Source organism: Anomaloglossus baeobatrachus, chromosome 12 (assembly GCF_048569485.1).
Source record: "Anomaloglossus baeobatrachus isolate aAnoBae1 chromosome 12, aAnoBae1.hap1, whole genome shotgun sequence".
In the NCBI taxonomy this organism is placed as follows: Eukaryota; Metazoa; Chordata; class Amphibia; order Anura; family Aromobatidae; genus Anomaloglossus; species Anomaloglossus baeobatrachus.
Genome location: NC_134364.1, coordinates 98215341 through 98287429, shown reverse-complemented (window position 1 = coordinate 98287429; position 72089 = coordinate 98215341). Strand labels below are relative to the sequence as shown.

Below are 72089 nucleotides of genomic sequence, written 5' to 3'. Positions count from 1 at the left end.
CGAAAGCTTATTAATCCTTTCGACAACTTTTATGATACGCTGTGTGATAGCACATGTCAGAGAAAGGGCACATTCACACGGCTGACTTTTTAAGAATTTTTCACACTAATGTGGAGAAAAAAAATCAGAGGAAGAAATCCAAGTCTGGCCTTCAGATCTCTGTTGTGATTTTGCAGTTTGCACTGCCGTTGAGCCTCATGGTATTTTATTTGTCCAATTTAATGGGTTCAGTAATGGGGCACGTGCAACTGGCCACTGTAGTCAGGTGTCGTGTGTACATTTCTTTGTAGAAGTTGAATGCTAGCTGGAGGAATAGTGGCAGAAAAGACTAAAAAGCAGTAGGAGTAATGGAAACAATAAGAATGCTGGATGGCACCCAGGTTGGAATGGCAGAGCTGAGTATGCAAGACAGCACTTTGGAACAGCAGATCTGAGTATACAAATAGGCCCCCTGAAACAGCATAGCCATGGTTGCGAACAGGAACCTTGGGACAACAGAGCCAAGCATGCAGAACAGAGCTAGTTTTATCAGAAAACAAGCAATGTGGATATAGCAGAGCACAATGTGTGGAGTAGAGCTGGGTCTGTTAGGAGAAGCTGAATATAGAGATATTAGAGCCCAGTATGTGAAATAAAGCTTTGTTTGTCGGGATACACAGACTATGACATTAGCATAGCCCAGCATAGAAAATATTGGCCTGGATGCCAACTACCTGAAAACTCAGGCAACCAGCCAGCTGCCTGTTCTGTGTAGGCCTAGAAATGCCAAGGGAAGATATCAGGTAATCAACATCAGATCTGTGGTGGTCCAACACCACAGCAAGTCGTTAGCAAGTCCTACAGTTGCTTACACAGAGCTTGGACACCAAAGCTCTAAATACTAAATATATATATTCTCAAGTACTCAGATTTTATTTACTACAATGGAAATTGAGCTATAGTACCATGCACTACATGAGGACTGTGGTGTTGAGGCTTTGCATACTGTGTACTTTTGCACAAGTATATGGTGGTGAACTGATCAATGAGATTTCTGGGTGTCAGATCTCCTCCAATCTGATATTTGTGATCTATCATAGTCCTGGACAAACCCTTTAAATTTCTTCAAAGAATAGGCCAATGCTTGTGGTGGATGATTCTGTTTATTGGGTCACCATGTTTAAAGGACGCATAAATAAATAGGATCCTCCCAATACATATCTTAGTATCAGGGTGTTCCGAAAGTAAGAAATCACTGTTCAAACCCTGAACTTCCTCTCTATGTTGTTGTGTTTATGGATAATCGAATGTGTTTAATACCTTATTGTAAATTAAATATTCATGCCTTGGGACTGTTCTCATCAATATTAAAAAGTTTGTTCTCATATGTAGGTTTAACACAGCAATCAGTGGCAAACCTGTCTTCCTGTTTATATACAGTGGTGACCAGAAATTGGACAGTTGTCAGTGAATAGATAATTGTGAATGTAACATTTAAATCAACAGAATTAAAAAGAAATATGGAATGCTTTTAATTCTTCAGTGTAGCTTAATTATAGGTTAAATATGTCATAATTTATCACAACTTTAAAGCATGAGAAAAACTGGGGTACAGAGACAAACATTTCCTCAAATAAAGACATATAGATATTTGTGTGTTTGGGCATGATGTTAAACCTCATGGCGGTGCCTCTTAATTTGTCAAAAAAAATAAATCATTACTAAAATGCAATTACACTTAAGGACCACAATAAGCATCAAGACTATCTTACATTTAATTGTTTAGTTACTCTTTTTAAGGGTGTTATTCACTACATTCATATCACTCTGAAAAGGCAAACAATGTCAAATTGAGCAAATATAGCACAAGTGAGCACAAAATCACCCTTGAAATTAACGAAATAAAGTCTACAGTATTTCATATATAAGATAGCAGCTTTGCCTAAGGCCTTCTCAGAATATGACATAGTAGGATAAAATAGATTGCAATCAAATGGCCCAAAGGAAGGCATTTAGGCAGCCACCAGATCCAGGACCAGACTGTAAATCAATAAGGAATAACGTTTGGAACACCATTCTAAGTCTGAACTGGGTGCAAAAACCTAAAAAAACATCACTATGGGGAGATAAAGTATGCACACCAGTGACTATGTAAGGGGAATACATGAAATAGCAGAAGCTGCTGTGTGAATACTGACTTGAAAAATCCAATAGCTATATGCAAGAGTGAATATGTGAAAAATGGAATCTGCATTACTGCCATGAACATATGAATCAAGAGAAATTTAGCTACTGAATTGATCAATGCAATAGAGCCCCAACATTACGCCAAAGTACTTTGTAAATACTTTGGCGTAGTGTTGGGGCTCTATTGCATTGATCAATTCAGTTGCTAAATTTCTCTTGATTCATATGTTCATGGCAGTAATGCAGATTCCATTTTTCACATTTTCACTCTTACATATAGCTATTGGATTTTTCAAGTCAGTATTCACACAGCAGTTGGTGCTATTTCATGTATTCCCCTTACATAGTCACTGGTGTGCATACCTTATCTCCCCATAGTGATTTTTTTTAGGTTTCTGCACCCAGTTCAGACTTAGAATGGTGTTCCAAACGTTATTCCTTATTGTTAGTAGTTTTTCGTTTGTGAACCCTCCCCAACCACACCTATTGCCAATCCATATCATACGCATAAATAGCCTGGGTCTCAGCTTCCCATACACGGTAAGTTTTTTAACTGCATGAGAGGACACACACAAGCTAGGGACCCCAACGTAGAGAAATACTTTGGCGTAGTGTTGGGGCTCTATTGCATTGATCAATTCAGTAGCTAAATTTCTCTTGATTCATATGTTCATGGCAGTAATGCAGATTCCATTTTTCACATATTCACTCTTACATATAGCTATTGGATTTTTCAAGTCAGTATTCACACAGCAGTTTCTGCTATTTCATGTATTCCCCTTACATAGTCACTGGTGTGCATACCTTATCTCCCCACAGACTGTAAATCAAGACTTTATCTGCAGTGGTACCCAGAAGAGCACAAATCTGCAGGAAAAATAGAGGACAAATAAGGGGGGGGGGGATCAGTGAGATTGATTAGCTTTTCCTTGACTTTGTAAGATCTGTCTTTTTTTCAGGAAATCTCTAGGAGAGTTGGCCGATATTAAAAAAGATGAAGTGACAACTATAGAGTCATAGCAATAAAAATCATATTACTTCGTGTTTTCGTAAAAAAAAAACTGACACCCCCCCTCCCAATATGATTTCAGCTGCACTATGTCCTATAAACTGCATTAGGCATCATGGTATATTTGAAAAAGTGCAAAGCTAATCCATCAATTAGCAGATCAAATGTCAGCCTAGATGCTAATGACTGTCAAAGGGAGTCAATCTTTAAAGGCTGCGAACACCCCACAAATATCATTCTATTTTAGAAAAAATATATATGCTTAGGATGAAAGGATTACAGGAGATGTGGAGAGAAAGGGGTTGAACCGCTCTGTCGTAATGATGATATTGGACAGAATCCTTGGACGTGATTTATTATTAAGGCAAGGCATTTTAGAAAAACACCTTCTCCTTCATGAGGACAAAATCATATTAAAGCACAGTTGACAGACAAGCATTTATATGCACAGTGGGGAAAATACGTATTCGATACACTGCCGATTTTGAAAATGTTCCAAATCTACAAAGAATGAAGAGGTCTGTAATTTTTATTGTAAGTGTGATGCCCTGGACTAGCCAGGTAGTCACAGACATAACAACACACACACCCCCCCTCCCCTTGACAGTTAACACCAGTCAGACAAAAACCCTTGTTGCCTCCCTCCAGGGTCTGATGTCCACACCAGGTGGGGCGGAGCCAGGCAGTTGGCCCCACCCACCGAGGAGTTCACAGGCCTGGAGGCGGGAAAAGTGACAGATTCAGTTTGGAGTTGAAAGTGAGAGGTCAGAAACTGTCAGTATCTAGGTAGGGGCCCAGACACAAACAGCAAGGTTGGCAGACGGTGGTGGCCGTCTGCAGGAGTTAGTGGATCTCTGTGGAACCGTAGGACCGGGGTCAGGCGGTGGCCCGTCGGTACCGAACCGGGGAGTGGAGTGAAGCTAAGCACAAAGGCAGGGCCCGACTAGGCTTGGAGCCGCCGACAATGGTCAAATCCAAAAGTGACCAGTACCCCAGGGGTTTCCTAACAACCAAGACCCGACAGCAGGCAACAGTCCACACCATGAAGATATACAGCCACCGCCATAGGCTAGAGATCCAAGGGCCAGCGCCTGCGGGCAAAACGGGCTCCTCCGGTACCTATACGCCGGGGAGCGGACTACCGGTGGGCAACCACAGGAGTCAGAACATTCTAACAAGGTGCAGGGAAAGACAGCCACCATCACCCTGTCCGGGGAAAGCACCAACACTGCAGCCGGCTGCAGGACCCGTCCATCCAGCCGTTTGGTTTACCAGAGACTCTGTGCATCTGTGTCTGTGTGAGTACCACAGTGCCATCCGGCACCGCGCCGCGCTGCCCCTGCAAACCTGCACCCCAGCCATCCAGCCTCCCCGTTACACCACCAAGCCCCGGGATCACCAACCCATACCCACGGAGGGGACAACATCCTAGCTGCTCCCTACCATCGCTCCCGGGATCCCCGTCACCAGCAGCGGTGGTGCCCACTATCACCACGACCCGTGGGTGGCGTCACGAACTATCTCCCAAAACAAACCACCCCCTTTTCACTCGTGGGCGGCCCACCGCTCGAGCCACCGAGCAGCAGCAGCCGCGGACCCGGGCGTAGCGAGCGCGGCCCCTCCACCCGCGACAACTTGGCGTCTGCAAACAGGATAGAACCAATCTACCTACCAGGAAAAGTGCGCCTTGCAGTCCCCGTCGGCGGCGTCTGGCCGAAAAAAAATTGAGGTTCCGCCATCTTTGGCGCGAAGATTTCCCGCTCGAGCGTCTTCCCCGAGCAGGGAAGGCGCGAAAGTGAAGCCCCGCCCCCTGAAGAGGGAAATGAGTGCTAGAAAGAACCAAGGGGGTACGGGAAAAAGATGTCTGCGCCCGACGAAGCCGTTGGAGGAGTGGCGGTCGCAGCCGCAGTGGCTCCCTTAGATGGAAATGGGGCAGCCCGTGCTCCAGCCGCTAGAGCGGGGGAGGCCACAGGTCCAGCGGTCGCCCAGGTATTGCCGTTCTCCCTGCCCTATGTGCCTGGTGCTAACTGGCTACCGCAGTATGATGGGAAGCCTGATGCTTTGCAGGTGTTCCGGAAAAAGATTAGCCCGGTCCTCGATTTGTATCCCTTGATTGACAGGCAACGGGCGGCGGTAGTGCTAGGGCAGCTAACCGGCGCGGCTGAGCAGGAGACAGAGACCTGGACCGATGCGGACCGGGCCTCAGTGACTACCATTTTTGAGAAACTACAAATCGCCTTTGAGACCCGCACGGAAGCAGAGTTGCGGATGCAGTTTTATCAGTGCCGACAGCGGCCTGCGGATAATATAAGAGACTATGCCTTGCGCCTGCAAACAGCCCTCCGTACGCTGAAGCGGGTGGACACCATTAAAGATGTGGACAGCAATAAGATGCTAGTAGAACAATTCCTGCAAGGGCTGGGGTCCAAGGAAGACCACAAGCAGCTACGGCTGTGGGCCCTGGAACACCCCAATCTGGACTTTGCAGTATTGAAAGAGCGGGCCATCAAGGCCCTGCAAGCCCCAACACCAGACGCTCCTGAGGTGGCCCCATGGCCGGCTGAAACTGCTCCCATCTCGGTGGCACCTCCTCTCCCGGCTCTACCGGCCCCTGCAGCGCCTATCGGGATGATGGAGGAGCTGGCTGCCCAGGTCCGCCGCATGGATGGTGACCTAGCCAAGATCCTCGCCGCACTCCAGCTTCCGACGAGAGTCAAGCCCCCAGGGAGGATCCAGCTCGCCGACAGTCCGGAGGACATCCCCTGGATGCAGCGGAGAAGGACCAATGACTCGCGGTATGGGCCTCCTATTTGTTACAGGTGCAGCAAGCCTGGCCACTACTCTAGGCGATGCCCGTTAAACGAGCAACCCCTGGGGCCAAGAGCCAATCCTCAGGAGTAGACACCAGTGGCCCCCCTGATTGGCGAGACTGGTACGTTGGAGCTCGCCCCATCATCCCTCTGGCGGTGGACGGTATTCCGCTCATGGCCCTATTGGACACAGGATCACAGGTAACCACTATACCGTATACATTGTACCAGCAGTATTGGGGTACTGGTGAACTTGCCCCCCCTGATGATAGCCTGACCCTTGTCATGGCTAATGGACTCCCTCTGACCCAGGTGGGATACAAACAAGTGACCCTGACCGTGGGACGTGCGGAGCTAAAACACTAAGGAATGATTGTGGTGATGAATGAACCCAGTGACCATAACCCAAAAGTAATTCTAGGGACTAATGTGATGGAGCATTGTATGAGTGAGGTGCTGAGTTTGTTGCAGCAGTTGGCCGCCACAGCAGGAGGAGGCCGACAGAGGGCTGTGCAGCGTGAGATCCGGGCCCTCTTGTATCGGCAACAAGTGAATTCAACCGGTGGAGAGATTGGTGGAGTAAGGGTGATGGATGTGGCCCCCTTGGTGGTGCCACCCAGAAGTGAGATGATGATTTGGTGCAGGGCAGCAGTAGGTCCACAGGGGCGCGACTACCCGGTGATGGTGGAGCCCACGCCTTCTGAGCACTGGCCCACGGTGATGGCAGCCAGAGGGGTGGTGGACGTCAAAAAGGGGAGAGTGCCTGTGAGAGTGCTGAATTGTGGGGAGGAAGAAGTTAGGCTTCCCCGTTACGCTACCCTTGCCAAGTTGCTTACCCTAGACCCTCACACCATTCACGAAGCCGCCCCTCCTACCTCAGCACCCCCTGCCAGTAACCATATACCCCCCGAACAGTTAGAGGAGTGGTGCCAGGAACTACATGTAGGCACTGAAGCCACACCCACGCATCACAAAGGGGGGGTATACAGGGTAGTACAGGAGTATGAACAGGTTTTCAGCAAGCACCCATTAGATTTCGGGAGGATTAAAGGGGTTCAACACCATATCCCTACAGGCATACATCCACCCATCAAAGAAAGGTATAGGCCCATGTCGCCAGCAGCACATTATCAATGCGCCAAAGACATGTTGAGGAACATGAAGGAGGCAGGGGTCATTCGGGATAGTTGTAGTCCCTGGGCAGCCCCACTGGTGCTGGTGAAGAAGAAGGACGGCACCATGAGAATGTGTGTGGATTACCGGAAGATCAACCAGATCACGCATAAAGATGCCTATCCTCTCCCCCGTATCGAAGAATCGCTAGCTGCGCTGAGAACTGCTAACTTCTTCTCTACCCTTGACCTTACCAGCGGCTACTGGCAGGTGGCGGTCGCACCAGTGGACTGTGAGAAGACTGCATTCGCCACTCCCATGGGACTCTGCGAGTTCAACAGCATGCCGTTTGGGCTGTGCAATGCCCCTGGAACCTTCCAACGGCTCATGGAGTGTTGGCTGGGACATCTCAATTTCGAAACTGTCTTGCTGTATCTAGATGATGTGATCGTATACTCCCAGACATACGAGGCCCACCTGGAGCACCTGGCTGAAGTGTTCGTGTCCATGGCCAAGTATGGGATGAAGCTGAAGCCCTCCAAGTGCCACCTACTGAAGCCTAGGGTGCAGTACCTCGGACACGTGGTGAGCACAGAAGGTGTCGCCCCAGACCCCGAGAAGATTACCGCTATACAGGACTGGCCGCGTCCAACCACAGTGAGAGAGGTGAGGCAGTTCCTGGTCCTGGTGGGCTATTACCGCCGCTTCATCAAGGAGTACACAAAGAAGGCTGCACCTATGCAAGACCTCCTCGTGGGACAGACCAAGGGTGGCAGAGCCCCTGGACCCCCATTTGTGTGGGAAGAGAAGCATGAGGAGTCCTTTCACCAGCTGAAGTCGGCCTTGACTGGGGAAGAGATTCTGGCGTACCCAGATTACGGCCTCCCGTTCGTCCTCTACACTGATGCCAGCAATGTGGGCTTGGGGGCAGTCCTGTCCCAGGTCCAGGACGGGAGAGAAAAGGTGATCGCCTACGCAGGCAGAAAGCTCCGGCCCACAGAAAGGAACCCCGAAAACTACAGCTCCTTCAAGCTTGAGTTCCTGGCCCTGGTGTGGGCAATCACGAGAGGTTCCGACATTACCTCGCAGCGGCAAAATTCACTGCCTACACGGATAATAATCCATTGACCCATCTGGACACAGCCAAACTGGGCGCTCTGGAGCAACGGTGGGTGGCTAGGCTGTCTAACTATGACTTCACTATCAAATACAGAGCCGGCCGCAAGAATACCAACGCGGACGCGTTTCCCGGATGCCCCACCTGCCGGATTGGGAGCCGAAAGACGATGACCTCGAAGAAATCGAGTTGCCCACGTTCCATCGGCCACCGGTCGAAAAACTATATGTCAAACGGCAACAGGCGAACCTGGACCCGCTACCCAGCCAGGGATGGCAAGAAGCCCAAGACCAAGCGCCTGCCGTCCAGCTGGTCAAGACCATGATTAAGCAGGACTCCTCCGGAATGGATCCTGCAGCTCCCTCTGAGGCCCAGCGGCTGTGGAAAGAACGAGCCCGGCTGTACCTGCACGAAGGGAAGCTGTATCGGGAACTCATCAACCCGAAGACTCACGAGAAGGTTCGCCAGCTAGTGGTTCCTCAGGCCAGCGTGCCCAAAGTCCTACAGGCATATCACGATGGCGCCGGACATTTCGGCTGGAAGAAGCTGGAGATGTTGCTGAGAGAGCGGTTTTATTGGAGTGGGATGCGAGAATCTGTGGAGGCCTGGTGCCGAGAGTGCGGCCCCTGTACGCTGAGAAGGAAGGATGAAGTCAGTCAAAGAGCCCCTCTACAGCCGATCGTCACCCATCAACCGCTGGAGTTGGTTGCCTTGGACCACGTCAAGCTCACACCCAGCCAGAATGGATATACCTATGCCTTGACCATCGTGGACCACTACTCCAGATTCATGGTGGTCGTTCCAGTCAAAGATTTGACTGGCCGTACCGCAGCTAGGGCATTCCAGGCCTACTTTTGTTGACCGCACGGATACCCAGAGAGGGTGCTTACAGACCAGGGTTCAGCCTTTGAAGCAGAGGTGTTCCAAGAATTTTGCCAATTATACGGCTGCAAGAAGATCAGGACCATGCCATTTCATGCCTAGACTAATGGAATGTGTGAAAAGATGAACCATTTAGTCCTGGATCTCCTCAAGGTACAACCATTGGAAGAGCGAAACCTGTGGCCGGAGAAGTTGCCTGACCTGGTAGACATGTACAATAACATCCCCTGCGTTCTACCAAGTGCACACTGGCGTATCTGATGAGAGCCCGACCGGGCCGGCTTCCGGTGGACCTGGAAATGGACTTGGAAGCCCCAGAGGCCCTCCCTTCGACCGCAGACTGGGATGTTCGGCGGCAAGCGCAGTACCAGCAGGTCCAGGAATATGTGGAGAAGAATCTGCGTCAGAGCCGAGAGAAACGGGAGCAGCGCTTCACCAAGCGGGCTCCAGCCACCCCCTTTGAGCCCGGGGAAGTGGTGCTGAAACGGAAGAGAAGAACTCATAAGCTTGATGACCAGTGGGAGAAGACCCCGTATGTCATACAGCAAACTGAATGGGAGAATGAAAAGGCTTATTTGATTAGTCGCGACCAGGGAAGGACTGAGGCTACAGTTTCCAGGGATCACCTGAAAAGGTGTCCACCACCCTTAAGGTTGGCAAACGAAGTTCCGGTTCCGATACCGAACGGGGAAAAGGAAAAAGAGGTGATCCACACAGTGATGGGTGACTTTCCAGCAGACTGGCCTACGCAGAACGGCGCGGTGATTGTTCCGGTGATAATGTTCCCACAACACGTGGAAGAAATGGAGACGGAAACGCCCGCCAGTGAGCCACTCAAACTGCCGCCCAGGGATGCACCTATACCCCCTCCCCTTGGGTCTCCACCTGCCATATCTGACAGGCAGGAGGAGGAACCGGTTGTCTCCTCTGTCCCATTGCCCTCCACAGACGACATTGGGCCTAGAAGGTCCACACGCCCCAACCTAGGTAGGCCCCCGCTTAGGTATAGGGAAACTACCATCTAGGGGTGCAGCATGTTGATTGTGTAAATAGTTGCATGAATGCTAATTGATCCAAAGACTTACCTGATTACCGTCCGTGGAAGGAATGAGTTGTCCCCGTTGGGACCATCAGTATGTTTACCTCGAAACAGCCCACATGAGAAACTACTCATGAACAAGGCCGAGAACTTGCAGGCCAACCACAAACTTGTGGCCTTGTAAATAAGTTGTGGGCTGTATTCCGTTGCCGCCTCGGAGAGGCAGATTGGAGGAAGGACCCGCAGCAGAGTAGGCTGGGGTCCGGCCACCACCAGGACCGGTGGCCATTCTCCGGGGGTCAGGGGTCCCCTGAAGTGACAGCCGGGTGCGAGACACCGTGCCCGTTCCCGCTCGGGTAACCTGGACCAGGACTGGGGAAGAGGGGTGCTGCCCATTTCTTAGGGGCAGCATCAAGGTGTAGGTTGCTTGGGTGGGGGAGCGGAAGTACATGAACCCGTCCGTTAGTAATAAAAATGTTTTTATTAATGTTGGTAACGTTGAAGCACCATGCCTCCTGTAAGGGAATATTTGAAAATGCATACTGTTCTTTGTTATTTATCTTTTTCAGAAAAATAAAACAGGTGATGGACGGGCAGCCCGCGGACGGTCTGCATTTCACCAAGGGGGAATGTGACGCCCTGGACTAGCCAGGTAGTCACAGACATAACAACACACACACACACCCTGCCCTGGATAGTTCACACCAGTCAGACAAAAACCCTTGTTGCCTCCCTCCAGGGTCTGATGTCCACACCAGGTGTGGCGGAGCCAGGCGGTTGGCCCCACCCACCGAGGAGTTCACAGGCCTGGAGGCGGGAAAAGTGACAGATTTAGTTTGGAGTTGAAAGTGAGAGGTCAGAAACTGTCGGTGTCTGGGTAGGGGCCCAGACACAAACAGCAAGGTTGGCAGACGGTGGTGGCCGTCTGCAGGAGTTAGTGGATCTCTGTGGAACCGTAGGACCGGGGTCGGGCGGTGACCCGCCGGTACCGAACCGGGGAGCGAAGTAAATCTAAGCACAAAGGCAGGGTCATCGGACCCCGACTAGGCTTGGAGCCGCCGACAACGGTCAAATCCGAAAGTGACCAGAACCCCAGGGGTTTCCTAACAACCAAGACCCGACAGAAGGCAACAGTCCACACCGTGAGGATATACAGCCACCGCCATAGGCTAGAGATCCAAGGGCCAGCGCCTGCGGACAAAACGGGCTCCTCCGGTACCAATACGCCGGGGAGCGGACTACCGGTGGGCAACCACAGGAGTCAGAACATTCTAACAAGGTGCAGGGAAAGACAGCCACCATCACCCTGTCCGGGGAGAGCACCAAGACTGCAGCCGGCTGCGGGACTCGTCCATCCAGCCGTTTGGTTTACCAGAGACTCTGTGCATCTGTGTCTGAGTGAGTACCACAGTGCCATCCGGCACTGCGCCGTGCTGCCCCTGCAACCCAGCCATCCAGCCTCCCCGTTACACCACCGGGCCCCGGGATCACCAACCCCTACCCACGGAGGGGACAACATCCTAGCTGCTCCCTACCATCGCTCCCGGGATCCCCGTCACCAGCAGCGGTGGTGCCCACTATCACCACGACCCGTGGGTGGCGTCACAAACTATCTCCCAAAACAAACCACCCCCTTTTCACTCGTGGGCGAGGAGCGCTGCTCGAGTCCCCGGGTCCGGCCCACCGCTCGAGCCACCGAGCAACAGCAGCAGCTGCAGACCCGAGCGTAGCGAGCGCGGCCCCTCCGCCCGCGACATAAGCACACTTCAACTCTTGCGATACATGACCCCATCCATCCTCCCTTCAAATATGGTGCAGTCGTCCTGTCCCCTTTGCAGAAAACCACCCCCAAAATATAATGTTTCCACCCCCATGCTTCATAGCTGGGACGATTTTCATGGAATTGGACTCATCCGTCTTCTTCCTCTAAACGCTAGTGGAGTTGATACCAAAAAGTTCTATTTTGGTCTTATTTTAACACATCAGGTCTTTATTTGAGGAAATGGAAATGCCTGTATACGTACCCCAATTTTTCTTTTGTGCTTCGAAGTTGTTGTGATAGATAAGTTTTGATTACTTTTATTTGGTTTTAATGTATTTGCTATTACAGCGGGTACGGAAAGTATTCAGACCCCTTTAAATGTTTCACTCTTTGTTTCATTTCAGCTGTTTGGCAAATTCAAAAAAGTTTATTTTTTGCTCATTAATCTCCACTCTGCACCCCATCTTGCTAGAAAAAAAACAGAAATGTAGAAATGTTTGCAGTTTTATCAAACAAGAAAAACTAAAATATCACAGGGTAATAAGTATTCAGACCCTTCGCTCAGTATTAAGTAGATGCACCTTTTGAGCTAGTACAGCCATGAGTCTTCTTGGGAATGATGCAACAAGTTTTTCACACCTGGATTTGGGGATCCTCGGCCATTCTTCCTTGCAGATTCTCTCCAGTTCCATTAGGTTGGATGGTGAACGTTGGTGGACGCCATTTTCAGGTCTCTCCAGAGATGCTCAATTGGGTTTAGATCAGGGCTCAGACTGGGCCAGTCAAGAATGGTCAGAGTTGTTCTGAAGCCACTCCTTTGTTATTTTAGCTGTATGCTTAGGGTCATTGTCTTGTTGAAAGGTGAACCTTCGGCCAAATCTGAGGTCCATAGCATCTGTAAGAGGTTTTCTTCAAGGATATCTCTGTACTTGGCCGCATTCATGTTTCTTTCAATTGCAACCAGTCATCCTGTTCCTGAAGCTGAAAAACACCCCCATAGCATGATGCTGCTACCACGTTTCACTGTTGGGATTGTATTGGGCAGGTGATGAGCAGTGCCTGGTTTTCTCCACACATACTGCTTAGAATTATCACCAAAAAGTTCTATGTTGGTCTCATCAAACCAGAGAATCTTATTTCTCATAGTCTGGGAGTCCTTCATGTGTTTTTTTGCAAACTCTATGCAGGCTTTCATGTCTTGCACTGAGGAGAGGCTTCCATCACGCCACTCTGCCATAAAGGCCCGATTGGTGGAGGGCTGCAGTGATAGCTGACTTTGTGGAAATTTCTCCCATCTTCCTACTGCATCTCTGGAGTTCAGCCACAGTTATTTTGGGGTTCTTCTTTACCTCTCTTACAAAGGCTCTTCTCCCACGATTGTTCAGTTTGGCTGGACGGCCAAGTCTAGGAAGAGTTCTGGTGGTCCCAAACTTCTTCCATTTAAGGATTATGGAGGCCACTGTGCATTTAGGAACCTTGAGTACTGCAGAAATTCTTTTGTAACCTTGGCCAGATCTGTGCCTTGCCACAATTCTGTCTCTGAGCTCCTTGGGCAGTTCCTTTGACCTCGTGATTCTCATTTGGTGTGACATGTACTGTGAGCTGTGAGGTTTTATATAGACAGGTGTGCGCCTTTCCAAATCAAGTCCTATCAGTTTAATTAAATACAGCTGAGTCCAATGAAGGAGCAGAACCATCTCAACAAGGATGTCAAGGAAATAGACAGCATGTGACTTACATATGAGTGTCTGAGCAAAGGGGCTGAATACTTATGACCATGTAATATTTCAGGTTTTTTTCTTTAATAAATTTGCAAAAATGTCTACATTTCTGGGCTTTTTTTCTATCAAGATAGGGGATGGGGTGCAGAGTGTGCATTAATGAGTAAAAATGAACTTTTTTAAATTTACCAAATGGCTGCAATGAAACAAAGAGTGAAACATTTAAAGGGGTCTGAATACTTTCTGTGCCCACTGTAAGCATACAATGATTCTATCAGACATTTGATTCTCTGACATAGTCTGAGCCTGCTATTTGAGCACCTTTTTCAAATTGATGGGTATGTATGTCAATATAACTGCTTGTCTGTCAATTGCGAATTGATGGGATTTTGTCCTTATGAAGGAGAAGGTATTTCTCTGGAAAGCGTTGATTTAAAAATAAATCACGTACAAGGATTCTGTCCAATATGATCATTATGGCGGTGCAGTTTAACCCTTTTCTCCCCACATTTCTTGAATTTCTTGTGAGAATGAGGTAGCCCTTTGAGCTTTTATAGTAGTTGACACAATTACATCAGGTGAGCCTTTACACTCCAGTATTAATACAAAATCTTGAATAACATCCTATCTGAGCTTTTATTTTTGTCTCTTCAGTCTTTTATTTAGGATCAGAGGATGATATTGGAAGTAGATGAAGTACACAGAACTTTCATGCTGCACTTGAACAATATATTTATATTTACAGTTAAGTGATAAATAAAATGCCATCTGTTGCAGTACCAGGTGCTACCAACAGATGGCTGCAAAGATCCAGGTCTTTTCTTGCAAGACAGTGAGTATATATATTCTCCCTTCTGTCTATATAAAAAAAACTATAATACTGCCCCTTATGTACAAGAATATAACTACTATAATACTGCCCCTAAGTACAAGAATATAACTACTATAATACACTTTTGAACTTTAGAGTGTGTGTATATATATATACATATATATATATATATATATACACACACACACACACACTCTACAATTCAAAAGTAGAAAAATTGAGTTAAAAAAATGTTTATAATATATATATATATATATATATATATATATATATATATATGTATACAGTTCAAACGTTTGGGGTCACCCAGACAAATTTGTTGTCTTTTCCATGAAAAATCATACTTTTATTTATCAAATGAGTTGCATAATGAATGTAAAATATCGTCCAGACATTGATGATGTTAGAAATAATGATTTTTACTTGAAATAATAATTTTCTCTTCACGTTTTGCTTTCGGCACAGAATGCAGCTTTGCAGAGCTTTGGCATTCTAGCTGTTAATTTGCGGAGGTAATCTGGAGATATTTCGCCCCATGCTCCCCCCCCTCCCACAAGTTGCATTAGCATGATGGGCACTTTTTGCACAATACGGTCAAGCTGCTCCCACAACAGCTCAATAGGGTTGAGATCTGGTGACTGGGCTGCCCCTCCATTACAGATAGAATACCAGCTGCCTGCTTCTTCCCTAAATAGTTCATGCATAATTTGGAGGTGTGCTTTGGGTCATTGTCCTGTTGTAGGATGAAATTGGCTCCAATCAAGCGCTGTCCACAGGGTATGGCATGGGGTTGCAAAATGGAGTGATAGCTTTCCTTATACAAAATCCCTTTTACCTTGTACAAATCTCCTACTTTACCAGCACCAAAGCAAACCCAGACCATCACATTACCTCCACCATGCTTGACAGATGGTGTCAGGCACTCTTCCAGCATCTTTTCAGTAGTTCTGCGTCTCACAAATGTTCTTCTGTGTGATCCTGTGTTGCCCTGGACAAGCCAGGGGCCACAGGTAACAACACCACCACACCCCACACTCCCAGCAGGCACATCAAAGTCAAAACACAAAGCCACCGCCAAGGGCAACCGTTTCCCAGGGCCAGCGGGCAAAAGGGGCTCCTCCGGCCCATATCCAGGTCGGGGAGCGGGTTACCGGTGGGAACCCATCGCTACCAACACTGAACTTAGGTGCAGGGAGAGACAGTCATCACTAACCTGCAGGGAGGAACAACCGCAGCTGTCCGAGGGACCCGTCCATCCAGCCGCTTGTTTTACCGTGAACTGTGTCATCATCCGTGGGCTGAGTGAGTAGCTCCGTGCCATGCGGCACAGCGCTGCCCCTGCAACCCTGCACCTCATCAGGCCCCGCAACCCGCCTGTCATCCACTCCTACCCCCTCACCGGGCCCCGGGACAACCAACCCCCTACCCACGGAGGGGAGAAATAACAACAAAGCTGCTCCCTGTCACCGCTCCCGGGATCCCCGTCCAGAGCAGCGGTGGTGTCCACACAATCACCACAACCGTGGGTGGCGTCACGGACAATATCCCCAAAACCCAAACCACCCCTTTTCACTCACGGGCGAGGAGCGCCGCTCGAGTCCCCGGGATCCGGCCCATCGCTCGAGCCACCGAGCAGCAGCAGCCGCAGCAGCAGCCGGACCCGAGCAGTGGGAGAGCGCAGTGTCCCCTCCTCCGCCCGCGACAACTTGGCGTCACGAACAGGATCTTACCGCTCTGCCGTCTGGTAGAGGTGCGCCTTGTTACCGCCGGAGGTGTCCGGCCAGAAAATTTCAGAAGCCGGCATCTTTGGCGCGAAAAGTTCCCGCTCGAGCGTCTCCTCGAGTAGTGGAGGCGCGAAGGCCAAAATCCCGTCCCGATAGAGGAGGAGCCGGAAAGAGGCTAAGGGGGACGAAATGGCGTCTGGCCGCATGTAGCTCGCGGCTGTACAGACAGGGACGCCGGAACCCCACGATCCGCTGACCCTTGCAAAGAATGTCCACTCCACCTAGCTATGCGGAGGCTACCGAGCCGGTGCCCGGGACAGCGGCATGGCTGAGGGCCCGAACGGTAGGGATCTGCCGACACTACCGGAGCCAGATCTGTAGGCTGATGGAGCAGTGGACCGCGGAGGTGGAGGAGGTAACTGCGGTCACACGGGTGTATGGAATGGAGGCCATGATGGAGGAGCTGGTGAGTGACCCACGCCCCTGTGTCCCCGAGGGACCGGCCGTTGCGGCTGAGGGACCCGGTCTGCCCCTAGCCCTCATGCCGCCTCCGTCCTCCTTGCCCGTGCACCGCGCTACGTCTGGCCCGTCGGGCGTACACCCCTTCGTGACAGTGGCCGAGAGAGTGGCGAGCCTGGAAGCTGCGGCAGCTGGCGGCAACCCGCCTGGCGCAGGGACGGACGATAGTGATTCCGGGCCTGACACCGAGCCGTTTCGGAAGAAGATGAAGGAGTCGTTGCCCTGCATGACATGGAGGCCACTTACATCCCCCGGAGTGGAAATAACGGGTATCGGGCGGCCCTTCCTCGCCGCGCCTGCTATGCGCTGGAGGGGCTGGTGCCCGTGTTCTTCCACCCAGAGCCGGGTGGGGAGGACGAAGGTGCACCATAGGGCAGCGGAATGCCGTTGTCACTGTCCCCATTGGGACCACCACTGTTTAAAGTTTGAAAGTTTTAAAGGAATGAATGATAAGTCAATGATAACCGTGAAAAGTCACCTGATTGCACCCTGATTTGGAACCGGTCGTAGCCGGCAACTGGTCCCCGTTGGGACCCCCTTTACCTTGCATAGAAACTTCTATGAACATGCCTGAGAACTTGCAGGGCAACCACAAACTTAGTGGCTTGTAAATAATGTTGTTGTTGCAGCTTCCACCGTTACCGCCTCCGGAGAGGCAGATTGGAGGGAGGGCCCGCAGTGGAGCAGGCTGGGGCCCAGCCACCACCGGAACCGGTGGCTACCCTCTGGGGGTTCCAGGGGCTCCCCATGGACGTGGGTCCCCTGGAAAGGACAGATCCCGCTCGGGTAACTTGGTGCAGGACTGGGGTCAAGGGGTGCTGCCTGTGTTCTTAGGGGCAGCATCAGGGCCAGGTTACTTGGGTGGGTGAGAGCGGAAGCCGTAACCGTTAACCGTTTGCAACGTTTAAGAAAAGTGCCTCCCGTTGTGGGATGAAGTTAGTATAATTGTATGTGTTACCGTTTTTCTTATCTTTTTGCAGAAAAATAAAACCGGTGATGGACGGGCAGCCCGAGGACGGTCTGCATTTTGCTAAGGGGGAATGTGTCGCCCTGGACAAGCCAGGGGCCACAGGTAACAACACCACCACACCCCACACTCCCTGTAGGCACATCAAAGTCAAAACACAAAATCCTTGTTGCCTTCCCCAGGGGCTGTTGTCCACACCAGGGGGTGGAGCCAGGCGGTTGGTCTCCACCCACCAAGGAGTTCACAGTCCTGGAGGAGGGAAAAGAGGCAGTTGAGTTCTGAGAGTGAAAGTGGAAGGAGGGAAAGTGAGGAAGTGAAGTGGCAAGAGAGCAGAGCAACTAACTGACAGCGTCCGGGTGTGTGGCCCGGGCGAGACAGCAAGGTTGGCAGACGGTGGTGACCGTCTGCAGTGGAGGCCGATTGGAGTCTGCTGTAAGGACCGTGGACAGGCGGTGGCCCGGCGGTACCGGACCGGTATACAAAGAGGAGCCAGCACCATTGGCAGGGGCCTTTCGGATCCCGGCAAGGCTTGGAGTCGCCGTGAATTTGCCAAATCCGTTAGTGAAGGGGACCTCCGGGTTTCCAAACAGCCAAGTCCCGATAGAAGGCAACCGTCCAACCGTGAAGGGGAGACACCGCCACCGCCAAGGGCAACCGTTTCCCAGGGCCAGCGCCTGCGGGCAAAAGGGGCTCCTCCAGCCCATATCCAGGTCGGGGAGCGGGTTACCGGTGGGAACCCATCGCTACCAACACTGAACTTAGGTGCAGGGAGAGACAGTCATCACTAACCTGCAGGGAGGAACAACCGCAGCCGTCCGAGGGACCTGTCCATCCAGCCGTTTGTTTTACCGTGAACTGTGTCATCATCCGTGGGCTGAGTGAGTACCTCCGTGCCGTGCGGCACAGCGCTGCCCCTGCGACCCTGCACCTCATCAGGCCCCGCAACCCGCCTGTCATCCACTCCTACCCCCTCACCGGGCCCCGGGACAACCAACCCCCTACCCACGGAGGGGAGAAATAACAACAAAGCTGCTCCCTGTCACCGCTCCCGGGATCCCCGTCCAGAGCAGCGGTGGTGTCCACACAATCACCACAACCGTGGGTGGCATCACGGACAATATCCCCAAAACCCAAACCACCCCTTTTCACTCACGGGCGAGGAGCGCCGCACGAGTCCCCGGGATCCGGCCCATCGCTCGAGCCACCGAGCAGCAGCAGCCGCAGCAGCAGCGGCAGCCGGACCCGAGCAGTGGGAGAGCGCAGTGTCCCCTCCTCCGCCCGCAACAATCCAAACACCTCAAGCTTCGATTCGTCTGTCCATAACACTTTTTTCCAATCTTCCTCTGTCCAATGTCTGTGTTCTTTTGTTCATATTAATCTTTTACTTTTATTAGCCAGTGTCAGATATGGCTTTTTCTTTGCCACTCTGCCCTGAAGGCCAGCATCCGGAGTCGCCTCTTCACTGTAGACGTTGACACTGGCATTTTGCGGGTACTATTTAATGAAGCTGCCAGTTGAGGACCTGTGAGGCGTGGATTTCTCACACTAGACTCTAATGTACTTGTCTTGTTGCTCAGTTGTGCAGCGCGGCCTCCCACTTCTATTTCCACTCTGGTTAGAGCCTGTTTGTGCTCTCCTCTGAAGGGAGTAGTACACACTATTGTAGGAAATTTTCAAATTCTTGGCAATTTCTCGCATGGAATATCCTTCATTTTTAAGAACAAGAATAGACTGTCAAGTTTCACATGAAAGTTCTCTCTGAGAGTTTAATGGAACCAACAAATGTAATGCTTCAGATTCTCAACTAGCTCAAAGTTAGGTCAATTTTATAGCTTCTCTAATCAGCAAAACTGTTTTCAGCTGTGCTAACATACTTGCATAAGGGATTTCTAAACATCCATTAGCCTTCTAACACAGTTAGCAAACACAATGTACCATTACAACACTGGAGTGGTGGTAGTTGGAAATGGGCCTCTATACACCTACATAGATATTGCATTTAAAACCAGACGTTTGCAGCTAGAACAGTCATTTACCACATTAACAATGCGAGAGGGGAGCCAGCACGATCTGAAATTGGCATGCATAATATAAAAAGTGAAAATTCACAGATTTATTCCAACTGTACTACAATAAAAAAAATGAGATTTTTAGCAAATAATTGATCAATTTTTTGAGCCACCCCTGCCAACGTCACGGCAAATCTCAATAGGGGGGTCCTACTCTACATTCTGTATTTCATGTGCCATGCGGCCTCCTAGATAAAGTTAAAAGCAGAACCATAATAGAGCACACATACCTGTAACCTGTATATAACCGCTTCTATGTTGCAAAAAAGGCACTTGTGGATAGAGACCAGCCCAGGTCCCAGCATGTGGAGCAAGCTCTGCACCATACCAGGACTATATCAGAACTGATCCTCCCAGTGCCAAACAGCAACCATTGATAAAGGCGGACCAGATCCAAGATGGTGCTTAATTAGCATTGCCTGTGGAAAGGGGTGAGGTAACTGAATCTGAACAGCTACCAACAGGAGGAATACATAGCAAACCAAAATCAGGCGTGCATGGCATGGTGGTGACCGGCCACCAGAATTTGTAGCATAACTACGACCAAACAGAGAGAGAGGGGAGCCAGCACGATCTGAAATTGGCATGCATAATATAAAAAGTGAAAATTCACAGATTTATTCCAATTGTACTACAATAAAAAAAATGAGATTTTTAGCAAATAATTGATCAATTTTTTGAGCCACCCCTGCCAACGTCACGGCAAATCTCAATAGGGGGGTCCTACGCTACATTCTGTATTTCATGTGCCATGCGGCCTCCTAGATAAAGTTAAAAGCAGAACCATAATAGAGCACACATACCTGTAACCTGTATATAACCGCTTCTATGTTGCAAAAAAGGCACTTGTGGATAGAGACCAGCCCAGGTCCCAGCATGTGGAGCAAGCTCTGCACCATACCAGGACTATATCAGAACTGATCCTCCCAGTGCCAAACAGCAACCATTGATAAAGGCGGACCAGATCCAAGATGGTGCTTAATTAGCATTGCCTGTGGAAAGGGGTGAGGTAACTGAATCTGAACAGCTACCAACAGGAGGAATACATAGCAAACCAAAATCAGGCGTGCATGGCATGGTGGTGACCGGCCACCAGAATTTGTAGCATAACTACGACCAAACAGAGAGAGAGGGGAGCCAGCACGATCTGAAATTGGCATGCATAATATAAAAAGTGAAAATTCACAGATTTATTCCAACTGTACTACAATAAAAAAAATGAGATTTTTAGCAAATAATTGATCAATTTTTTGAGCCACCCCTGCCAACGTCACGGCAAATCTCAATAGGGGGGTCCTACTCTACATTCTGTATTTCATGTGCCATGCGGCCTCCTAGATAAAGTTAAAAGCAGAACCATAATAGAGCACACATACCTGTAACCTGTATATAACCGCTTCTATGTTGCAAAAAAGGCACTTGTGGATAGAGACCAGCCCAGGTCCCAGCATGTGGAGCAAGCTCTGCACCATACCAGGACTATATCAGAACTGATCCTCCCAGTGCCAAACAGCAACCATTGATAAAGGCGGACCAGATCCAAGATGGTGCTTAATTAGCATTGCCTGTGGAAAGGGGTGAGGTAACTGAATCTGAACAGCTACCAACAGGAGGAATACATAGCAAACCAAAATCAGGCGTGCATGGCATGGTGGTGACCGGCCACCAGAATTTGTAGCATAACTACGACCAAACAGAGAGAGAGGGGAGCCAGCACGATCTGAAATTGGCATGCATAATATAAAAAGTGAAAATTCACAGATTTATTCCAATTGTACTACAATAAAAAAATGAGATTTTTAGCAAATAATTGATCAATTTTTTGAGCCACCCCTGCCAACGTCACGGCAAATCTCAATAGGGGGGTCCTACTCTACATTCTGTATTTCATGTGCCATGCGGCCTCCTAGATAAAGTTAAAAGCAGAACCATAATAGAGCACACATACCTGTAACCTGTATATAACCGCTTCTATGTTGCAAAAAAGGCACTTGTGGATAGAGACCAGCCCAGGTCCCAGCATGTGGAGCAAGCTCTGCACCATACCAGGACTATATCAGAACTGATCCTCCCAGTGCCAAACAGCAACCATTGATAAAGGCGGACCAGATCCAAGATGGTGCTTAATTAGCATTGCCTGTGGAAAGGGGTGAGGTAACTGAATCTGAATCTACAAATCTGGTGCCTGACCAACACCATACCATGCACGCCTGATTTTGGCTTGCAATATATTCCTCCTGTTGGTAGCTGTTCAGACTCAGTTACCTCACCCCTTTCCACAGGCAATGCTAATTAAGCACCATTCTTGGATCTGGTCCGCCTTTATCAATGGTTGCTGTTTGACACTGGGAGGATCAGTTCTGATATAGTCCTGGTATGTGTAGGGCTTGCTCCACATGCTGGGACCTGGGCTGGCCTCTATCCACAAGTGCCTTTTTTGCAACATGGAAGCGGCTATATACAGGTTGCAGGTATGTGTGCTCCATTATGGTTCTGCTTTTAACTTTATCTAGGAGGCCGCATGGCACATGAAATACAGAATGTAGAGTAGGACCCCCCTATTGAGATTTGCCGTGACGTTGGCAGGGGTGGCTCAAAAAATTGATCAATTATTTGCTAAAAATCTCATTTTTTTATTATAGTACAGTTGGAATAATTTGTGAATTTTCACTTTTTATATGATGCATGCCAATTTCAGATCGTGCTGGTTCCCTTTTTTTCTCTGTTTTGACCGTAGTTATGCTACAAATCTGGTGCCTGACCAACACCATACCATGCACGCCTGATTTTGGCTTGCAATATATTCCTCCTGTTGGTAGCTGTTCAGACTCAGTTACCTCACCCCTTTCCACAGGCAATGCTAATTAAGCACCATTCTTGGATCTGGTCCGCCTTTATCAATGGTTGCTGTTTGACACTGGGAGGATCAGTTCTGATATAGTCCTGGTATGTGTAGAGCTTGCTCCACATGCTGGGACCTGGGCTGGCCTCTATCCACAAGTGCCTTTTTTGCAACATGGAAGCGGCTATATACAGGTTGCAGGTATGTGTGCTCCATTATGGTTCTGCTTTTAACTTTATCTAGGAGGCCGCATGGCACATGAAATACAGAATGTAGAGTAGGACCCCCCTATTGAGATTTGCCGTGACGTTGGCAGGGGTGGCTCAAAAAATTGATCAATTATTTGCTAAAAATCTCATTTTTTTATTATAGTACAGTTGGAATAATTTGTGAATTTTCACTTTTTATATGATGCATGCCAATTTCAGATAGTGCTGGTTCCCTTTTTTTCTCTGTTTTGACCGTAGTTATGCTACAAATCTGGTGCCTGACCAACACCATACCATGCACGCCTGATTTTGGCTTGCAATATATTCCTCCTGTTGGTAGCTGTTCAGACTCAGTTACCTCACCCCTTTCCACAGGCAATGCTAATTAAGCACCATTCTTGGATCTGGTCCGCCTTTATCAATGGTTGCTGTTTGACACTGGGAGGATCAGTTCTGATATAGTCCTGGTATGTGTAGGGCTTGCTCCACATGCTGGGACCTGGGCTGGTCTCTATCCACAAGTGCCTTTTTTGCAACATGGAAGCGGCTATATACAGGTTGCAGGTATGTGTGCTCCATTATGGTTCTGCTTTTAACTTTATCTAGGAGGCCGCATGGCACATGAAATACAGAATGTAGAGTAGGACCCCCCTATTGAGATTTGCCGTGACGTTGGCAGGGGTGGCTCAAAAAATTGATCAATTATTTGCTAAAAATCTCATTTTTTTATTATAGTACAGTTGGAATAAATTTGTGAATTTTCACTTTTTATATGATGCATGCCAATTTCAGATCGTGCTGGTTCCCTTTTTTTCTCTTTTTTTCACATTAACAATGCATAGAGTGGATTTCTGTTTAATTTAATGTTAGCTTCATTGAAAAAAATGTGCTTTTCTTTCAAAAATAAGGAAATATGTAAGTGACCCTAAACTTTTGAACTGTAGTGTATGTATATACTGTATATACTGTGAGCAAAGAGAAGAAAAAAACCAGCTCACCCTTTCAGGAGATTAGAGTATCAGACAAGAACGGTGCACGGACTTTTGGTAGTTAGACCTTACTACCACGAATTGCAGGGAGGAGGAGATAATCCAGCATCCAGTTCCAGAAATTTAAAACATCAGATTTTATTCAAAATATCTTCTAGACTAAGGACATATACGTCCGAAACGCGTCCTCCCTTTTTACACCTGCTATGATGCGTTTTTAATGCAACCATGGAACATGGAATTTTAATGAAATTTTGAATAAAATCTGATGTTTTAAATTTCTGGAACTGGATGCTGGATTATCTCCTCCTCACTGTATATACTGTGTATATATATACAGTATATACATACACTACAGTTCAAAAATTTAGGGTCAAGGATAAATAAATAAAAAAAAAATATATATATATATATTTATCCTTGTAATTAAAGGCAGTATCTACAAAATAGGTTCACCGATACCTACTTATATCAAGCTTTCCCTTCTAGAATATGTAACGTGACACATATAAAAAGATCTATGTTTCCAGTGTATAACTAGTAGTGCAGCTGCCAACATTACGCAATGACACAGTGACACGACTTTCACTTGCTGTTGATCATTTATTATAAATCTAGACAGTGAAGGTAAAATGAAGTTGATGTTGGGATGTGTGATACCGTCTGCTGCGCTGCTGTATCTAATGCTATCATGAGTGACACTGTATCTGAGCCTGTGAGGTGTGATACTGCCAGCTGAGTGAAAGTTTCCTTTCTTGTGCACCTGAGGCGTTGGAGGACCTTTGTGCGCCGGAGACTCCGTATAACTTTTGTTGTGTTGGGATTCGGAGACCTTTGGATTGTCAGATGTGCTAAGACAAGTCCTGGCGAGGGGGGTGGAGGCTGTGCCTGGGTCCGGGGTAGGGAAGTCCTTGTACTGACGGCAGGGAGGGATCAGCAGTAACATTAAATGTCTCAGTCTTATAGGGCTTTGCTTTATGACTCGTCTGCTGCGCTCTTTTCCGAACAACCATGGGCAGTCACGCCACTAACATGAGGGTCAAGCTGCCCCTCTTCTGCCTCATCCTTGAAGCCATCACTATCATCCTTTTTGCCATCTTTGTCCGGTACGACCACGAAACGGACGCCAGCGCTTGGCACCATGAAAACGTCTCCGACTACGAGAATGATTTCTACTACCGTTATCCAAGTAAGTACCCATTAATATTTGCTGTAGATGTATACTCTATCAGACTTGATACAATTGATCTGCACTGATACATTGTAACAAACTCTCAGTTGTAACGCCCTTGGATAAACAAGAATGTTCCTGTCCAGTGAAAGCAAGCAGAGGTCTTATTAGGAAGACGTATATTAGGAAATTTGGGAACCTTTCATTTTATAGTGCAGAATATACAGAAGACCCCCTTAAAGTACTGAACTCAGTCATGGAAGTTAAAGGGTGGTCCCACTTTGACGTCAGCTTTTATTGGGTGCCCAGATTACTTTTTTAGAAGCAATCTCAGGTCTACACTGAAGACTCCTCTCTATTAACTGAGACCCGATGCAAAGTGGGATCTGCTTCCCCCATTACAAAAAAATAAAAAAACAAATACTGACCCCCTGATATATATTGCTTAGGATTTGTGAAAGACGGAGGACAGGTGGAGTTATTTCATAAGAAGAGTCCACCTCAAAAAAAATGTTCTTCATTTTGGTTAAATCAATTTCCAATCAATTCCCCCTGAACCAGAACATTCGGACCTCCAAAGACTCAGGGCTGCGTACTCCAGCTCCAAGGGGGAGAATGAATAGTGACCGACACCGACCTTGTGACCCAGTAGGAGGTTGTCCAGTAAGGGGTGATTAGGTGGCAGCACATCCACTTCTGGTTGACCTCCTTGGACTATTATCCAATGTAGGTGACCCAATAGAAAAGCTTCCAGTCCTGGGTTCACTCTTAACTGAACCACTGGAATAGTGTCCAGTCCTGCCTGACCTCATACCCTAGGACTCAGTACTGCCTAAGCTTATGGGATAGTGTCCTATCCTGCCTGACCTTATAGAATAGTATTCAGTACTATCTAACCTTATGGGATAGTAACCAGTCCTGCCTGACCTCATACTGTAGTACTCAGTACTGCCTTATGGGACAGTGTCCTATCCTGCCTGACTTTATAGCAGGGGTGGGGAAACTTTCTACTGCCGGGGGCCATTTGGAATTTTCTACCAAGCTTCGGGGGCCGCACCAAATTATCAACTTGAAAACTACCCTGCTATATTTGGTCAACCAATTAACTCACCCCTACTGTGGTGGCTGAAGCGGCTTCTCTTTGGTGCGGCTGTGATGTTCGGTGATATTGATCATGTTGTTTCTCACAGCTGCTTTTCCAAATTTGTCTCGGTCTGGAAAGACTGGGGGCATATACATCACAGGAGACACTGGGGCATATACATCACAGAGACACTGGGGCATATATATCCCAGGAGAGGCTGGTGCATATACATCACAGGAGACACTGGGGTATATACATCCCTGGAGACACTGGGGTATATACATCCCAGGAGAGGCTGCGGCATATACATCCCAGGAGAGGCTAGTGCATATACATCCCAGCAGAGACTGGTGCATATAGATCCCAGCAGAGGCTGGTGTATATACATCCCAGCAGAGGCTGGTGCATATACATCCCAGCAGAGGCTGGTGCATATATATCCCAGCAGAGGCTGGTGCATATACATCCCAGGAGACACTGGGGCATATACATCACAGGAAACTATGGGGTATATACATCCCAAGAGAGGCTGGTGCATATACATCCCAGCAGAGGCTGGTGCATATACATCCCAGCAGAGGCTGGTGCATATACATCCCAGCAGAGGCTGGTGCATATACATCCCAGGAGAGGCTGCGGCATATACATCCGAGGAGAGGCTGGTGCATATACATCCCAGCAGAGGCTGGTGCATATACATCCCAGGAGAGGCTGGTGCATATACATCCCAGGAGAGGCTGGTGCATATACATCCCAGGAAAGGCTGGTGCATATACATCCCAGCAGAGGCTGGTGCATATACATCCCAGCAGAGGCTGGTGCATATACATCCCAGCAGAGGCTGGTGCATATACATCCCAGCAGAGGCTGGTGCATATACATCCCAGCAGAGGCTGGTGCATATACATCCCAGCAGAGGCTGGTGCATATACATCCCAGCAGAGGCTGGTGCATATACATCCCAGCAGAGGCTGTTGCATATACATCCCAGGAGGCTGGTGCATATACATCCCAGCAAAGGCTGGTGCAAATACATCCCAGCAAAGGCTGGTGCATATACATCCCAGCAAAGGCTGGTGCATATACATCATAGGACAGGCTGTGGCATATACATCCCAGGAGAGGTTGCGGCATATACATCCCAAGAGGGGCTGCGGCATATACATCCCAGGAAAGGCTGGGGCATACACATCACAAGAGGCACTGGGGGCATACACATCCCAGGAGACGCTGGGGCATATACATCCCAGGAGAAGCTGTGGCATATACATCCCAAGAGGGGCTGTGGCATATACATTCCAGGAAAGGCTGCGGCATACACATCCCAAGAGACGCTGGGGCATACACATCACAGGAGGGGCTGGGGTGTATACATCACAGGAGGGGCTGGGGCATACATATTGCAGGAGAGGCTGGGGAGTATACATCACAGGAGGGGCGTATACATCACATGATATGCTGGGCACGGGCAGCACTGGCAGGGGCACAGACAGCAATAGGTGGCAGTACGGACTGCACTAGGTGGCAGCACGAAGAGCACTAGGTGGCAGCACGGAGAACACTAGGTGGCAGCACGGAGAGCACTAGGTGGCAGAACGGAGAGCACTAGGTGACAGCACTGACAACACTAGGAGGCTGCACGGGTTACACAGCACTGAGGGGGTACACAGTACTTGGGGCTACACACAAAATTAGAGGGTACACAGCACTGGACAGGGAGGACAGCTATGGGTTGCGTACTCAGTACTGGGGTGGGAGGAGTCACACAGCACAGGTCCGGGAGGCATTGTACAGCAGGGAGGCATCAGCTGCACCTCTTCTTCTGTGACTGGAGCCAGCGTGCTGCTTACCACGCCCACAAAGTAAGCCCTGAGCACGGCGAGCACAGGCCAGAGTTCAGCCTAGAATGTACGGGCTGCAGTCAAGTCCTTAAAAAAGCCCGTACATTCTAGCATCTAATTAGAGTGCATGCGCTTCCTCACATCATGCACTGGGATTTAAAGGGCCGGCGGCCGGCAAAAGCGTGGCTGCCGTTCAAGCACTGCGGTTCCCTGGAATGGGCCCTGGGGCCGCAGAAAAAGTCATTGGGGGCTGCATATGGCCCGCGGGCCGGAGGTTCCCCACCCCTGCCTTAAGGGATAGGGTCCAGTCCTGGAAGACCTCATACCATAGTACTCAGTACTGTCTATCCTTATAGGATATTTTCCAATTCTGAAGGACACAAAAGGATAGTGGCTGATCTGAAATGACCCTGTGTTTACTATATCCACTGTCTAGTAGTCTTGTTCAATAATGACCTCCCATAGTCATGCATTCACTAAATGCAAGGCTTTAGGTTAAGCAACCAATCTGTAAAGACCCATTTATCAAGTATCAAGCCCCTGATACCCCTGTGGTTAACCATCTATATTCATGGGTTTCTTTGGGCAATCATCTAGTCCCTAGTTAAATCCCTTGGTGTTAGGCATATACACCTTTGACTGCCCAGTGATTAAAATCCATTCCTATGCAGCTCTTTGGAAACGTAACTGTTTCCTGGTGGCCTAGTGTTTAAGCATCTTTTCCAAGAGGGCTCTATTGTTAAGAAATTACTCCCTGGTGGAGTTACGGTTCTGAAAAAGTCCTTGGTGGTATCTACTACCAGGTAGCTCAGTGGTCAGGCATCTAGTCCTTTTGTAAGTCCTACAGTCATTGTATGACCTCACATTCACTACCTGATGGACCTGTGGGTAATCAACCACTCGATGTTGGCCCTATTGTCAAGCATCTAGATCCTGGTGGCCCTGTGCTTAAGCATCTATTCCCAGACTGATCTCTGGTCAAGTAACCACTGCTTAGCTATCCTATGGCTATGGAATCATTCCCATGTGGCTAGGTTACTAATCCCTGGTGGGCTTGTGATTAAGTATCCATTTGAATCTATTCCCAGGTAATCTGGGGGTAAATCAACCACTCCATCGTGGCCCTATGGGTAAGCATCCATCCTTTGGAGGGTCTGTGGTCAAGCATTAAGTCCCTGGTGGCCTTTCCTGGTGGTTCTTGGTTTGAGCAACCACTCCCCAGTGCTCAATGTATGATCCCTGGTGGTCCCATGTTCAATCATTTGTTCCCTGGTGGGCCAGTGGAGCTTCTCATGTAACCTGATCTCATGTAACCTGCTTTTCACACACGCACTATTGCATGACTCTCCAGGATTTAGAAATCCTTCAAACAGAAGAAAAGTAAAGTGAAGTTCATGGTCGGCTGTCATGTTCTGAAGAAAGCACTTGTGAGATTTCACAGGCAGTTTCCATCTTCATGACACAACCTGAAAAACCAGATCTGGCATAAAAAAATAAATGAAAATGAATGGTGTCATTCGCTACGAGGGCGGCAAACAGAAGAAAAAGAAAAAGGACTAGAAGCAGGCACGCTAGCAGATCCCTATCCACAGAATCGAGCACTGGTCACCATTTATGGCACTTTACAAAATATCTACTTACTGTCACTGAATGGAAACGTGTAGAGTTTACAACGACATGCATGAAGTGCAAACGTGTACAACGACATGCATGAAGTGCAAACGTGTACAACGACATGCATAAAGTGCAAACGTGTACAACCACATGCATAAAGTGCAAACGTGTACAACGACATGCATGAAGTACAAACGTGTACAACGACATGCATAAAGTGCAAACGTGTACAACGACATGCATAAAGTGCAAACGTGTACAACGACATGCATAAAGTGCAAACGTGTACAACGGCATGCATGAAGTGCTAACGTGTACAACGACATGCATAAAGTGCAAACGTGTACAACGACATGCATAAAGTGCAAACGTGTACAACGACATGCATGAAGTACAAACGTGTACAACGACATGCATAAAGTGCAAACGTGTACAACGACATGCATAAAGTGCAAACGTGTACAACGACATGCATAAAGTGCAAACGTGTACAACGACATGCATAAAGTGCAAACGTGTACAACGACATGCATAAAGTGCAAACGTGTACAACGACATGCATAAAGTGCAAACGTGTACAACGACATGCATAAAGTGCAAACGTGTACAACGACATGCATAAAGTGCAAACGTGTACAACGACATGCATAAAGTGCAAACGTGTACAACGACATGCATGAAGTGCAAACGTGTACAACCACATGCATGAAGTGCAAACGTGTACAACCACATGCATAAAGTGCAAACGTGTACAAACACATGCATGAAGTGCAAACGTGTACAACCACATGCATGAAGTGCAAACGTGTACAACCACATGCATGAAGTGCAAACGTGTACAACCACATGCATAAAGTACAAACGTGTACAACCACATGCATAAAGTGCAAACGTGTACAGCGACATGCATGAAGTGCAAACGTGTACAGCGACATGCATGAAGTGCAAACGTGTACAACGACATGCATGAAGTGCAAACGTGTACGACATGCATGAAGTGCAAACGTGTACGACGACATGCATGAAGTACAAACGTGTATAACCACATGCATAAAGTGCAAACGTGTACAACCACATGCATAAAGTACAAACGTGTACAACCACATGCATAAAGTGCAAACGTGTACAGCGACATGCATGAAGTGCAAACGGGTACAACGACATGCATGATGTGCAAACGTGTACAACGACATGCATGAAGTGCAAACGCGTACAACGACATGCATGAAGTGCAAACGTGTACAACGACATGCATGAAGTACAAACGTGTACAACGACATGCATGAAGTGCAAACGTGTACAACGACATGCATGAAGTGCAAACGTGTACAACGACATGCATGAAGTGCAAATGTGTACGACATGCATGAAGTACAAACGTGTACAGCGACATGCATGAAGTGCAAACGTGTACAACGACATTCATGAAGTGCAAACGTGTACAACGACATGCATGTAGTGCAAAAGTGTACGACATGCATGAAGTGCAAACGTGTACAACCACATGCATGAAGTGCAAATGTGTACAACCACATGCATGAAGTGCAAACGTGTACAACGACATGCATGAAGTGCAAACGTGTACAACGACATGCATGAAGTGCAAACGTGTACAACCACATGCATGAAGTGCAAACGTGTACAACAACATGAATGAAGTGCAAACGTGTACAACGACATTCATGAAGTGCAAACATGTACGACGACATGCATGAAGTGCAAATGTGTACAACGACATTCATGAAATGCAAACGTGTACAACAACATGCATGAAGTATTAACGTGTACAACGACATGCATGAAGTACAAACGTGTACAACAACATGCATAAAGTGCAAACGTGTACAACGACATGCATGAAGTGCAAACGTGTACAACGACATGCATGAAGTGCAAACGTGTACAACGACATGCATAAAGTGCAAACGTGTACGACGACATGCATGAAGTGCAAACGTGTACAACCACATGCATAAAGTGCAAACGTGTACAAACACATGCATGAAGTGCAAACGTGTACAACCACATGCATGAAGTGCAAACGTGTACAACGACATTCATGAAATGCAAACGTGTACAACGACATGCATGAAGTATTAACGTGTACATCGACATGCATGAAGTGCAAATGTGTACAGCGACATACATGAAGTACAAACGTGTACAGCGACATACATGAAGTACAAACGTGTACAGCGACATGCATGAAGTACAAACGTGTACAGCGACATGCATGAAGTGCAAACGTGTACAGCGACATGCATGAAGTACAAACGTGTACAACGACATTCATGAAGTGCAAACGTGTACAACGACATGCATGAAGTGCAAACGTGTACAATGACATGCATGAAGTGCAAACGTGTACAATAACATGCATGAAGTGCAAACGTGTACAGCGACATGCATGAAGTACAAACGTGTACAACGACATGTGTCGCGGGCGGGGAGGACGTCGCCGCTGCTGCTCGCTAACGCTCAGGTCCGGCGCTTCTGCTGCTCGGTGGCTCGAGCGGTGGGCCGGATCCGGGGACTCGAGCGGCGCTCCTCGCCCGTGAGTGAAAGGGGTGGTTGGTTTGGGCGATTTAGTCCGTGACGCCACCCACGGGTCGTAGTGAAGATGGGCACCACTGCTGCTGGTGACGGGGATCCCGGGAGCGATGTTAGGGAGCAGCTGGGATGTTGTTTTCCCCCTCCGTGGGTAGGGGTCGGTGGTCCCGGGGCCCGGTGGTGTGACGGGGAGGCAGGGTAGGTGAGGTGCAGGGTTGCAGGGACAGCGCGGCGCGGTGCCGGATGGCACGGGTGTACTCACTCAGTAAGAGATGCACAAAGTCTCCGGTAAACCAAACGACTGGATGGACGGGTCCCGCAGCCGGCTGCAGTGTCTCTCCCCGGACAGGTGATGGCGGCTGTCTTTCCCTTCACCTTGATGTACTTGTTTGACTACGATGGATCCCCAACAGTAGTCCGCTCCCCGGTGTATGAATGCCGGAGGAGCCCGTTTGCCCGCAGGCGCTGGCCCTTGGGTCTCTAGCCTTAGGCGGTAGCTGTATACCCTCACGGTGTGGACGGTTGCCTTCTATCGGGTTTTTGGCTGTTAGGGAACCCCTGGAGTTCCGGTCACACTCGGATTTGACTATTGTCGGCGGCTCCAAGCCTGGTCGGGGTCCGATGGCCCTGCCTGTGTGTGCTGGTTTCACTTCGCTCCCCGGTCGGTACCAGCGGGCCAACGCCCGACCCCGGTCCTACGGTTCCGCGTTGCTTCACCACTCCTGCAGACAGCCACCACTGTCTGCCAACCTTGCTGTCAGTGCCTGGGCCACAAACCCAGACACCCAAGTGTTTACTCCTCACACTTCAACCTCCAAAACTACTCTCCGTCACTTTTCCCACCTCCAGGCCTGTGAACTCCTCGGTGGGTGGGGCCAACCGCTTGGCTCCGCCCCACCTGGTGTGGACATCAGACCCTGGAGGGAGGCAACAAGGATTTTATGTTTGGCTAATGTTACTGTCTAGTGGGGGGTGGGGGTGTATGTATGTTACCTGTGACGACCTGGCTAGTCCAGGGCGCCACACATGCATGAAGTGCAAACGTGTACAGCGACATGCATGAAGTGCAAACGTGTACAGCGACATGCATGAAGTGCAAACGTGTACAGCGACATGCATGAAGTGCAAACGTGTACAAAAAAACAAAAAAGTGAGCCGGAGTATGAGATGTAATATTACAACCTTACCATGGGTCTAAAATAGGCCTCAATGTGGCTAAGGGCTGAGAGTGACCGGGTCCCAACAGGACACACAGTCATGGGATGCGCAGAATGACATGCATGACGCTCAGCAAAAAATCATTATCGCTCTCACAAATAGAACAGTTGTTGTGTTTTCCTTTGACCTCTCCATCTGGGGTACGGATGAGAACCGCTCCGGTCCGGCCATTTCATGCCTGATAGATTTTAACAGTCTGTAGTTCCAGATCATTGCGGAGAGGAACAGCACAAATTAAGAAAATTATACTAGGATGCCATGATGAATCATTAAAGGGAAGGACACGGTGAACAAAGCGGCTCCACTGACCGACATGTAATCTACAGTGAGAGCATCCAACACTACAGACACTATATAATGATATTCCAGAACACATGAGCACTATTATAGTAGTTATATTCTTCTACCTAGGAGCAGTATTATAGTAGTTATATTCTTGTACATAGGGGCAGTATTATAGTAGTTATATTCTTGTACATAGGAGAAGTATTATAGTAGTTATATTCTTGTACATAGGAGCAGTATTATAGTAGTTATATTCTTGTACATAGGAGCAGTATTATAGTAGTTATATTCTTGTACATAGGGGCAGTATTATAGTAGTTATATTCTTGCATATAGGAGCAGTATTATAGTAGTTATATTCTTGTACATAGGGGCAGTATTATAGTAGTTATATTCTTGTATATAGGAGCAGTATTATAGTAGTTATATTCTTGTACATAGGAGCAGTATTATAGTAGTTATATTCTTGTAAATAGGGGCAGTATTATAGTAGTTATATTCTTGTACATAGGGGCAGTATTATAGTAGTTATATTCTTGTACATAGGAGCAGTATTATAGTAGTTATATTCTTGTACATAGGAGCAGTATTATAATAGTTATATTCTTCTACCTAGGAGCAGTATTATAGTAGTTATATTCTTGTACATAGGGGCAGTATTATAGTAGTTATATTCTTGTATATAGGGGGCAGTATTATAGTAGTTATATTCTTGTACATAGGGGCAGTATTATAGCAGTTATATTCTTGTACATAGGGAGCAGTATTATAGCAATTATATTCTTGTACATAGGGAGCAGTATTATATCAGTTATATTCTTGTACATAGGGGCAGTATTATAGTAGCTGTACTCTGGTACATAGGGAGCAGTATTATAGTACTTATATTCTTGTACATAGGGAGCAGTATTATAGTAGTTATATTCTTGTACATAGGAGCAGTATTATAGTACTTATATTCTTGTACATAGGGGGCAGTATTATAGTACTTATATTCTTGTACATGGGGGCAGTATTATAGCAGTTATATTCTTGTACATAGGGGCAGTATTATAGTAGCTGTACTCTGGTACATAGGGAGCAGTATTATAGTAGTTATATTCTTGTACATAGGAGCAGTATTATAGTACTTATATTCTTGTACTTAGGGGGCAGTATTATAGCAGTTATATTCTTGTACATAGGGGCAGTATTATAGTAGCTGTACTCTGGTACATAGGGAGCAGTATTATAGTAGTTATATTCTTGTACATAGGGAGCAGTATTATAGTAGTTACGGTATATTCTTGTACATAGGAGCAGTATTATAGTAGTTATATTCTTGTACATAGGAGCAGTATTATAGTAGTTATATTCTTGTACATAGGAGCAGTATTATAGTAGTTATATTCTTGTACATAGGAGCAGTATTATAGTAGTTATATTCTTGTACATAGGAGCAGTATTATAGTAGTTATATTCTTGAACATAGGGGCAGTATTATAGTAGTTATATTCTTGTACATGGGGTAGTATTATAGTAGTTATATTCTTGTACATAGGGGCAGTATTATAGTAGTTATATTCTTGTACATAGGGGGCAGTATTATAGTAGTTATATTCTTGTACATGGGGTAGTATTATAGTAGTTAAATTCTTGTACATATGGGCAGTATTATAGTAGTTATATTCTTCTACCTAGGATCAGTATTATAGTAGTTATATTCTTGTACATAGGGGCAGTATTATAGTAGTTATATTCTTGTACATAGGGGCAGTATTATAGTAGTTATAATCTTGTACATAGGAGCAGTATTATAGCAGTTATATTCTTGTACATAGGGGGCAGTATTATAGTAGTTATATTCTTGTACATAGGGGGCAGTATTATAGCAGTTATATTCTTGTACATAGGGGCAGTATTATAGTAGTTATATTCTTGTACATAGAGGGCAGTATTATAGTAGTTATATTCTTGTACATAGGAGCAGTGTTATAGTAGTTATATTCTTGTACATGGGGTAGCATTATAGTAGTTATATTCTTGTACATAGGGAGCAGTATTATAGTAGTTATATTCTTGTACATAGGGGCAGTATTATAGTAGTTATAATCTTGTACATAGGAGCAGTATTATAGCAGTTATATTCTTGTACATAGGGGGCAGTATTATAGTAGTTATATTCTTGTACATAGGAGCAGTGTTATAGTAGTTATATTCTTGTACATAGGAGTAGTATTATAGTAGTTATATTCTTGTACATGGGGTAGTATTATAGTAGTTATATTCTTGTACATAGGGAGCAGTATTATAGTAGTTATATTCTTGTATATAGGAGCAGTATTATAGTAGTTATATTCTTGTACATGGGGGGCAGTATTATAGCAGTTATATTCTTGTACATAGGGGGCAGTATTATAGTAGTTATATTCTTGTACATAGGGGCAGTATTATAGTAGTTATAATCTTGTACATAGGAGCAGTATTATAGCAGTTATATTCTTGTACATAGGGGGCAGTATTATAGTAGTTATATTCTTGTACATAGGAGCAGTGTTATAGTAGTTATATTCTTGTACATAGGAGTAGTATTATAGTAGTTATATTCTTGTACATGGGGTAGTATTATAGTAGTTATATTCTTGTACATAGGGAGCAGTATTATAGTAGTTATATTCTTGTATATAGGGGCAATATTGATTTATTGTGCTTCATAAATTATTATTGATGAGTTCAAACAAAAAGAGAAACTAAAGAAGTATTTTTGAAGTTATGGAAAGCTTTATTTATCTAAATTTATATTGAATAGCTATAGGAATATGAGTTTGGTTCCACCTAAAATGTTTTTCTTGCATCTCCACCTATAATTTGTTTTTAATTGTTAAACCAATGCTTAAAGCACTACACCAGCATTTTGGGGTTTTCTCACCTCTGAAGTGGTGCTTTCAATGTAATTCTCCTGTTCTCTGTCATATATTCACCCTCTGGCATTTTCACCTTATTCTGAACATGTGGCACTATCTTGTGCCTGTTATTTCTGACTAACCATAAGTCACAAGGTATGTCACAAGCTCCCAATGCAAGTCTGCGAGAGCCAGAATGAGGCTTACATAGACTTGTATTGAGTTGTGACTTCTTGCGCGCTCCATGAAACATTTAAGCTACCAGCAGCTCACTGATCGCTTGAGACTTGACTAGAACGATGATGAAAAACATGTAGACAGTGGCAAGTGACTTACATTTAAATCACTATACCGATGCTGAAAAAAAAGCTAAAAAAAAACCTGCTGCAGTTTTGCTTTAACAAAATCTTTCACTATTAAGTGAATTTTGTTGCCCTCTGGTGGTCATTACCAGTAACTACAACAAAACGTTTTATGAATTTTTTTTATTACCTTTTTATGGTTACTATTCATCCGTTCTTATTTATTTATAGGTTTCCAAGATGTCCACACCATGATCTTTATCGGCTTCGGCTTTCTGATGACTTTCCTGAAGCTTTACGGTTTCAGCAGCGTGGCCTTTAATTTCCTGATCGCGTCCTTTGGTCTACAGTGGTCAACGCTAATCCAAGGATTTTTTCACGGCTTTCATGATGGAAAAATCCATGTTGGTATAGAGAGGTGAGGATCTGTGATATGTTCCATGATCACATCTGGTCACCTGAGACTGATCAATAAATAGCTGGAACGTGGCAGAAACCCGCTGTTTGCTTTGAACCGGTGCCCAACAGTTTTCTTTTTTTACATGTGTAATAAGGCTGAAATGTACTTGGCAAGAGATAAAGCACTTTTTGCAATTTAAAAAAAAAAACGTTTGCCACTTCATGATAATTTGTCCACTAGGGGGCAGTGTTCTCTTTGGATCTGTTCTATGTAGGAACTTTCTGGTGTGATTTATTCCTTTTAATTAACTAGTGATGATATTCTGCATGGACTGTAGCAATGCACTGGTGATTTCTTTATACATATTAAAGGGGTGGTAAGAAGTTTAGAACCCCTTTAATCCAGAAGGTGATTTTATTAAACAGCAAAAAAAAAAAAGAACGATAAACACTCTTGGTGGAATTTAGCCTCGTTATTGCACAATACTTTATCCCGAATAGAACAGTCTTTGATCTGTATTTCATAAGAGACTGTATCAATAGATCAATGGACACCTGCACCCTGTGATAGCTGGAATTTTGCTTTTTTTTTCCAATAATTAATGGAAAACTTATTTTTAAGCGCATTTTAATCTAAGCCTATAATAAAAAAATTAAAACAATAAATTTCAATTTTTTTTTATTTTTTATTATTATTTTTTTTAATTTGGGTAGGTACTAAAGATCATTATGCTATAATCAAAATCTGGATTTCCACTATAGGTGTCTAATATTAGCATCATCTATGTAATATATATATACACACACACACACACACACACAGTACAGACCAAAAGTTTGGACACACCTCATTCAAACACTTTTCTTTACTTTCATGACTCTAAAAATTGTAGATTCACATTGAAGGCATCAAAACTATGCATTAACACATGTGGAATGAAATACTTAAAATTGTGTTAAACAACTGAAAATATGTCTTATTTTCTAGGTTCTTCAAAGTAGCCACCTTTTGCGTTGATTACTGCTTTGCACACTCTTGGCATTCTCTTGATGAGCTTTAAGAGGTAGTCACCGGAAATGGTTTTCCAACAGTCTTGAAGGAGTTCCCAGAGATGCTTAGCACTTGTTGGCCCTTTTGCCTTCACTTTGCGTCCAGCTCACCCCAAACCATCTCGATTGGGTTCAGGTCTGGTGACTGTGGAGACCAGGTCATCTGGCGTAGCACCCCATCACTCTCCTTCTTAGTCACATAGCCCTTACACAGCCTGGAGGTGTGTTTGGGGTCATTATCCTGTTGAAAAATAAATGATGGTCCAACTAAACGTAAACCGGATGGAATAGCACGCCGCTGCAAGATGCTGTGGTAGCCATGCTGGCTCAGTATGCCTTCAATTCTGAATAAATCCACAACAGTGTCACCAGCAAAGCCCCCCCACACTATCACCCCTCCTCCATGCTTCACGGTGGGAACCAGCCATGTAGAGTCCATCCGTTCACCTTTTCTACAAAGACACGGTGGTTGGATCCAAAGATCTCAAATTTGGACTCATCAGACCAAAGCACAGATTTCCACTGGTCTAATGTCCATTCCTTGTGTTCTTTAGCCCAAACAAGTCTCTTCTGCTTGTTGCCTGTCCTTAGCAGTGGTTTCCTGGCAGCTATTTTACCATGAAGGCCTGCAGCACAAAGTCTCCTCTTTATAGTTCTTCTTGAAATGAGAAGGTGTGTCCAAACTTTTAGTCTGTACTGTATATATATATTTATTACAATTTTAGTTTTTTTACATGAAGCTATCATATAGCATATGGAAACCATCAATACGTTGCTGATGAAAGGTGGAATATAGTCAAGTGAAAACCATCATCAAGTTGCTGTTGACAGATCTCTGATTTTGTATGTTCTTATTAAATACTCAGTGAATCTAATCGGTTGACTAAATGGTTATTGCCACTACTGATAGATATCTCCTATTTGTTGGATACGGAATAACTTACTGATTGCCGGTGGTCCCGAAAATCCCAACAACAGGGCCCTGATTCCTAAATATGGGATTCTGTAGGGCTCCACATTAAACATTCAGCACAGAAGAGTAAAGCCTGCTTTACACGGTACGACCGATTGTGCGATTTCACAATCGATCGTACCCGCCCCCGTCCTTTTTGCGTCACGGGCAAATCGCTGCCCGTGTCGCACAAAGGTAGTAACCCCCGTCACACATACTTACCTCTCGTGAGACCTCGCTGTGGGCCGCGAACGTCCACTTCCTGGAGTGGGAGGGACGTTCGGCGTCACAGCGACGTCACACGGCCGCCGGCCAATAGAAGCGGAGGGGCGGAGATGAGCGGGACGTAAACATCCCGCCCACCTCCTTCCTTCCACATAGAGACGGCGGCGGCCGCGGGAGGCAGGTGAGCTGCTCATCGTTCCCGTGGTGTCACACGGAGCGACGTGTGCTACCACGGAAACGATGAACAACTAAAGTAACCGATATTATGGAACCTAACGAGCAGTACCCGACTCACGATTTGTGAGCGATACTGCGTCGCTAGGAGGTGTCACACAGGCCGGCATCGCCAGCGATGCCGGATGTGCGTCACAAAAACCGTGACCCCGACGATCTATCGCACGATAGATTGCCTGGTGTAAAGCAGGCTTAAGACTGCTATAATTCCTACTAAACACTACAGTACTCACATATAGTGCTGACAAAATTTACCAACATAGAGTCGTATGGTAAATAATAGCGCTATATAGTCAGCCAGAAATGAAACCTTTGAGAAGCAGATCTCTTAGTGAAGACATTTACAATTGGTGGTTGACGGTATTGATGCCTCAAACCATATGGTAATTTTAGTCATAATCCGGTTGTGTGGTCTATGGTCCTATGGGCCACCATTACTGAATATACTGTAGGTAGGTCATTTGATAAAAATTAGCTCAGGACCTTTTCTGCTAGATTTAGCCTTCAAAAGTTTGTTCAGGATCCATTCTGATAAGTTGTTATGGTTTTGAAGGACATCATCTCAGGCGGTTTTAAGACGTACATTGACTTATACTGCATTCTTCTTCTTTCTTAGTATGATCAATGCTGACTTCTGCACCGGAGCTGTTCTCATCTCCTTTGGAGCTCTCCTTGGGAAGACTAGTCCTGTCCAGTTGATCATCATGACTCTATTTGAAGTGACTCTCTTTGGCATCAACGAGTACATAATTCTCAATATAGTTGGGGTAGGTAATAAAATGTGACTGACCAAAAAAATCATGAGTGGCCCAAGATGCTGTTATCTCATGGTCATCTTCACCTTCTACACAGTACTGTAGGTCAAGGATGAAAAGCCTGCAAGGCCCACCTAGGCTCCAAAACCTTCAGGTTTCCATTCTTGAAAGGTGTGAAGTCTGGAAGCCAAATCTACAAAATATCTGTAACACCTCGGGGTCGAGCGGTTTTCACCCGATCCTCTGCGTCGTCACGGGCTGGCCTGGCCCGGTTTCGTGACCCCGAGATGTACAGGATGGAGGGAAGGCGGTGGACGGGAGGCAAGATGGAGAATGGGGGTGGTAGTGACGGTTAGAAAAGTCTTTAAGGATCCCGACGCCACCTGTGGTATGCGACCAGGCATGGGCCGCCGCTGCAGTTGCTGCTCTCCGGGGCTGATGGTCAGAGTCGCAGCCGGGATGGTGTCGCTCCCCACAGGCAGAGCGGGATTACGGATGGGAGGATGTAAGGCGGAGGTGGTAGTCCCGTTTTAGCACCACAGCGCTGGGCGGCGGTGTCAGTAAAGGAGAGGCAGGGGCTGCGGTTCCAGGTCTTTCACTCACAAGTAGTTCAGGTGCTGCCCTGGAGTACTGGTCTCCACCACGATGGGCTCCAATCCCAAATCCGTGGAAGGTCAGATCCGGTGTGTGTCAGTCTATCGGCCCTTCCTACTTTGATACGCTAAGTATCGGACCCCCGTGGCGTGAAGCACTTGAGGATCCCGGTGTCAGTAAAGTGTCCCGTTCTTTATGCTGATAGCGCGGTTCCGATGTGGGGCCGGTCGAGGACCTCAGCCACAGATCCCATATGCTATTTGGCTGCAGACTTGGTGGGATGGGTCCGGTGACATTTCTAGCCGTTCCACACGACCCTAGCAGAGTTGGTAGACAACGTGAAGTATGCCTGCCCTAGGGTTCTGTACCCCGACAGCACCTGTCCTGTGGAAGCAGCCACCTGCTTCTCCCCAGTGACCGTGTTGAATGCCCTGGCCCACAGAGCTGCTCGCGGCATGTCCGCTCTGCTCTGTGTCTGAAGCTGTTCTCTCCTTGTTTGTTGTAGTTGTGTTTTCCAAGCTGTTGCCCCCAGCCACTGCCACCGTCTTGTTCACTACTCTCACTAAGTCAACCTGTTCTTCCCCACTGTGTGCTCCTGACTCTCCCTGGTGGTTGCTTCTCCTTGAACCTGAGTCCCCGGTTCCAGTGGATCGGGGAGCCCCTGGTGTGGATCGGGGAGCCCCTGGTGCGGTGGCGTCCTGTAAACTCACCGCTGTAGAGACCCCCACTGAGACCCGACCCTGGCCCGGTCCCCATTGCGGAGGGCATCCCAGTGTTACTGCATGTATGTGTGAGTGGTAACCGGCACCGACCTTCCCTGGACCCAGGATAAGTACTAGACCCTAATGGAGGTGCAGTACCCTGTAGCGCCTGAAGCCTCAAGCACACCACATATCCATATGGGTTATATCCAGTCACAGAGTTTCTAAGACCCCATAAAAACAAGTAATCGCTTACCTGTCTTTTTTTGTAGCGCCTTCCTTCTCTCCACTCCTAGACCCACCTAGGCTCAAAAGCCTTCAGGTTTCCATTCTTGAGAGGCTTGAAGTCTTGAAGCCAGATGTAGAAAATATCCATATGGGTTATATCCAATCACAAAGTCTCTAAGAACCCATAAAAACTCATAATAACTTTTCTCCCATTTTCTGTGACTCCTCCCTTCTCTCCACTCCTAGTTGCAGTGCTCCTCACATTTCTAGAAGCCCATGTCACGAAGGATGCCTTTCTTGGTCTATTATTCAGTCACAAAGTTCAGCGATTTAGTTTTGTTTTTTAAAAATTAAGCCCAAAAATATCAAAAAGTGACAATAGACTCATACTGTATATATGATATGATATCTCATTGTCGTCTTGTCTATTCATAAGGCGAAAGATGCCGGGGGATCCATGACCATCCATACATTTGGAGCTTATTTTGGGCTAGTGGTATCTCGTGTGCTGTACAGACCTCATCTGGAGAAGAGTCGTAAGAGGGAAGGATCTGTCTATCATTCTGACCTCTTCGCCATGATCGGTATATTACAGTTTATTATATTTGACAATTGTTTATTTATTTCAATGAACAAAATACAGTCTGAACTAAACTCCTTTACAGCAACTCCTTCATGATCATGTGATCACTATCCAGTATAACACCACTATTACTTCGCACTATATGGCACTACTAATTGCACTCAGTAAAGTGTTATTATTTCAGCACAATCTAGTGGTATTAGTTTTTGCCCAATGTCCTTGTATTAGGCAATCAATCAAACCTCAGGATTTCCTTTTTAGAATTACCCCTAAAATCTGTTGTTTTTTTTCCCAGGAACAATCTATCTGTGGATGTTCTGGCCCAGCTTCAATTCTGCCGTCACAGCCCATGGTGATGACCAACATCGGACAGTGATGAACACCTACTACTCACTGGCTGCTTGTACATTGTCCACATTCGCCTTGTCATCAATGCTGAATAGTGAAGGAAAACTGGATATGGTAAGAATCAGAAAGAGCATAATATACATTATTTGTTTGGATGAAGCAAACATGTAATATTCCATTTATAATATAGTACTGCTCCTGTGTACAAGTGTGGACATTAGACACTGATCCCGGCTTTGATCTGCCGTAGTTTGCCAATGCCTCCACCCATATTAAGATCCTAGGGGTTAAATTTGGGAGGGATGATAATGCCAGGCTAAATTGGGAGGAGAAATTGGAAACCGGAAATGTAAAGGTTCAGCGATGGAAGAACTGGAGGCTGACCTACAGAGAAAGGGTCACTATGTTGAAGACTTACCTGGTCCCCGTGTTTTTGTATGTCTCTGTCATTTTCCCTTTGCCAGAGCCTTTCTCAGCGAGGCTCTTCAGCCTGTTCTTCCAGCTCTTGTGGGGGAATAGGCTGAACCTAGTAAAGAGGGGAGTAACGTACTTACAGCGGAGAGAGGGTGGGTTGGATATGTTGAATCCAAGGGTTTTCTTTGACTCCTTGTTTCTGAAGGTGAATTTTGGGAACATGGACTCAAACAGTAGCTCCCTGTGGGTGAATAGTATCAGGTACTGGATATTGCCTTTTGCAGAGTCTTGGGTGCGAGGCGGCAGTTGTCGCGGGCGGAGGAGGGGACGCTGCGCTCACCCACTGCTCGGGTCTGGCTGCTGCTGCTGCTCGGTGGTGGCTCGAGCGGTGGGCCGGATCCCGGGGACTCGAGCGGCGTTCCTCGCCCGTGAGTGAAAGGGGGGGGTGTGGTTTAGGGATATTGTCTGTGACGCCACCCACGGTTGTGGTGAGGTTGTGGCACCACCGCTGCTCTGGACGGGGATCCCGGGAGCGGTGACAGGGAGCAGCTTGGATGTTGTTTCTCCCCTCCGTGGGTAGGGGGGTTGGTTGTCCCGGGGCCCGGTGAGGGGTAGGGATGGCAGGCGGGTTACGGGGCCTGGTGAGGTGCAGGGTCGCGGGGGCAGCGCTGTGCCGCACGGCACGGTGGTACTCACTCAGCCAGTAATTTACACGGAGTCTCTGGTCAAACAAACGGCTGGATGGACGGGTCCCACAGATGTCTGCGGTGTTTTTTCCCTGACCTCAGGTTGATAGTGTAAGTCCTTTCCTTCACCTTCGTGTAAGCTCCTCCTGTGCTCCAGTTTCCAGCTGGCTCCCCGGCTCGGTACCGGACGGGCCACTACCCTGTCCCGGCTACCTACGGTTCCACCAAGACTGTCTTCCCGGCTCCTGCAGACGGCCACTATCGTCTGCCCCACTGGCTACACGAAGGACCTAGGCTCCAACCTAGGCCCCAGTCTGCGTCTGCCTCTCTGCAGACCTCCTCTCTCTTCCTCTGCCTGGACTTGTCTGAGCTGGTTCTTGCCTCAGGCCAGCTAGACTCCTCGGTGGGCGTGTCCATCTGCCTGACTCCGCCCACCTGGTGTGTCTGTCTGAACCCGAGGGAAGAAATCAGGTCTCACTGGGGATGACTGCTGTGAACTGCTGGGGGTGGGGGTGTGTGTGTGTTGTTACCTGTGGCCCCTGGCTTGTCCAGGGCACCACACAGTCTCAAGAGGAGGAGATGGACAGGTGACCACCTCCCCCAGTATCTGGACTATGGTCTGAAGTATGTCAGGAAGTGGGGACTGGAGAGGTCTTACATTGAGAGCAACACGAGAAGAGACCTGTATGCTCGGATATGTGGGACTTTCTTCCATTCTCCACTGGCCCTGAGGGACTGTGTCACGACCACCCTTCATGACAGTCTCAGGTTCCTAAACGGGAGACGACTTCCTTCCAAACTGTTCGATATTACTTGGCTTTCGCTCCATAGTCGGCTCTTTGTCAGGGGGACTCTGAAGTTTCTGAGCGTCTCTGATCGGACCTGTCCCCTTGGTTGTCGGCAGGAGGAGACTATGGATCACTTTATATGTGATTGCTGGGGGGGGGAGGAAGATCCGGGAGGAAGTGTCCGATCATCTCCACATCCCCAGACTGCAGACCCTAAAGTATCCTGACATAGTGTACGGTGTCCCCTCTAATGTCAGTAATATCGACAGAGAGACCATGTATATTATAATTAGTGTCATCAAATACTACCACTGGCACATGAGGACCCGGGTATCACTGCACGATGAGCCATTTGATCACACCGCTGCGGCCGATCAAGTTATATCGGAGCTTCGGTGGATAAAAGCCATAGAAATTGGAAGGAGTTAGAGGAACGCAACATTATGGAGGAATGTGAGGTTCAGTTAGGAGATATGATGTTTTTTTGTTTTTTTTTTCCTCTCTCTCCGCCAAGGGTGGACTTTTTCATTTATGTATGTATATAATGTGATTATTTAGTGCTTTTGTATATGTGACTGCAGAATGCAGTGATTTGTATTTTGTTGTTTGGGCAATTTTGTGTTTTTATAATTGTATTTGTTTGTTTTTATAATAAAAATTGCCCCTATGTACGAGAATATACCTACTATAATACTGCTCATATCTACAAGAATATAACTACTATAATACTGCTCCTATGTACAAGAATATATCTACTATAATACTGCCCCTATGTACAAGAATATAACTACTATAATACTGTCCCCCTATGTACAAGAATATAACTACTATAATACTGCCCCTATGTACAAGAATATAACTACTATAATACTGCCCCCTATGTACAAGAATATAATTACTATAATGCTGCCCCCTATGTACAAGAATATAACTACTATAATACTGCCCCTATGTACAAGAATATAACTACTATAATACTGTCCCCCTATGTACAAGAATATAACTACTATAATACTGCCCCTATGTACAAGAATATAACTACTATAATACTGCCTCTATATACAAGAATATAACTACTATAATACTGCCCCCTATGTACAAGAATATAACTACTATAATACTGCCCCCTAGGTACAAGAATATAACTACTATAATACTGCCCCCTATGTACAAGAATATAACTACTATAATACTGTCCCCCTATGTACAAGAATATAACTACTATAATACTGCCCCCTATGTACAAGAATATAACTACTATAATACTGCTCCTATGTACAGGAATATAATATAGTATATAGCTTTTCCTTTACACTGTGATGTCTCCACTTACAGGTTCACATTCAGAATGCAGCTTTGGCTGGCGGTGTTGCAGTGGGAACCTCTGCAGAAATGATGCTGACTCCCTTTGGTGCCATGATTGCCGGTTCTCTTGCCGGAATCATTTCTACTCTGGGATACAAATTTTTGACGGTGAGTACAGTGTTCACTTAAAGTCTCCACCAATAAATTAGAAAGGATCCAAAAGGGGCATAAACAAACTATAGACGTCACCTCACAATATGTGAAATTAATTCATGTTATTGACTAATAATGCATATCTTATGGATATTCAGTCTCTGCCCACCCATTGTGACTGACAGCTGCAGCTTATACTGAGAAATGTAAGATTTATGCATCAGCAGCAAGGGGGAGCACTGAGGGGGGAGCACTGAGGTGGGAGCACTGAGGGGGAGCACTGAGGGGGGAGCACTGAGGGGGATTGTTGCGGGCGGAGGAGGGGACGCCGCGCTCTCCCACTGCTCGGGTCCGGCTGCAGCTGCGGCTGCTGCGGCCTGCTGCTGCTCGGTGGCTCGAGCGATGGGCCGGATCCCGGGGACTCGATCGGCGCTCCTCGCCCGTGAGTGAAAGGGGATTGGGATTTGGGATAGTTTATTGTCCGTGACGCCACCCACGGTTGTGGTGATTTGTTGACACCACCGCTGCTCTGTATGGGGATCCCAGGGACTGATGACAGGGAGCAGCAAAGTTGTTGGTTCTCCCCTCCGTGGGTAGGGGGTTGTTGTCCCGGGGCCCAGTGATGAGATGCGTGATGCAGGGCTTGGTGGGGTGCAGGGACGCGGGGGGGCAGCGCTGTGCCTTACGGCACTGTGGTACTCACTCAGCCTGAGACGATGACACAGTTCTCGGTAAAACACACGGCTGGAAAGACGGTTCCCACGGACAGCTGCACTTGCTTTCCCCAGTAGTTGACGGTGACGGTCCCTTTTCCTGCACCTAAGATGATGATGGTTGCGATGGGTTCCCACCGGTAACCCGCTCCCCGGCTTGGATATGGGCCGGAGGAGCCCTACTTTGCCCGCAGGCGCTGGCGCTGAGAAACTGGTGCCCTGGCGGTGGCGGTGTTTCTCTGTAACGGTTGGACTGTTGCCTTCAATCGGGACTTGGTTGTTGGGAGACAGACGTCCCCTTCACTGACGGATTTGGAAAATTATGGCGACTCCTAGCCTTGCCGGGATCCGAAAGGCCCCTGCCCTGGTGCTGACTGTTCTTCGTATACTGCTCCAGACCGCCGGGTCACCACCCGTCCGCGGTCCTTCCAGCAACCTCCGAGCAGTCCCCCTGCAGACTATCACCGCCGTCTGCTGACCTTGCTGTCACTGTCCGGGGCACACACCCGGACCAACTTCAGGCTTTACTACTGTCACTTTTCTGTCACTTCAGCTTTCTCTTTAGCTCCACTACGGCTTCCTTCTACTTCACTCCCTTAACTTGAACTGCCTGGTTCTCCCGCCTCCAGGGCTGTGAACTCCTTGGTGGGTGGAGCCAACCGCCCGGCCCACCCCCTGGTGTGGACATCAGCCCCTGGAGGAAGGCAACAAGGATTTTTGGTTAGCCTAGGTGTTCCTAACTGGGGTGTAGGGTGTGGTGGTGTGATGACCTGTGACCCCTGGCTTGCCCAGGGCGTCACAGGATCACTGAGGGGGGAGCACTGAGGGGGAGCACTGAGGGGGAGCACTGAGGGGGGAGCACTGAGGGGGATCACTGAGGGGGGAGCACTGAGGGGGAGCACTGAGGGGGGAGCACTGAGGGGGAGCACTGAGGGGGGAGCACTGAGGGGGAGCACTGAGGGGGGAGCACTGAGGGGGGAGCACTGAGGGGGGAGCACTGAGGGGGGAGCACTGAGGGGGGAGCACTGAGGGGGAGCACTGAGGGGGAGCACTGAGGGGGAGCACTGAGGGGGGAGCACTGAGGGGGGAGCACTGAGGGGGAGCACTGAGGGGGGAGCACTGAGAGGGAGCACTGAGGGGGGAGCACTGAGGGGGAGCACTGAGGGGGAGCACTGAGGGGGAGCACTGAGGGGGAGCACTGAGGAGGAGCATTGAGGAGCTGTCAGATATTGAATATATTCTTGGAAATAGGATTATATAGTCATTCTGACATGGATTTTCAGAGTAAGTACACCAGCCTGATCAGGTCTATGAGATCTATTTCCTAATATATACAGTTTGTATTGTAAAATCTGATGACAGACCTAATGCTTCAATACCAGTGACAGGAATGATCTACAGCATACTCATTATCTGCTTTGTTTTGTACTGGTTTATGACCCTTTATTAGGATTGTGTACTTTATTCTTCTTTTTTATCTACAGCCAATTCTGGACTCCAAGCTGAAGATTCAGGACACGTGTGGGGTCCACAACCTGCATGGTATGCCCGGCATCCTGGGGGCAATGATAGGAGCCATAGTAGCATTCGCAGCAACTGCCGATATCTATGGTGGTGGGTAAGTGAATCTATCCATCTATCTATCAATTTATCTATCTATCCCTCGATCTATCTATCCGTCTATCTATCTATCTATCCCTCTATCTATCTATTCCTCTATCTATCTATCTATCCCTCTATCTATCCCTCTATCTATCTATCCCTCTATCTATCTATCCCTCTATCTATCTATCTATCTATCTATCTATCTATCTATCCCTCTATCTATCTATTCCTCTATCTATCCCTCTATCCATCTATCTATCTATCTATCTATCCCTCTATCTATCTATCTATCCCTCTTTATCTATCTATCCCTCGATCTATCTATCCCTCTATCTATCTATCCCTCTATCTATCTATCCCTCTTTATCTATCTATCCCTCTATCTATCTATCCCTCTATCTATCTATCCCTCTATCTATCCCTCTTTATCTATCTATCCCTCTATCTATCTATCTATCTATCCCTCTATCTATCTATCCCTCTTTATCTATCTATCCCTCTTTATCTATCTATCCCTCGATCTATCTATCTATCTATCTATCCCTCTATCTATCTATCCCTCTATCTATCTATCCCTCTATCTATCTATCCCTCTATCTATCTATCCCTCTTTATCTATCTATCCCTCTATCTATCCCTCGATCTATCCATCCATCCCTCTATCTATCCCTCTATTTATCTATCCCTCTATCTATCTATCTATCTATCTATCGATCCCTCTATCTATCCCTCCCTCTATCTATCTATCCCTCTATCTATCCCTCTATCTATCTATCTATCCCTCTATCTATCTATCCCTCTATCTATCCATCCATCCTTCCATCTATCTATCTATCTATCTATCCATCTACCTATCCATCTATGTATCTATCCATCTATCTATCCCTCTATCTATCTATCCCTCTATCTATCTATCCCTCTATCTATCTATCCATCCTTCCATCTATCTATCCCTCTATCTATCTATCCCTCTATCTATCTATCCTTCCATCCATCTATCTATCCATCTTCTATCCCTCCATCCATCCATCCCTTCATCCATCCATCTATCTGTCCATCCATCCATACATGCATCCATCCATTTATCCATCCATCCATTTATCTATCCATCAATATATCCATCCATCTATCCATCCATTTATCCATATATCTTTCCATCCATCCATCGGGATTTTTAGGCCTGTTCTATGTATATATTTTTTTTTTATCTTGTTATTCATTTGCATATACTAAACTTTTCCTGTTTTCCATATTTATTCCTCCAGAATGAGTGATGTGTTCCCATTAATTGCTGACTCTACGCGCACTGCCCATTCTCAAGCCCTCTTTCAGTGTTTGGCCCTCTTGGTAGCATTGGGATTTGCTCTGTTTGGGGGAATTGTTGTAGGTAAGTTATTTTATTCAGAGATCAGTGGAGACTTTTAATTATAAGGATTATATATACTTTATGAATATAATTTATTTTTGAACCATGTTTACAGCAAAGTGACAGTGACGAGTGTTGCATTCTATAATGCAGCCACTAGGTGGTGACATTCTACCACATTGTGTTACGATTAGTGATGAGCGAGCATGCTTGTCACTACTCGGTACTCGCACGAGTATCGCTGTACTCGGGCTGCTCGGCGGGGACCGAGTAATCTCGCGATACTCGTGCTGTACTCGTGGTCTTCATTTCTGCATGTTGGCACTCTTTTCAGAGCCAGCCCTCATGCAGGGATTGGCTGGCAGACCACTGCAATGCCACAGCCCTGTTAGTTGTGGAATTGCAGTGATTGGCCGGCCTGCACAGCGTGACCGAGCCTTTATATCGGCCGGCGCGCTGTGCTCTGCTCACAGCTATCCAGACAGTGAGTGCAGGGAGAGTGTCGCTGATTCAGGGAAAGCTTTGCGGCCCTTTATAGCTTTTTCAGTTGCAGGGCTGCAAACAGTGTGACCAAAAGTCCTTCTCAGGACTATTCTAGTTGTATACAGGCAGGCAGGGTATAGCCAGGTCGGAGTACAGTAGCAGAGTCCTTCTCAGGACTATTGTTGCTATATACAGGCAGGGTATAGCCAGGTCTGAATACAGGCTAGTGACCAAAAGAGTCCTTGTCAGGACTATTGTACCAGTATACAGGCAGGCAGGCAGGCAGGGTAGTGGTGACCGTATACCAGCCTTCATCATATCTGGGGCTGGTGTACACAGTGTAAAACAGTCCAGCTAGTGTCTGACTTGTCTGTAATTGTCGCTCCCCAAAAAAACCTGTTAGGTTCTTATTGCGTCCGTGCTTGGTTTTTAAAACCGCACGTGTGTGCCTGTTGGTGGCAGCGTACAGGTGCACTTGTGTGCAATTTCCAGAAACTTTGATATAACGCACAAGTAGTGAATATACACGTCAGCAGTGCACAGCATTGCAAAATGCGCAAGGGCATTGGCAAGGAACAAGGAAGTGGACGTGATGGTGGTGCAGGCAGAGGCCGAGGTCGTGGGCAAGCTCTAATTTCGCCACAACAAAGGGCCACATCTAGTCGCTCGCACGTCCTGTCCCAAATTCTTGGGGACCGCAGCAGTACACCGCTCTTGAACCAAGACCAGTGTCAACAGGTTGTTAGTTGGATAGCAGATAATGCTTCCAGTCAGATTGGCACCACCACAAACACTCTGTCTTCCACACGGTCAAGTGTCAGTAGCCGTGATACTGCACCGCACATTTCTGAACCTGATCCTCCTTCCTACCACCAGGCTGAGTACACGTCCTCCTCGGACATTAATGATCCCACACTTGGACACTCGGAAGAGCTGTTCACGTTTCCATTCACACATTCTGGCCTCTCGCCAGCTCATATTGAAGTGGGTCATGAGGAGATCGTCTGTACAGATGGCCAAATATTTGAGCAGCCACGTTCTCACGAAGTTGGCAACGTGTCTCAACAAGTGGTGGACGATGATGAGACACAATTGTCAGCAAGTCAGGAGGAGGAGCAGGGTGCGGAAGAGGAAGACGACGTGGTGGATGATCCAGTAACTGACCCAACCTGGCAGGAGGATATGCAGAGCGAGGACAGCAGTGCACAGGGGGAGGGAGGCGTAGCATCACAACAGGCAGTAAGAAGCAGGGTGGTGGCCCCAGGCAGAAGTCAGGCAACCGTTCCCCGGAACAACACGACGACACAAGGTGCCTGTACAAATGTTAGGTCTTCCCGAGTCTGGCAGTTTTTTAAGTTGGATCCAGATGATTCAAAAAAGGCCATTTGCAACACCTGCCGTGCCAGCATCAGCAGGGGTACCAAAACTAGCAGCCTGACCACCACCAGCATGATCAGGCACATGTCAGCCAAGCACCCGACTTTGTGGGAAGTACAACAGAGTCGAGGAGCAGTGCTTGCTGATGTCACTGCTACGTCTTCGCTGGTTGTGCATGCGAGCCAATCCTCTGTCCATGCTGCCTGCGAACAAGCCTCCTCCACTCCTGCACCTGCAGTTGCCTACGCAGAAAGAACACCATCATCAAGCACGTCCTTGTCCCAGCGCAGAGTTCAGTTATCCATTCAGCAAACCTTTGAACGCAGGCGCAAATACACTGCCAACACCCCACATGCCACAGTTCTAAATGCTAACATTTCGCGACTGCTTGCGCTGGAAATGTTGCCTTTTAGGCTGGTGGAGACAGAAGCATTCCGTGACCTGATGGCGGCAGCTGTCCCACGTTACTCGGTCCCCAGCCGCCACTATTTCTCCCGGTGTGCCGTCCCCGCGTTGCATAACCACGTGTCACAAAACATCACACGTGCCCTGAACAACGCTGTTTCACCCAAGGTCCACCTAACCACAGACACGTGGACAAGTGCTTGTGGGCAAGGCCGCTACATCTCGTTGACGGCACACTGGGTTAATATTGTGGAAGCTGGGACCCAGTCTGAGCGAGGGACGGAACACGTCCTTCCCACACCAAGGTTTGCAGGCCCTACCTCAGTCAGTGTTTCACCCACACTCTACAGCTCCGGAATGTCATGCTCTTCAGCCTCCTCCTCCTCCTGCGCATCCTCATCCACTGTGCCCTCCACACCAGTCACAAGCTGGAAGCACTGCAGCACTGCCTCGGCGAAGCGGCAACAGGCTGTGCTGAAGCTAATCTGCATAGGTGACAAACCCCACAATGCAGAAGAGCTGTGGACAGCTCTGAAACAGCAGGCAGATCACTGGCTCACACCTCTGAACCTAAAGCCAGGAAAGGTCGTGTGTGACAATGGCCGGAACCTGGTGGCGGCTTTGAGGCGAGGCCAGCTGACACATGTTCCATGCGTGGCCCATGTGCTCAACCTCGTGGTTCAGCGGTTTATAAAGTCATACCCAGAGCTGTCTGATCTGCTGGTAAAAGTTCGCCGCCTGTCTGCACATTTTCGAAAGTCACCCACTGCTTCAGCCGGCCTTGCCGGCTTTCAGCGCCGTTTGCATCTTCCGGCTCACAGACTGGTGTGTGATGTCCCCACGCGTTGGAATTCAACTCTGCACATGTTGGTCAGGATATGTGAGCAGAAGAGGGCAGTTGTTGTGTACCTGCATCACCTAAGCCGTCGGGAAATGGGTCAAACTCCACACATAACACCTGAGGAGTGGAGATGGATGTCAGACCTATGTACCATCCTCCAAAACTTTGAGGACTCCACCAAGATGGTGAGTGGTGATGACGCCATTATTAGCGTCACCATACCGCTACTCTGCCTTCTAAAACGGTCTCTGCTGAAAAACAAACATGATGCATTGCAGGCGGAGCGCGATGAGTTGCAGCAAGAAACAGTAGTGGGTGTGGGTGATAACACACAGCCCAGCCTCGTCTCATCACAACGTGCAGTGGAGGACTATGACGAGGAGGAGGATGAAGACATGGAGCAACTCTCCGGCCAAATTGAGGATATGACATGCACACCAGTCATATCCTCGGTTCAGCGTGGCTGGCCAGAGGACAGGGTAGATGAGGAGGAGGAGGAGGAGGAGGAGGAGGAGGAGGACAGCATGTTCAGTCATCTTGTTGGTCAGGCTACTGAAGTCCTGGCTGTTAAGAGTCTGGCGCACATGGCTGACTTTATGGTAAGCTGCCTGTCTCGTGACCCTCGCGTTAAGAACATCTTGGCCGACAATCATTACTGGTTGGTAACACTGTTAGACCCACGCTACAAGGAGAACTTTTTGTCTCTTATTCCCGTGGAGGAGAGGTCAACCAAAATGCAGCAGTTCCGGAAGGCCATACTCACGGAAGTAGGCAAAGCATTCCCCTCACAAAACGCTAGCGGCATAGGTCAGGAATCAGTGGACAACCGAGGCGTACAGCCGAGAGAGGCACAAGTCCAATCCGCCAGAGGTAGGGGAACAGTCTTTAAGATGTGGGACAGTTTTCTCAGCCTCTCACGTACCACAGCCCCTGAGGTGCGGGGTAGTGCCACAAGAAATCCTAAGTTTGCCCAGATGCTGAAGGAGTACCTTGCAGATCGAACAACTGTACTCCGACATTCCTCTGTGCATTACAATTATTGGGTATCCAAGCTGGACACGTGGCATGAATTGGCTCTCTACGCCTTGGAAGTCCTGGCCTGCCCTGCTGCTAGCGTTTTGTCAGAGCGTGTTTTTAGTGCCGCAGGTGGAATCATTACAGATAAACGCACCCGCCTGTCAACTGAAAATGCTGACAGGCTGACTCTGATCAAGATGAACAAGGGTTGGATTGGGCCAGACTTCACCACACCACCAGCAAATGAGAGCGGAATTTAAAGTTTGCCATGTACCTCCACTCACCCATGGGTACACACTTCTGGACTTTGGATAATCGCTGGACTGCTCCTCCTTCTCCTCATGCGCCACCATGATGATGACCGTTACAAATTGCAATACTTAGGCCTTTGTTTCAGGTATACCCCCAGTGGTAAATTTTTTCGCCCATTCTTTGCAGAATGGACATTACAACGACAGGAGACCCGCTCCTTTGCAATGGGAACAATGTTTTGAGGCCCTCATGCACGTCTCTACCCAGGGACAACGTGGAGCCTCCCAATTTTTGGCTGCCCTGCCTAAGGGCTATACTATAATACACCCACTTCCTTAAAATGGACACTTAATGTTTTGAGGCCCTCATGCACGTCTCTACCCAGGGACAACGTGGAGCCTCCCAATTTTTGGCTGCCCTGCCTAAGGGCTATACTATAATACACCCACTTCCTTAAAATGGACACTTAATGTTTTGAGGCCCTCATGCACGTCTCTACCCAGGGACAACGTGGAGCCTCCCAATTTTTGGCTGCCCTGCCTAAGGGCTATACTATAATACACCCACTTCCTTAAAATGGACACTTAATGTTTTGAGGCCCTCATGCACGTCTCTACCCAGGGACAACGTGGAGCCTCCCAATTTTTGGCTGCCCTGCCTAAGGGCTATACTATAATACACCCACTTCCTTAAAATGGACACTTAATGTTTTGAGGCCCTCATGCACGTCTCTACCCAGGGACAATGTGGAGCCTCCCAATTTTTGGCTGCCCTGGCAAAGGGCTATACTGAAATAGACCCACTTCCTTACAATGGGCACTTCTGGTTTACAGGCCATCATGCACGTCTCTATCCAGGGACAATGTGAAGCCTCCCAATTTTTGGCTGCCCTGGCAAAGGGCTATACTGAAATAGACCCACTTCCTTACAATGGGCACTTCAGGTTTACAGGCCATCATGCACGTCTCTATCCAGGGACAATGTGGAGCCTCCCAATTTTTGGCTGCCCTGGCAAAGGGCTATACTGAAATAGACCCACTTCCTTACAATGGGCACTTCAGGTTTACAGGCCATCATGCACGTCTCTATCCAGGGACAATGTGGAGCCTCCCAATTTTTGGCTGCCCTGGCAAAGGGCTATACTGAAATAGACCCACTTCCTTACAATGGGCACTTCAGGTTTACAGGCCATCATGCACGTCTCTATCCAGGGACAATGTGGAGCCTCCCAATTTTTGGCTGCCCTGGCAAAGGGCTATACTGAAATAGACCCACTTCCTTACAATGGGCACTTCTGGTTTACAGGCCATCATGCACGTCTCTATCCAGGGACAATGTGGAGCCTCCCAATTTTTGGCTGCCCTGGCAAAGGGCTATACTGAAATAGACCCACTTCCTTACAATGGGCACTTCTGGTTTACAGGCCATCATGCACGTCTCTATCCAGGGACAATGTGGAGCCTCCCAATTTTTGGCTGCCCTGGCAAAGGGCTATACTGAAATAGACCCACTTCCTTACAATGGGCACTTCAGGTTTACAGGCCATCATGCACGTCTCTATCCAGGGACAATGTGGAGCCTCCCAATTTTTGGCTGCCCTGGCAAAGGGCTATACTGAAATAGACCCACTTCCTTACAATGGGCACTTCAGGTTTACAGGCCATCATGCACGTCTCTATCCAGGGACAATGTGGAGCCTCCCAATTTTTGGCTGCCCTGGCAAAGGGCTATACTGAAATAGACCCACTTCCTTACAATGGGCACTTCTGGTTTATAGGCCATCATGCACGTCTCTATCCAGGGACAATGTGGAGCCTCCCAATTTTTGGCTGCCCTGGCAAAGGGCTATACTGAAATAGACCCACTTCCTTACAATGGGCACTTCAGGTTTACAGGCCATCATGCACGTCTCTATCCAGGGACAATGTGGAGCCTCCCAATTTTTGGCTGCCCTGGCAAAGGGCTATACTGAAATAGACCCACTTCCTTACAATGGGCACTTCTGGTTTACAGGCCATCATGCACGTCTCTATCCAGGGACAATGTGGAGCCTCCCAATTTTTGGCTGCCCTGGCAAAGGGCTATACTGAAATAGACCCACTTCCTTACAATGGGCACTTCTGGTTTACAGGCCATCATGCACGTCTCTATCCAGGGACAATGTGGAGCCTCCCAATTTTTGGCTGCCCTGGCAAAGGGCTATACTGAAATAGACCCACTTCCTTACAATGGGCACTTCAGGTTTACAGGCCATCATGCACGTCTCTATCCAGGGACAATGTGGAGCCTCCCAATTTTTGGCTGCCCTGGCAAAGGGCTATACTGAAATAGACCCACTTCCTTACAATGGGCACTTCAGGTTTACAGGCCATCATGCACGTCTCTATCCAGGGACAATGTGGAGCCTCCCAATTTTTGGCTGCCCTGGCAAAGGGCTATACTGAAATAGACCCACTTCCTTACAATGGGCACTTCTGGTTTACAGGCCATCATGCACGTCTCTATCCAGGGACAATGTGGAGCCTCCCAATTTTTGGCTGCCCTGGCAAAGGGCTATACTGAAATAGACCCACTTCCTTACAATGGGCACTTCAGGTTTACAGGCCATCATGCACGTCTCTATCCAGGGACAATGTGGAGCCTCCCAATTTTTGGCTGCCCTGGCAAAGGGCTATACTGAAATAGACCCACTTCCTTACAATGGGCACTTCTGGTTTACAGGCCATCATGCACGTCTCTATCCAGGGACAATGTGGAGCCTCCCAATTTTTGGCTGCCCTGGCAAAGGGCTATACTGAAATAGACCCACTTCCTTACAATGGGCACTTCAGGTTTACAGGCCATCATGCACGTCTCTATCCAGGGACAATGTGGAGCCTCCCAATTTTTGGCTGCCCTGGCAAAGGGCTATACTGAAATAGACCCACTTCCTTACAATGGGCACTTCTGGTTTACAGGCCCTCATGCACGTCTCTATCCAGGGACAACGTGGAGCCTCCCAATTTTTGGCTGCCCTGCCTAAGGGCTATACTACAATAGACCCACTTCCTTACAATGGGCACTTCAGGTTTACAGGCCCTCATGCACGTCTGTATGCAGGGGCATTGGTGAACCTCACAATTTTGGACTGCCCTGGCAAAGGAAAATACTACAAAGACTCACTTCCTCAAAATGGGCACATTAGACTCAAGAGGCCTTCATGTACGTCTCTTCTCAGGGACATCGGAGTGCCACACAATGTTTTCACGTAAAATCTTTCATGTATTAATCTCAAAAAGTAACATACACCAGCTCTATCTCACTATTGGGTATGTGCCCTTAACATTTCTGCCATGAAAAATCATTTTGGGGTCATTTTGGAAGGTTTTCTGGTGAGTCCGTAAAAATGGCGTGAAACGCGGACAAAATTGTTCACAGCTGTGACTTTTGAGTGATAAATGCTTCAAGGGGTCTTCCCCATGCTGTTGCCATGTCATTTGAGCACTCTTCTGAGACTTTTGTGACATTTTTAGGGTTTCTCCATGCTGCCGGGGGGTCATTTCACAAAAATACTCGGGTCTCCCATAGGATAACATTGGGCTCGTTGCTCGGGCCGAGTACACGAGTATCTTGGGAGGCTCGGCCCGAGCTTCGAGCACCCGAGCTTTTTAGTACTCGCTCATCACTAGTTACGATCTATACCATCTACCAAAGATACAGTATATGCCTGATTGTACTTGATCAAAAAATGAACTGATTTAATCCCCGGTTGTCTGCTGTTTATTATACACATTTTTTTTTAAATTCCTTCACGATTTTTGATGTATATTTTCCTCCAAAGTCGTGTCTCTGTCTTTGATGCGGGCTCACGAGTACTTCTGTGAACGCTGGCTGAGCGCCATTCACAGGAGATTGTGGTTTCTGCTGTACAGGGCAGTGCTGATCCCCTGGTCTGTACAGCACAAGCGATCAGACAATCACAGCTACAAGTCATCTAAGGAGACTATTAAATACATTAAAAAGTGAAAAAAATAAGGTTTTAAAAATTAACACCCCCTCTTGCCACAAAAGTTCATATCACCCCCCTTTTGTCCCATTGAAAAGAAAACAAACAAAATACACACATTTGTCTTTGCTGCTATCAGAAATGTCAGAACTATCAGAATATAAAAAAAACTAATCCAATCAGTAAACAGAAAAAATAAAAAATCCAGAATTACATTTTTTGGCTCGCCACAACATTGCAAAATATATAATAAGAAGACATCAAAACATATCTACACAAAAATGGTATCAGTAAAAACATCAGCCAAGGGCATAAAAATAAGCCATCACTGAGTCCCAGATCCCAAAAAATAAAAACATTACTGTTCTCGGAAAATGGCGCCAAAAGCAATTTTTTTTTTTTTACAAATTCTGAATTTTTTGCTCACCACTTTATCAAAAGTAAAACTATAAATGTTTGGTATCTACAAACTCGTACCAACCTGGGGAATCATAATGGCAGGTCAGTTTTACCATATAGTGAACATAGTTACATAGTTATAAAGGTTGAAAAAAGCCCTAGGTTCATCTAGTTCAACCTTCCTCCACCAATTCTACATTTTATCACCAAGTCATTTATAACCAACAATGTTGTGTACTGAGGAAATCATCCAGCCCTGATATAAAGCTGTTATAGTATCTGCCATTACTACCTCTTGTGGTCGGCATTCCACAGTCTGACTGCTCTAACTGTAAAGAACCCTTTCCTATTTAGCTGTCGGAATCGCTTTTCTTCCACTCGCAGTGAGTGCCCCCTGGTCCTTAGTATTCTCTTTGGAAGAAATAAGTCATGTGCCCGTCCTTTATATTGACCACACATGTATTTATACATAGAAATGAGATCTCCTCTGAGACGTCTTTTTTCTAAGCTAAACATATCTAACTTTTCTAACCTCTGATCATATGGGCGGCCTCCATTCCTTGTAGTGGTCTAGTTAGCCACCTTTGAACTGATTCTATCTGATTTTCCAGTACAATATGGGGCAGAGTGAATGGTGGCATTGAAAAGTAAAACTTGTCACAGAAAAACAAGCCATTATACAGCTTTATTGAAGGAAAAATATAAACGTTATGGCTCTTGGAAGAATGGGAGGAGAAAACGAAAAAAAAAAAAAGTAAAGGTCATGAAGGGGTTAACATGCCATGCCTTAAGGATCCTCCAACATCCCAAAATATTGATAACTACTACCATGTTAACAGATGACTAAAAAAGTAAGGGGTTAATTTTCTCCTTAGGCTGCTTTCACATATCCGGTTTTAGCAGTGCGGCTCAATCCGGATCAAAAACCTATGCAACGGATGCGGCGTAAAAACCGGATCCGTTGCATAAGTTTTTCCATGAGGCCTGTCCGTTTTTTGACGGATGCGGCTTGATACTGAGCATGCACAGTGCAAAAAACCACATCGGGCGGCCGGATGCAGTTTTTGCTGATAGGCTTGCATTGTAAATCGCGCCGCATCGCACCGGATGTGGTGCGATGCGGTTTTTTCGCCACACAAAAAAAGTGCCAAGCAACGTTCCATCCGGCCACCGCATGGGCTAAATATGCCGCATCCGGCAAATAACGGACGCAATGCAACGCAAGGCCATGCGGCACAATACGGCGCTAATGCAAGTCTATGCGGGAAAAACGCAACCGGCGGCAAAAAAAAACGGTTGCGTTTTTTCTGCAAAGCGCCGTATTGTGCCGCTCAGCGAAAATCGGATGTGTGAAAACAGCCTTATGGAGTGTGACATGCCTGACATGCCAGTGTAAGGAAGCTTACTTCCAATAGGTGGCGCTAGAGTACAAGTCCGCCTCTCTGAAGAGGTAATTTGCATAAACAATGTCATACAATTCAGATCTGCTATATGTGGCCATCCAGAATTTTTTTTAATTTTTAAAACTTGAAAATTGTGAAAAAAGAATAATAAATATTTTTTTTTTTTATCATTATTTTTTTGCTAAGGCTTTATAATGAAGTTACCCATCTTTGGAGCTCCGTCTGATGCTGAATGTTTTGATGATTCTCTTTATTGGGAGGTAAGGCCTGAAGGAAGAAAAAAAGCGTATAATTTACTTATATCACCTGTTTTATATTGTACAGTGTCAAAAAATATCAGTTGGTACATGGAAACCATCAGCAGGAAGATTTTTTTTTGTTGACAGATCTTTCGTAATCTATTTCTCAATTCTGTTACGTCTTAAAGGGTTAGTCTCATCTTCATATAGATGGGTATTGTCAGTTAGTGCTTGTAAAAACCAGCACTTTTGCAATTTACTGCTTATTAAAATGTGCAGCCGTTCTTGAGATATTATCGCTTTCCTTTTGTTTACAGTTCATTGCCATGGAGACCGACCACCACTTCTATCTAGCTTGTAGCCACTGTGTTGAAGCTGGGCTAGATTAGGTGGTAACAGCAAGTTCCAGTGATTCGGGCCATCTTTTACAGTAATTACATGCTCAATAGAAAAAAAATTGTAAGCACTGCATATGTTCTGCTGTGTAGCAGCGGTGGTCGGTCTCCAAGGCAACGAGCTGTAAACAAAAGAAAAGTCTTGATTTTTCAAGAACAGCTAAAAATTAAAAAAAAACAGTAAATTTAAAAATTTCTTGTATGTATAAGGCCTGTTTGACAATACTCATTTATGAAAATGGAAATGCCCTCTTCAACCCCGTCACGATATATGACATACATATATGCCATATTTTGTGTTGCTGCCTTTTGATATGGCCTCACGTGCTGAACCTGCACCTTTCCCTGCTTATGATGGCTGAATTAAACAGTCAACATGTGCCTTTAACAGCCGCAGGTGGAGTGGGCTGTTAAACCCACAGTTAGGACAGCGATATTTAACGTGTGGCGGCAGGATGGTGCATCATTTCACATGGCCATCAATGCGCTCGCGACGTGGTCATAGGGCGTTGTTGTGTTTTCATGACAGCCAGGGGTCTGCTTAAGAACCCAATGCCTGTCATTACCATTCTCCTTTGAAAGGCAGTGCTCAGCTAGCTTTCATAGGAGATCGTGATTTTAGCTATACATAGCAGTGCTGATGCACTGCTATGTATAGCACAAGCGATCAAACGATCGCAACCTAAGGGGACTAACAAATACAAAAGTTCAGAACACCCCCCCCTTTTTGCTCTATTAAAGATAAAACAAATTAAGAATACACATATTTGGTATTGTTGCGTTCGTAAAAATCTGACCTATCAGAATATAATTTTTTTATCTAATCTGTTAACAGCGTAGCAAGAAAAAAAATCAAAACGCCAGAATTACGTTTTTTTAGGCAGCCCCAATATTGCAATGAAATTCAACAACAGGCGATCAGTAAAAATGTCAACTCGGGATGCAAAAAGTAAGCCAAAATGAGAAAACTGATGTCACTTTATAACAGACAAATGTGAACAGGTGCAAAACTGAACATGAAATTTAATCTAAAAAATATACAGCTGCACTCTGAGATACTAAGTATACAAACATTGACTAGAGGAATTAGGACATGCATTACTGCGAGGGAAATCTAAAAATTGAGACACTTAGCGCATAAAAAAGGCAAGTTTTATGTGAGCCCAACAGCCAGCGTCAAGGTGTATCTCTTATGCTGGATCCCTACCTAAATGCCTCTACCTGGGCTCAACAGCCCACAATTTTATGGGCTGATTGGAAATTATAAATCGCCTTAAGCTGGTGGGAAACAGTCCTCAGAAAGAATGATCCTATAATCTAAAATGAGAAAACTGATGGCACTGCCTAACAGACAAATGTGAACAGGTACAAGCATGAAATGTCATCTAAAAAATATACAGCTGCACTCAGATATGATAAGGTATACAAACACTGAATAGAGGAATTTAGACATGCATTGCTGCTAAGGAAATAAGTAAGCTATCACACAGCTTCATAGGCTGACAAATTAAAACTGGTATGACTGTAGGAAAATGGCGACAAGCAAACAAAATATATTTTTTTGTTTATAAATTTGGGATTTTTTTTTCATTATTAAATTAAAAGAAAGATACATAATTGGTATCTGAATTTTTCCGGAAAATCTTCCAGGAAAATGTTCCGCTTCCTCATTGACTTCCATAATACTCAGGTGCGCAAGTTGCGCCCATCCAAGCATCCAACTGCTCATTACGAGTGCTGAACACCCGAGCATGGTAGTGCTCGCTCATCACTAGTTACGAGTACCGAGCACCTGAGCATGGTAGTGCCCGCTCATCACTAGTTACGAGTACCGAGCACCCGAGCATGGTAGTGCCCGCTCATCACTAGTTATGAGTAGTACTGAACACCCGAGCATGGTAGTGCTCGCTCATCACTAGTTACGAGTACCGAGCACCTGAGCATGGTAGCGCCCGCTCATCACTAGTTACGAGTACCGAGCACCCGAGCATGGTAGTGCCCACTCATCACTAGTTATGAATAGTACTGAGCACCCGAGCATGGTAGTGCTCGCTCATCACTAGTTACGAGTACCTGAGCATGGTAGTGCCTGCTCATCACTAGTTATGAGTAGTACTGAGCACCCGAGCATGGTAGTGCTCACTCATCATTGGTTACGAGTACTGAGCACCTGAGCATGGTAGTGCCCGCTCATCACTAGTTACTAGTACTGAGCACCTGAGCATGGTAGTGCCCGCTCATCACTAGTTACTAGTACTGAGCACCTGAGCATGGTAGTGCCCGCTCATCACTAGTTACGAGTACTGAGCACCTGAGCATGGTAGTGCCCGCTCATCACTAGTTACTAGTACTGAACACCTGAGCATGGTAGTGCCCGCTCATCACTAGTTACTAGTACTGAGCACCTGAGCATGGTAGTGCCCGCTCATCACTAGTTACTAGTACTGAGCACCTGAGCATGGTAGTGCCCGCTCATCACTAATGGTGAGACATAATATAATATATAGCAGTTTAGGGAAAAACATCTTGCTGATGGTTTCCAGGTACAGGGATCAAAAGTGTGATCGTAAAAAAATAAATTAAATGGCTGTCAGAAAACAATTAAGATACAACTGTGTGTCGGACTTCTGGGGAAAACAAGGGTCTTACGACATCAATTCTCTCCTCCCTGATTGGTTCAGGTGAGGATGTTTTCCAACAGACAAACTCCATTGCGTTTGCACTAGCTACCACTAGATGGAAGCAAAATACTATATTTTAAATTTAAAAAAATAAATAAATTCAGTGACAAATTCAGCTCTGCTACATCCAAACACTGACATGTTTTTTTTCGTATTACAGGTTCCTCAAGACGGCCATGTCGCTGTGCTCACTGAGGAACCTGAGCAGCAGACACAGGCATAAGGACACCTTGATATCTCTGTTTTATGATGTGGACTGATCCTGAGAGACAACACATGGGTCCAAACAATCAGCCAACATTGAAGATGGTGCTGCCAAATTTGGCCTCAGATGTGATGGCTGGGAAGTGGCATAGCCTGGTGCCAACCACCCGGAGGAGATTTGCCTTAATTTTCTACAACATTTTGGCATTGATCTGTTTAGAAAGGTCAAAAACATGTTATGTTTAAAAATATATATTTTTACACTTTTATCTTGTTATATATGTAAAATGTTTTTTTTGTATTTTTTTTAAGAAGCAAAAGATGCATGGAAAATTTAAAATAAAAAATTGTAGCAAAGAATAAGAGCACAACACATAATAGGTCATCTATGATTGTCTAAATACCACCTCATCGCACTGAAAATGCAAAACTAAAGGGGTCTTCTACCTCTGATTATTATGGTCCTTTCCTATTTTGTATTCTGTAGAATACCATACTGTAGAGCAGAGCACCCCCGTGCACTCAAAGTACTAGGTAAAACAGAGTCAACAACAACCTGTTGATGATTGACAGAAAGCAAAATGGATTTATATGAATGAACAAGAATATATATCATCAAGGCTTAAGGTGCAAGTAATGGATGGCAATTTACTAAATTTGGATCTCCATTTAGTACTTTGAGAGCACAAGGGTGTATTTTTTAAACTGACCTTGGGTCTTTCACTAACAGCTCAATATTCCATGTAAAAGAGTGAATCATATGTGCATAATGAGACAGATAATTTAGAATATTTAAGTTTTAATTTGATAATCAGAACGTTCAGAGCAATGCACCCCTGTGCACTCAAAGTACTAGGTACAACAAAGTCATCAACAGCAACCTGTTTCTGATTTACAGAAAGCAAAATTAATTTATATGAACGAAGAAGAACATATATTGTCAAGGCTTAAGGTGCAAGTGATGGATGGCAATTTACTAAATTTGAATCTCCATTTAGTACTTTGATAGCACAAGGTTTAACTTAAAAAAGTCTTTGGGTCTTTCACTAACAGCTCAATAGTACTTGTAACAGAGTAAATCATATGTGCATAATGAGACAGGTCGTGTGGCATATTTAAGGTTCTTCAGAGCAGTGCGCCCCTGTGCACTCAAAGTACTAGTTACAACAGAGTAATCAACTAATCAACAGCAACCTGTTCATGATTTACAGCAAGCAACATGAGATTATATGAATGATGAAGAACGTATATAGTTAAAACCCAAGGTACTAGTGATGGATGGCAATTTACATCTCTATTAAGGACTTTGAGAGCACTAGGGTGTACTTTTTTAATTGGCTTTGGGTCGGTCACTAACAGCTCAACATTCCTTTAAACAAGTGAATCATATGTGCATGTTGAGAGGCTTGTTGTATATTTAGCTTATTACTTGATAATCAGACTTACAGACAGTTCAGAACAATACACCCCTGTGCACTCAAAGTACTAAATACAGCATATACATCAAGCAATCTGTTCATGGTTTACAGAAAACTACATGAATTTATTTGAAACATCAAGAACTTATTTTGTTAAGAAAACATGAGACGTTGGTTCTTTATTTTGGGACTAATGATAATTAAAGGTGCAGCATCACATAGGGTTGACCAATTTAGCAACTTCCTTATCACTGCCAAGCTTAATTCTTAGTGTTACCTTTTTATTGTGGCCTCTGTTCTCATTATTTGATATTTGCTGCATAGATAAAATTGAATTTTTTTAAGCAGAAAGCCAAATGATGGGTGACATTTTGAAAGTACCCTTGTAGAGAACAATTCCTGCTTTAAAAACCCAATGGGTTGTCATGCTCCTCCCCTTTTCACAGCAGGTTTATAAATAAAACAGCTAAGAATAGGAGGGCCTTGACAACTTTAAGGAGGCAGAATTAAGGAAATCTATGGCTTTGTAGATTGAAAAGAATATTCCTTTGGATAAACAGGAATTTCCACTGTTATGCCGAGTCACCCTTTAATTAAATGTCACTTGTATAGATACATTTCATTATTTCTGCACAAGTATTATCCCAATGATTTCTGCAGCAAAAGATTCTGGGTCACGCAATTTAGATGTCAGTATTTGTCTATGCTGAAGATATCACTAGAGGATATTGACTTCTAGGGGAAATTGTGAACATCAGAACGTAGGGCAGCTTCTCAGGTTCTATATATTATTCTAGAAATCTCACTTTGTATCACAACATTGTATATATTGGAATAACCTGCTTGTTCTTAACAAAAATAAACTCATTAATTTCATAACTTGTTATCATCTTCACATGGTGTTTTATTCTTTCCCAGGTAAATTTTTGCATGTACAGGTTGAATGTGGGTGAAGGTAGGACACAAAAGTCAATCATGTCACAACAGCTGGACAGAGTTGTCGAGGGTGGTGGTGTCAAGAGATGAGGTTAAAGAGACAGAACAAAGAAGTTAATCGGATCACAACAGCTGGGCAGAGTACTTCAGGCAGGGAATCCAAGGTTACCTGTGTCAAAGATGGTATATAAATATGAGGTCAGGGGGACAGACAAAATAGTCAATCAGGTCACAACAGCTGGAAATAGTATTTTAGGCAGTTAAGCAAAGGTGATCTGTGTCAAAGGTAGTATCTAGATCTAAGGTCAGGGAAACAGGATGCAGAAGCCAATTGGGTCTCAATAGCTGGGAAGAGTATTTCAAGCAGTGAAGACAAAGTGATCTGTGTCAAGGGTGGTGTCTAAGAGGTACTTTGCACGTTGCAACATCGCTACTGCGATATAGTCTGGGTCAAATCGAAAGTGACGTACATCCGGCGCCGGTAACGACGTCGCACTGTGTAAAGCCTATGAGAGAAGATGAACGAGCGTAAAACAGTCAAAAATCGGTGATCTGTGTCACGTCGTTCATTTTCATAATGTCGGTGCATCCGCAAGTACGATGTTGTTTGTCGTTCCTGCAGTTCCACACATCGCTGTGTGTGAAGCCGCAGGAGCGACAAACATCTCCTTACCTGTGCTCACCGTCCACCGGCAATGCGGAAGGGAGAAGGTGTTTACATCCCGCTCATCTCCGGCCCTCCGCTTCTATTGGCCGGCTGATTAGTGACATCGCTGTGACGCGTCACGCACCGCCTCCTTGAAAGAGGGATTCTTCGGCAGTCACAGCGACGTCGCCGACCAGGTATGTGCGTGTGAAGCTGCCGTAGCGATAATGTTCGGTAGTGATAGCTGCTATGGCAGCTATCACAAGATATAGCATGTGCGACAGGGGCGGGTACTATCGTGCTCGGCATCGCTATCATTGGCTAGCGATGTCGCAGCGTGCAAAGTGTGAGATCGAGGAAAAAAGATGCAGATGTGAATTAGGTCACAACAGCTGAGCATATTATTTCAGGCAGTGAAGACAATGCAACCTGTGTCAAGGGGATGTCTACATGTGAGGTCAGGGAGACCGGATACAGAAATTAATCAGGTCACCACAGCTGGGTGGACTATTTCAGGCAGTGAGGTAAAAGGTGACCTGGGTCAAAGGTGATATCTTGATGTGAGGCTGGGAGACAGGACATAGAAGAAAATCAGGTCACAACAGCTGGGTGGAGTATTTCTGGCAGTGAAGTCTGGTGGTGTCTAGGTGCGAGTGATAAAAAGATTAGGGTTCCTGTTACGGGGGGGACCGTCAGATTAGGACCTGGGGGTATATGTCTTAATCGCCAGTCGGGGCCCACCGTGTTCCAGATGGCAATGGAGCTGCTGGCATCCTGTTGGTTAGGTGGAGACTATAGAGCTGATGACTCAGAGATAACCCAGGAGACTTGGGAACCGGTCACGTGTGTAGGGACACGTCAAACCGGACGACAACCCAGTTAGCGTTTCGGTGGAGCGGGCACTACACCGACCACGTATGTAGGGAACACGTCAGGCCGGATGGTAAACCAGTTAGCGATGACCGAGAAGACCGCTGCGACAGCGCCCTGTCGGCCACGTGTGTAAGGCATGTCAGGCCGAGCGGTCCTTCGATTAGCGTTTCTGGTCACCACTCGACTGGCCACGTGTGTGAAGGACACGTCAGACCAGGTAGTCACACCAATAGCATTTGACTGGGAAGCCGAGGAGAGAAATATGGTTCACACACCCAATCCAGGAACACCCTGTTAACTCCACAGGGGTTCTGAAATACGCTGTCTGTGCGCGTAGTGGGGACTCTCGGACAGGTGATGCAGCAGGTATGCTGTCCGTGTGCGTAGAGGACACAACCGGACAAGTAACGCAACAGGTATGCTGTCCGTGTGCATAGGAGGCACAAATGGACAGGTGACACAGCAGCCACAGTCCAGTTAACGCCACTGGACTGCTATAGCACAACTGGAACGGCAGCAAGGAAGCACGGCGCCTGACCCTGATGTGCTGAGCCACGAATCTTGGCATGACAGGCACCGTTCGCCTAGCCCTACCTACCACTTCCAACAAAGCTTATGCCACCATGAACTCTAAATGAAGACTGTGCACCTCCATGTTGTCTCCAGCCCCTTTTATAACCTAGATCCACCCCAAACCCAGGGTGGAACCACCAAGGTCCAATAGCAGAGTGCCATATCATCAGCGACGTCACCAGCGGCCTATCCGGAACCGCTACGTCAATGATGACCTCATGGCAGCCACGCCCCAAACACTTCACCAGTCATCGTCTGACGACCAATGGTGAGGTGCCAGATCATAGGGGCGGGCCTCTGCGAGCCAGTCCGGAGTGGCCCCATCATCAGGACACCTGACAACCTCTGCCCTATCAGGGCCTGCCACCTCACGGACATGCTCAGTGAGGTCCTTACTGGACCTAGCCTCTGATGCACTAAGTGCCTGAGCATGCTCAGTAGGCAAAACACCAGACTTAGACTCTGGCTGGGGTAAATCGGTGCGCGCACTAGCCGCCACTCCACACTTAGACGTGGTGGAAGGAGCAGCCAACTGGACGACCCGAGGCATGGCCAAGAACGGCAGCCGGCGCCTGGGCGCAAGAGGAACTGCAGCAGGCTGCTTGCGGCTATGGCGGGGCCGGTTCGTAACAGTTCCACAGCGACCAAGAATATTGGCGATGCTCCTCAGAATATCAACAATAGGTATGATGTGAGCAACTCTTGGATAAGAAACAAGCAGAGGCATCCATTGGTCTAATGTTCTACAACTTAATGTCAATGATGGTGTCATCCTATTCAGAATGATCTTATAAGGGATTTTCAGGTGCAATGGTTTATCCCTTTTAAAAAAAAAAAAACCTTCTAAGAATAAGAGCCTTGAGTCCCTTGTATGAATGGAGTACTAGTGCGAATGCAAAATGATCACTCATGCATTTATTACTCCTATCTTTTGGAAACCCCCTTTAATAGTAGGCATTGATGTTCCTTCTCCACCTTTGTATGGGACATTTGTGAGTGAGGGGCATAGTCACCCATTGAAACTATAACACAACAGATCCCCCTAGAGAGTAGGGTCTCATTTTTTAATCTTTTAAAGAGGACTGATCATTTGCCATAAATATGGGATTTTTTCCAGCCTGGAGGAAATATCGCTGTATTCCTGAATCCAGTGAGGTTTTTCATTTGTTCCAGCACCTTTTGGTTCCTGTGAAATGAGATCCTATTTCCTGTATATAATTCTACTCAGTTTATCCAAATGGGAGAGGTTTTTAAGCCAAATTCAGGAGAACAGCAGCTTCTACAACAAGGGGAAGAAAAAAATACATATTTATGGCAAGTTACAGGTCCTCTTTAAACTTTAGTGATACCAACTTAAAAGCCATAGAAGAGTCCTGTCAAGTTAAGACATGTAGATGGATGGATAGATACATATGGGGGTAGTACCCTAGGGGTACATAGATAGATACAACAATAGAAATCAAGATAGATAGATAGAAGAGTGGATAGATAGAGGGATAGATAGATAGATGGATAGATAGATAGATAGAGGGATAGATAGATAGATAGATAGAGGGATAGATAGATAGATAGATAGATAGATAGATAGATAGAGGGATAGATAGATAGATAGAGGGATAGATAGAGGGATGGATAGATAGATAGATAGATAGATAGATAGAGGGATAGATAGAGGGATAGATAGATAGATAGATAGAGGGATAGATAGAGGGATGGATAGATAGATAGATAGATAGATAGATAGATAGATAGATAGAGGGATAGATAGATAGATAGATACATAGATAGATAGATAGAAGAGTGGATAGATAGATAGAGGGATAGATAGAGGGATGGATAGATAGATAGATAGATAGAGGGATAGATAGATAGATAGATGGATAGATAGAGGGATAGATTTTTTAGACATAAGCATTTCAGAGTTATCCAGCTCCTTCCTCAGGGATAAATCACATCCATCTATCTATGCCTTTATCTATTCCTCTATCTATCTATCTATCTATCCCTCTATCTATCTATCTATCTATCCATCTATCCCTCTATCTATCTATCTATCCCTCTATCTATCTATCTATCTATCCTCCTATTTATCTACCAGCTATCTTTTACCTATCTATTTATCCCTCTATCTACCTATCTATCCCTCTATGTATCTATCCCTCTATCTATCCATCCTCCTATCTGTCTACTATCTATCTTTTACCTATCTATCCCTCTACCTATCCATTTATCTATCCCTGTACATATTTATCCATCTATCTATCCATCCATCCATCCATCTATCCTCCTATCTATCCCTCTATCTATCGATCTATCTTCCTATCTATCTATCCCTCTATCTATCTATCTATCTATCTATCTATCTTCCTATCTATCTATCCCTCTATCTATCCCTCTATCTATATATCCCTCTATCTATCTATCTTCCTATCTATCTAGCTATCCAGCTATCTTTTATCTATGCATCTATCTATTGATTGATAAATGATAGATAAACAGATAAATAATGGATAGATAAAAGATAAATGCATAGATATATAGATAAAAAGATATATGGATATGTAGATAATGATAAATAATAGATAGATAAAAATATATGGATAGATAGATAAATTATAGATAAATAGATAACAGACAATAGATAAAAAGATATATGGATGGATATGGACATATAAAAACATAGACAAATAGATAGGGATAGATAGATAGATAGATAGATAGATAGATAGATAGATAGATAGATTCATTCAATACATAATGCAGTAAAACATCCTGCTCCCACTAGGTGGCGATCTTATAAAGGGTCTTTGCGTTTCCTATTTTTTATCATTCCATTCTAACTTCATAGGAATGTACAGGATCTATTTCGGAATCTTGTCTCTTCAGAAACGCCTATAATTGGTTTCCAACACCCCAAAAAATTATTTTACCATGTGCCGATAGTTGAATCAAGTTGCAATATTATAGCAAAAACTGCAAGCTAAAAAGACACCGATTATAATGAAAAACACAGGCTTAGAGGGGGGATTTAAAAGTGGTACCAAATAGCTCACTGATTGATGCTTATTTATTTGTTATTTTTTTTACTATGTTTGATATTAAAGTATGAGGACAATGTGATCCCTACAACCAAAACGTGGTGGCAAATAGATAGTAATATGGTACTGGTTCTGAATATTGAATTCTGACTGTCAAAATGAAAAATGAAACCCAAAAAACAATAAAAACTGACCCATCCTAACAATTTCAGCCTCTTACATAGGATCAGATTACACTGTCAAAAATTAATGCTCCTCCCTATATTTAATTGTTGGTCATGAAGAGAGAACATTTTTAAAAAATTGGTAGAAAATGTCTGCATTTTTAGACTTTTTTTTTAATTATTTGCTATTGATTTTTTTTTTTTTCTTTTAGAGGGCTTGAGTCTAAAATCTAATTAAATTTTCACACTTTCACTAAGAGTGAGAGATACCTTCAGCAACATTTTTTTTTTTTTTTTGCCACTTCCCTTGGCGCCTGATGTGTTCTAATGTTTATCACGAAGGGATATAGTGTGCCAAAAAATGGCATCCCAAACCAAATCGTTCTGCTCGACCCAGTTCTTCTAAACTCGGCCGACTGGCAGAAAGAGATAAGGGCATTAAACTGGGTAGGATATCATTGCCCGTAGGAGCTTGCACTCTACACAGATAACCAGATAGAGAGTGACAGCTGGGATTAATACGAGCCTATTAAGGGTCTTTGTTTAACACTGATAAGTGTCAACCCGGCGTGGAGGTCATGAAAGGGTTATAAAATCGTCATCTACAAATTAAATCCCACCCTTAATGTCGCAGCATTTTATGCCCGCGAAATACTGTGGGAATTAATTCTATATATTTTCCCACATGTCAGCTGGGATTCACAGAGAAGCATCAAATAGGCATTATACTGTTGAAGGAGCGGGGGATGGAGGGATTAACAATATAGGACGGAGACTAAAAATCATCATTTTTCTGGTGACCGATTGATATCATCATTTTTCTGGTCATCAATTGACCCAAAGAATTTTAGTAATTTTTTTACCTTTTTTAAGATTTACATTTTTCAAAAATGTTTAATTTTTACAATTTTTTTATTTTTTTATACATTTTTTAAAGATTTAAA

At 46.2% G+C, this 72089-nt stretch overlaps 1 protein-coding gene across 1 annotated transcript; it reads left to right on the top strand.

The window, feature by feature from the left end:
- The first annotated feature begins 23258 nt into the window (after nt 1–23258).
- Nucleotides 23259–65794, top strand: RHBG (Rh family B glycoprotein). The gene is made up of 11 exons (XM_075330806.1): nt 23259–23345; nt 24729–24959; nt 36949–37135; nt 40194–40344; nt 42292–42439; nt 42734–42900; nt 46010–46147; nt 48330–48463; nt 49716–49837; nt 60165–60238; nt 63454–65794. The coding sequence occupies exons 2-11, from the start codon at nt 24782–24784 to the stop codon at nt 63514–63516; spliced, it is 1362 nt and encodes a 453-aa protein (XP_075186921.1). The 5' UTR covers nt 23259–23345; nt 24729–24781; the 3' UTR covers nt 63517–65794.
- Nucleotides 65795–72089: the final 6295 nt, after the last annotated feature.

Excerpts from the sequence above, each read along its gene's own strand:
- RHBG (XM_075330806.1), top strand. The coding sequence starts at position 24,782 with ATGGGCAGTCACGCCACTAACATGAGGGTCAAGCTGCCCCTCTTCTGC. Across the intron at positions 40,345-42,291 it reads TAATTCTCAATATAGTTGGG|GCGAAAGATGCCGGGGGATC; the intron begins GTAGGTAATAAA and ends TCTATTCATAAG. Across the intron at positions 42,440-42,733 it reads TGACCTCTTCGCCATGATCG|GAACAATCTATCTGTGGATG; the intron begins GTATATTACAGT and ends TTTTTTTCCCAG.